Below are 65,334 nucleotides of genomic sequence, written 5' to 3'. Positions count from 1 at the left end.
TGTGAAACTAAACGGTGTTTAACAAAGTATGTTAGCTAATGCAAAAATTAATCAAGATACAGGATGTATTACTGCATGGTGTATAATCACAGGATCATGGCATCATGTTAAATTGTGTGTGTGTTGGCTTAATTTGTTACCATAACACAACCATTATTGTTTGTTACTCATGGCTTATGGATTAACACATGCAAAAAACAACATGATTCGATTACTACTTAGAGAAAAATGCTGAATATGCTGCTGACTTCAGAGCAGAGACTCTGGACCACCTTTTTTCAGAGGGAATTGACTGTCTCTGGTGAGGCAATGGGTTCTACCCAATTTTTCCTTGAAAACCTTGAAGAGCTCTTGAAGAAACAGAAGTGGGAAATAATATTATTCTGAAGTGCCCTCAAGCCATGATGTAAATGCAACAAAAACAGACAACACCACCATAAAGTTGGTGGTTTGCTATTTGGATGAGAGTGTGTCCCCTCAATTTTCCCTATAAAGGCAGAGACTTACAGTGTCTATTTAGTTTTCACCTAGTTGGCCTTAAGGTATTGCTACTCAAGGGGACATCTGACTCTTCCCCTCTTCCATGCTGCTGGAGGCAATAGAAGCCTATAAGGATAAATTATATCATTGCTCTTCTATAGGTAGTTGAAAGAAAGAGATACAGCCACAGTACAGCCTTAAATCAGTGAAGATCTTTTCCCCTTTTGTGGATTCCTTTTAGAATAAGAAGCCCACATCTATTTTTCTTTGCAAGGAAATCTTTCACAAAGCATTTCTGCAAACGTTACTATTTCTTCTGTCAAACGGCACCTCCATTGCTGCCATAAGTGCATGAATGCATATACATTGCCCCATTGCATTTACGTTTGCTACATTAAAGCAAATGGACAGTTCACCCCAAGTATAAGAGGAAAGGCAAGGGGGATGGTTGAACCAGTGCTTGACCTAAAGCTTGCAAAGTTGGACTTAGATTACTGGTAAAGTATTTGTTATGCCGGCTCTTTAAATACAGCATAGGTCTTCATTCTGTGAGGCTATTTATACATACTTAATTCTTGGAGTTTGGTCATTTTTTTCATATCCATCTGTAATTCATCATAGAAGTTAACGCCATTAAAAAAAACCACTATCTTCAAAAAGGAAGTTATTCCATTTCATATTGAAATCAACCCAAAATAATTGTGATAGATGCATATTGTTGATTACCTACTTTATTTTTTGTCCAGCAAGAGAGTCTAAAGGAATGTTTCCAATAGAATGTTAACTTGCAAAAGAGCAGTAGAGTAGCATCACCCTATACGACTTATTGAAATATAGCACAATAAATTAATATATCTCTAGTGGAACATGGCTGTGCTGAGTAGAAAATAATAAACCTAAATTCTTTTTTAAAATTGTGTTTTTTTAAACAGAATTAAATCCCATAACTGAATAGTAAGCTAAGTTCTGTGGTGCTTAAATTAGCATATTGCTTATGCACACAGATGGGTTGTTCCAAAGGTGATCTAAACATCTGTGTATCTTTGGAAGGTAAGACCTTCCCAAAACACCTGTTACAGTGATTTAAAGCACTTAAGTGTTGGAGAAACTATTTTAACCCCTATTTGTATTAAATAACGAAACAAAAATAAAATCTGTCCTTTTTTCTCAGCATGTCATGCTTCGTGTTTTTCTATATATCTCCCACCAATTCTTAACAACAAGGAACTACTATAATCTGGTAATGTATGCTTTCTTCAAAACAGCACACATCAGTTGAAACAAGGTGTACCACCTAATAGAAGTAGAAGTGTGAAGAGAATTTATTGGAGAAGAGAAGTCAAGGCAAACCAGCTTTCGGAAATAAAGATGTCAGTTTAACTTGACATCAAAAGAATGTGATGATTTCTGATGTACAGCATATTGGTACTTTTGAAACATGTAATTTAATTAATTAAAGTTATTTGTAGCCATTAGCAATAACAAAAGCATTGTGGATTATAAGCACCCGAACTGCAAGTAAGAATGAAATGAGAAATGAAATTTCCTTCTGTCTGAGTGAGTAGAGATCATGTTATGTCCTTACCAAGGTCAAGTTGCCATGACATGTATTGTCTGCCTAATAAACTATGTGAACTGAGCTGTTATTCCTATAGAAACAGAACATCATGTTCATTTAAATCCAGGAAGAGGATTAAGCTGTGTCTAACTTAGCTTGCTGGCCTTTGGACCAAGATAGGAGGCTAAAATAGCTGTAAAATGGAGTGGCTCTGACTGTAGCATCACTTTAGCCCTTTCCCTAGATACACATGGAGTAAAATAAGACCAAAGAAAGGAGAAGGGGCTCTGATTTCCAGAGTTGTAATTCTTAATAGAAAGTAGTGGGATATTATGGAAATGCCAAGTTAATTGGCTTTCCACTATAGCAAAAGATACTGCCATTTTTGCAACAACTAATCCAAATGCTCAATACTTGATGAAACCTCAACTGGAACATGAGTGATTGTAAGCACAGATCAACAAATGCCACATAGTTGTTGGCAGTCAATGCACTATGTAGTTAAATTTGCATCTGTCTAGAAGTATCTTTGTGAAATTGTATTGCTAGGAGAGAAAGATCTGAGAAAGGGGATGAAGAGATGCTGCCTTGGGAATTATCAGATAAGGGACCACCGCATAGCTGGATAACGGATTGGGGAAAAGGCTGACAAGGAACTCTCCCTAGTTTTTAGGCTGTAAAGGAGACAATGAGAGAATTGTACTTTCAGATGTGCAAGTTTCGGTTAACTTAGCTTTACAGTAAAATAGAATTAGCTTATCTGGTCATGTTTCCTGTCTGGTCTGCCTGGTAAAACTGAAAGATATACACTTCTAGTGGTTGGTCAGAACATTTCATTATTATGAAAGTATAGTTTGGAGAGTCTCTGTTGTATCATTCAGTTAGAGCACCAACTTGTGAGTAATGACACATTCAAGAGGCAAGTGACACCATGAGAAAAAGAGGGACAAAAGTACCATAATAGTAGGCATGCCTGATTATGAAGAAAGGTAGTATATGATGGAAAGAACTGCCCTCGGAATGGGGCAACTTGCCACAGCCTACTCATTGTGGCCACCTCACCACGGCTCTCAGCCAACTCACCATAGGACAACTTGCCATGGCCAACTCACTACATGACAATTCGCCACAGGACAATTTATCAATTCAATTTAATTCTTTAAAATAAATAAAAATTGTTTTAATTTTTGTCATTCAGATTTCATTTTCTCCCTCCTTTTGCATCCTTTCTTTAATGATTTCTGCTCCACCATTTCTTTGTTGTAAGTGTAACTTATATTGTCATGCAGGGAGTTGTCCCCCAGCAAATTGGCTGTGGCAAGTTGGCCGCACTGAATTGTCATAGACCCAACTGTCCTTGCTCAAATCATAGGCAATGGAGCCAGACCTCCTAGTAAAACTATATAAAATGCACCTAGGAACACATTGGAAAGATACTTGGGACCATGCATTTTGGGAGGGGTTTTTCTCTCCACATACACCCATACCTATTTTGCCTTCCCATTAAAATATCCTTCAAAAGTGCTAATTTCCCACACACATTTTCTGCTACCTTGTAGCTTCAGAGTGTTAAATTCAGTGACACCACAACACAGAGGAGGACTTAGTTAGCCCCCATTTCTTGCACATCGGAGCACTAATTCAAGACACCATGTGGATCTACCTAGTTTGAGTAAGAAAGCTTTTTGATTCTTATATATGGTATTAAATATGAAAGATGTGTTCTAAAAATCCATAAATCTCGAATTTATACTCTTCCCAGAAACATCAATGTTGTCTATCCTATATATTTTCTATCGTTTAGAAGAGGATTGAGTTTATGGCTCTTACATTAAGAAAGTTATCTTGGTTAGGTTTGCAAAGATGTGATTGTATGCTTGAAGGATGCCACAAATTTTATACCAGTCAAAAAGGTTTGGGGATTATTATTCTGTCTTTAATGATGAATTTTGCTCCTTTGCTTTCTCCATCACCTCTCCTAACATAACTTGAATTTTCTTTCTTGCCTGCAGCTAATTCTTTGAAAGCCATCTGGAACACCATCACCATAGTAGTAAAATGCCACCTAGTGGAAAAATATTCCTCTAGTCCTGAAATGAAACCAATTAAGTAACTGAACAAGTTCCATCAAAACTAAGATAAGATAATCAGAAATAAGGGTCTGTGCTTTTAATTATGGGCTTGTTTTTGAGCCCAGTGCAGAATTGTTCCATTAGAAAAGTAAATGAGGTAAAGTTAATAATCAAGCTTATAGAGAGATTCATGTAGGTTTCTAGGTAACAATCCAGATTTGCTGTTTCCTCCTTACAGGATTCCCCTCCCATCCCAATCTGAACTTTCTTAGCTTTTCAAGAAAAGCCAAAGTTAATGAGGCCCAGTCATATTATTTTTGGAGATTCTCTCAATGAATACCTCCTAATATTGGCAAATAATCCATCTGAATAGAAAAGTTTTCTGTAGATTTTAAATGAATATAAAGCATCAGTAATAAGAAAGTAACAGGGGATTTACAGGGCGCCTACTCTTAGCCATTCCTATTCCATTTCTTAGTTTTAAATTAGCAGCTAAAGAAACCATCCCAAAAGAGAGCCTTTTGGCTGCCTCTCCCATAAGTTCATTATTGAAAGTGTTCTAATATCTTATAAAGGGACTCTATTTTCTTTTCTGAACAATATTTGCATATGAGAAATTAGCATAGCAATAAGGGGAAAGAGTAAGAACCTCATTTTGTTTCTGGAAAACAATTAGCAACTATCACAGAAGTTTCAGGTATTTTAGCAGTCTAGTGTCTATATTTGCTTGTCGATTCCACATACTATTTTTCAGGATATTGCATGCCCAAGTCACATCATGACCATAATAGAAATGTCAGTAGACCCAACTGTGCAGTCATCGCCATTGCTGTCATTTAGAGATCCAGAGAGAGAGCGGGAAGCTAAGGAACACCTCTGGACTATGGATTTGCCCAGTCAGAGAACAAATAACCCATTTGAAACAGTCTGAAACAATCTGAGCCTGATTTCTTACTAATCACTTACTAATTTATATCCTGCCAGAGTTCAAACTTTTCATTTTCTTTTTGTAATATTTTCTGATTTCCTCTTATCTTTAATTCTTATCCATTGATGATGGATGCTTGCTCACATTTTCAGCATTGTTCACCCATTCAAATAAATCCACCAGGGAACACTGGGGAAATACCTAAGGATTGGAAAAGAGCTGATGTGATTCCCATCTTTTTTAAAAAAGGAAAAAAAACAGACCCAGGAAACTACAGACCAATCAGCGTAATGTAATCAGCCTAACATCAATTCCTGGGAAGATACTGGAAAAGATAATTAAAAAAAAACAGATCTGCAAACATCTAGAAACAAATAAAGTTATGACTAAAAGCCAGCATGGCTTTATTAAAAACAGATCGTGCCAAACCAATCTTATTTCATTCTTTGACAAAATGATTACATTAGTAGACCTGCGAAATGCAGTGGACATAGTATACTTAGACTTTAGCAGGGCATTCAACAAAGTAGACAACAACCTTCTTGATAAGCTAGAAAAATGTGTGATAGACAGCATCACCACCCAATGGAATTGTAACTGGCTGACAAACACTACTCAACGAGTCATCCTTAATGGTACTACATCTACATGGAGGGAAGTAAACAGTGGGATACCATAAGAGTCCATCTTAGGCCCAATGCTCTTCAATATCTTCATGCAATAAATGGCTTAGATGAAGAAATAGAAGGGGAACTCATCAAATTTGCAGATGGCACTAAGCTGGCAGGAATAGCCAACATCTTAGAAGATAAGCTCAGAATCAAAAAAGATTTTGACAGATTTGAACAATGGGCTCTATCCAGTGGTGAGATTAAAATAATTTAACAACCGGTTCTCTGCCCTAATGACCATCTGGGTAGGTGGGGCTCGGTGGTCATGTGACTGGTGGGCGTGGCCAACTCAAGGTCACTCGGGTCGATGGGCGCTTCACCTTAGCTGTTACAATGTAATAAGGGTTAACCGGAGAGGCAGTTTCTGTAAGCAGGTCAATAAAGATTAAGCTGGAAACAACACTAGAATGTTTCCTTCCTGCCTTTCTTACAGGATTTGACCTTGAAAGTGGAAAAAAACAAAAGGAGATTTCTTCCAACAACCGGTTCTCCGGACTGCTTAGAAGGTTACCAACCGGTTCTCCCGAATAGGTTAAATCCCACCACTGGCTCTATCCAACAGAATGAAATTTGTGAAGAAAAGCAAGATTTTACACCTGGCAGGAAAAGCCAAAGGTTCAAGCACAGGTTAGGTAAAACCTGGCTCAAAAACAGTTCCTGTGAGAGGGACCTTGGAGTCCTAGTAGACAATCATTTAAATATGGGCCAGCAATGAGCAGCAGCAGCCAAACGAGCTAATACAATCCTTGGTTGTATAAACAGGCATTGAATCAAAGTCACATGAAATATTAGTACCACTTTATTAAACCTTAATAATGCTGTAACTGGAATTACTGCATCCAGTTTTGGTCACCACATTACAAAAAAGATGCTGAGTCATTGGAAAAAGTACAAAGAAGAGCAACTAAGAAGATTAACGGCCTGGAGACTAAAACATATGAAGAACCATTGCGGAATTTGGGTTTGGCTAATCTAGAGAAAAGAAGGAAAGTGTGTGTGAGAGAGAGACATGATATCAGTATTCCAGTATTTGAGAGGTTGCCACAAGGAAGAGGGGGGTCAACTTATTTTCCAAAGCACCAGAGGGCAGGACAAGAAACAATGGGTGGAAACTAATCAAGGAGAGAAACAACCTGGAATTAAGGAGAAATTTCCTAAGAGTGAGGACAATTAACCAGTGGAACAATTTGCAATCAGACATTGTGGGTCCTTCATCACTGGAGGTTTTTAAGAAGAGACTGTACAGTCCAGTGACATGCGGTGAAGTTTATGGCTGGTGAGGCAGTCCTCTCCTCCAGCACCCCACTGATTAAAGTGCTTTCTTTCACCCGCAGCAGAGCTGAGGCAGGCAAAAGAAAGCGCTTTAGTCAGTGGGATGCAGGCGGGCGAAAGGAAGCACTTTAGTCAGTGGGATGCCGGGGAGAGGAGAGAATGCCCGGCACTCCACTGATTCTTTCGCCCGCCTGCATCCCACTGACTAAAGCGCTTCTTTTCTAGCTGTTTCACAGAGGATTTCAATGTGGGTTGGAGGGAGGGGGAGGAATTCAAAATTAATGTAATTTGTAAGTAATTGTATTATTGTAAGTAATTTGTGTGTGTGTGTGTGTTTTACTCGCCTCTGCTGGCACGCGGGCTGGCACTTTTGTTTTATGTCGGACACAGTGGCAGGGTTTTTTGGCTTTTTATGTCGGACATAGCGTCGGGGCGGCAGGACAGCTTTTGCCTCTTGAAAGCATCCCGCCTCTATGGCGGACATAGCGCGGGGCGGACATAGCGCTGGGGCGGCAGGGCGGCTTTTGCCTCTTGAAAGCGTCCCGCCTCTATGTCGAACATAGCGCCAGGGTGGCAGAGGCAAAAGTCACCCTGCCGCCCTGGCACTATGTCCAACATAGAGGCATCCCACCTCTATGTCGCCCTGCGCCGGGGCGGCAGGGCAGCTTTTGCCTCTTGAAAGCTCTTGAAAGCTCTGCTGTGGGCGAAAGAAAGTGCTTTAATCAGTGGGGTGCCGGGGGAAAGGACTGCCTCACCAGCCATAAACTTCACCGCACATTATTGCCTGTTGTTGAGGTCCAGCTTCAAATTTCACAGGTCATATAAAGCCCCCAACCAGCCAATTGTTATCCATCTCTTTTGTAGGATTACTGCAACGTTCCTCTTTGACCATGATCTAAAAGTAAAATTAAAATGACAAGTAATTCATGTAATTGTATCATTCACATCATCTCTGTTCACAAGCAGGGCTTTTCTTGAGGAAGAGAATTTGCAGCCGAACTTCCATATAAAGGATGAAGTCATATGCTCCGTTCATGATGATCCTGGGAAAGCATCTCATCCAAACAATGGACTTACTCTATTTTCACACATTTGAACCACCTCAGCTCAGAGAGGGACTCTCCATAGTGCGCAAGAACATGTTAAAATATAAAAGAAGTATACAAAATTTAAAACATTTAGGAGGCAAGGATGATGAAACACTGTTAAAATTAGTTTTAATTAGTTAAAAAAAGTGAAAGGAGGGCTTTCAGAGGACTAACCAGCCCCACGGCTGTATGCTCCTCTGGGCTCCTCATGCAGTGCCATAAAGCCATTTTTTGACTCCCTTTCATAAGGCCAGGAAAGTGGGGGCCTGCCTAATTTCTGGGTGAAGATATATTCCACAGGATGGGAGCAATGGCAGAGAAAGCTCTCTTCCTAGACTCTACCAGAAAGAGTTCTTCAACTTGATGGGGTCTGCAATATATTATATCATATCTTTTGACCAGATCAGAGCATTGGTTATTTATTTCAGAAATGCTTCATAGTCTATTTTTATCTCAGACAGCTGGAGAAGTGATAAAGCTGGCAAATTAGAAGAAAGGGAATCAGAATCAGAAAAATAGATTTATTGGATGTGGGCTGCAAAAGTCCAGATGACTGCTTATTAAACTCTTAACTTCATCCAACGAAAACCCAGAGTTTTGGAATACAGAACCAGTTTACTAGCCTATCATGGTGTTTTATATAGGTTCTCTGGTGAGCAAAGGAGATCTTCTATGAATAATCAGTGACCCTTCCTATCTTATTTTTCGTTGAGTGTGGATCTTGTGCATTGCTAATTGTGATTGCTAATTGTGAGGGAATTAGGAATCTCTATACCAGATTATAGCTTTTTTTTTGTTGTTGTTCCAAGTGAGCATTACAAAATTGGAGTTAGAGTTTATGGAGCTATCAGTGCCACTATGATCCAAAGACATTTGCCAGTGAGATTTTAGTGAAACAAATATTCTAGGCTGCAACACTAGTGTGGATAATTGCACAAAAGCACCACTTGCATTATTGCATTATTTGACAGGGGTAGTACAGACAATCTTACAAAGCTATGATAATCTTCTCTTGGCCCTGTTTAAATAAATTGCAGCGACAGATGTCCCATTTGTCTAGTGCCAGTCCATCAGCCCCTGAAATCCTATTAGGTAATTTGAAGGAATAAACATAATCTCCCTAGCTTTCCAGTTCCTTTTCTTCACTATCTTTCCACCAACATCTCCGCTAGTTAGCTGAAGAATCCTGGGCTGATGTTTTATACGGCTTCAGAATATTTTTGAATCAATGATTTGAATCAATGAATTATGTTCAGGCTTTGAAGGTTAATCAACATGTGATACTAGGATATTAAGAAAATCAATCACTCCCACAAGATGGAGGCAGTGAAGTCTTTGGCTTGATATACAAGACATTGAAGGCCTACATCCCACAGAAAGTTACTTTATTTATGCTGGCACTGGACAACAAGTTGCATTCTTCCCATACAACTGCAAAAAAGGTGGCAGTTCACTCCAAGACCAAGCTTTTTCCTCTTTGAATTAGTGGTTCTACATTCTTTACAATGCCCCTTCAGTCAGACATCCTCCGTGAAGTATGGGCATCCGAAGGGTAAGTCGCTGTATATTCTTCTTAAGGAAAGATAGACTATCTTTGGCATGACATTGGCAATCTAGATTGGAAGTGAAAGTAGATTATTTTATTGGGTCTTTCAGCGCTGCCTCCAGTTTTGGAATGTGGTAAGATTTTGGTTTCAATTGACTCACCATCTCTGGGTGAATTTTCTCTTCATCTTTATGACTACTATAAATTTGCTTATCCCCTTCATCTAGAAGGAATGTGGCAAGGAAAGGGAAAATCTGTCTTATTGTTGCTTGTATGCTCAGGAAGGAAAATAAATAGTCAAGGCCAATGGGGGGGGGGGAGAATCGGGGGAGGGCAGTAATCAAGCTAGCCAGTGAGTCCTAAGAGTCTTGATGCTTACTGGACCTGAAGTCCTTCTCAACATCTCTTGTGATTTAAATAATAGGAAGCTCTTAAGGATGCATTTATGAAAAGGTCTATAGAGATTCTCAGTCATCCAAGTCATGGTTGCCCAAAAAGTGTTTTTTCCAGGGGCAACTAGACTTTTGGGAGGGAGGGGGGGGGGTTGAAGACTTTTCGCTTCTCATCCAAGAAGCTTCTTCAGCTCTTGGATGAGAAGCAAAATGTCTTCCAAGAAAAACAAGAAAGTCCAGTTTCCTCTTAAAAAAAGAACCTTTGGGACTATGAAAATGTCAGAAATTTTCAACATTATCAACTATATCATATTTACAATAAATAATATCATTGCTCCAAATGGTTTCCCTTGGGGTTCTTCTAGTACAAAATAAGAACAGGAGTGAGAGAAATGAGTGAAAAACTAGTTTAGTTTTCCAATCTCTAAGCTGAAAGTTTGCTCTTTCACATCAACCATTTAACTGCCTGATCTCAGAACTATTCCCTAGACAGGCAGTTTGATCGACTCTATTTTTATCTTCCATTGATTATAGTAAAGATCAATAGTGGTACAATTTCATTCAATGTTGTGAGCACTTAAATACATTCTTAAGAAAAAATTTAATTATCTGAGAGGATTTGGCTATCTTGTGATGTTTTGCTCCCATTTAAAAAAATGAGAACAGGATTTGTTTTAAATTAGGTCCTTGGATGTTGTGACCTATAAAGAGCAAAAGAGGGGTTAGAATGGCATGCATTTGTCGGTACTTAAAGATCACTTCACTTATCTATTATTAAACTTCCATATACTCCAAGGAGAAAAAAAACCAACAACTTCAGGCCAAATTGATATGTACACAGTTTTAAAACTACTGGTTTACTACAGCCATGGCCAACTGAGATAGTTTGGCCTAGTGTAAAGAGGCAGGTTTTGCTTGGTGTTATGCCCGTGATCCATGCTTCAAAATGTTTTGAATATCAGTCTTATCATTATTTGATGACAGGCAGGGGTGGGAATTGTACTTTAACTTATCTCAAGAGTACCAAGTTTAGAAATGCTGGATTAAAACAGAAGAAATCCTTCCCTGGTTACAAGATTACTGGTTGGAGTCCCATCTCTATTATGAATTCAGCAGATAGGGCCTCTCAGTTTGCATCCATTTGCAATATGGAATTACTCACCTAACTTGCTGGTTTGGTATTATTGTAAGTTTCTATTGGATGCAAATTTATCTGGACCATTCAAATGCATTTCATAAATGCTAGACAAAACTGTTGATGCAGATTTTACCATCTAGAAAACTATAGCTTTTCTAATATATGTTGCCGCCCCAGTGAACAAGATGCCTTGAGTTCTAATTATTGTAATTTTTGGTCTTGAACATAAGTATACTGACCACTACTTAATATGGCGTTCTCATAAATATCATATATTTACGATAATGCCATATACACCAGCCATATAAAACAATCCAGGCTAAGAAACCAAAGTTATATACCCTGTTTCAGGGGTGGTTGCTGTTGACATTACTGCCGGTTCGGTGAATGCGTAGTTGCCCATAAATAGGTCTGTGCATGAGCAGAACATTAAAAAATGGGGGGGGGGGAAACCTGCCATGCTGACCGGGGAACTGGTTTGGAAGCATGGCAGACCTGGGTCGCTGCCAGTTCCGGTGACCTAGGCCAGCAAACCACTACCGGTTCGGCCGAACCGGTCTGAACCAGTAGGAACTCACCTCTGCACTGTTTCCCTGAAAATAAGACTTCCCCAGATAATATGTCCAATCGGGCTTTTGAGCGCATGCACTAAAATAAGCCCTCCCCAAAAATATTGCAACACAGCAGCAGCCATGAGGTGACCATGCTCGCTGCCTCCTGCACCTCAAAAATAATGAGACCTCCCCAAAACTAAGGCCAAGTGCTTATTTCAGGGGCCAAAAGAAAATAAGACCCTGTCTTATTTTCCGGGAAACACGGTAGGTCAGAACTACTTTTATTGTAACAACTAAGTCTGGAAGCTTCTCCCTTCCATCCCTTTATCTTTGGGTGAACTAGGGAGGGGATTGTCTAGGATGTTTTCTCACCTTATTTTCATGGCCTGAGTTGAAGCCCCATTTATCCAACCATTGCCTTAATAGTGGCTCTTCCTCCTGTCCTTCAAGGCCATTTCCTCTTTCTTCTACAATAAATCTCCTTCCCCATTCTCTCTAAATTTAATGATATAACTCTTGTCCTATCTGGCTCCTGTTGTGACTAAAATACCCATGAATCTTCAATAGCATTGGCAACCTGTGAGTTGCAACGGCTTGTTTATATCCTTTCCTGCTGCTTGCAAAGAACCATTCAGGGCAACTTAAATATTATTTAAATTATCTTTCACAGAGCAGCAATGTAAGATAATCAGCAAAGAGACTACTAGGATCACCTATAAAAACAAAATAGAATCAGAGAGTTGGACACATATCCCTGACAGAGGGCTGGCTAGCCACTCTTTGCCTGTATAAATTCAATCCCATCATGTTTCTGGATTATCAGTTCAACAGTGAAATTCGTTTAATTGGTAGATTTTTTTTCTAATATTCATTCCAAAACTGCCATCAGGTAATTCAAATCCATTAGTCCCTGTAGAGTATCCTTCAACAGTGGAGAACAGTCTTAATTATATTTAGGGAAACTTAACTTTAAAAAATAAAACAGAAACCAGTTATGATCCACTTAAATATCAAGCCTGGAGCCAAGACAATTTCTGGCCTTACAAATTGCATTATGCCATTGTTCAGAAACTAACTGTCATTGATCAGTGAAGAGTCTGCCTCTTGGGTAGAAGATTGCAAAGTTGGAATAAGATATCCAAGAGGTTTTTTGCCCCACCAAATATATATCTATTGATATATAGCAGTGATGGCGAACCTTTTTGTAAAGGCGTGTCAAAATTGTGTGCGGGTGGGACATTGCCCCCGCGCATGTGCCATCACCCCCTTACATGTGCCCACACCCACAATGGAATGCACCCCACCCACCTGTGCATGCGTGTGTGACCCCCCCATGTGGGGGGAGAGTTTTTACTCCCCCCAGGCTCCGAGGCTTTCCTGAAGCCTGGGGAGGGCAAAAACGGCCTCCCCGCCCCCCAGAGACCCTCCAGAAGCCAGAAATGGATCATTTATGAACTTTCAGTTGGCCCATTGGGCCAGTTTTTCGCCCTCTCCAGGCTCTGGAGGCTTTCCTGAAGCCTGGGAATGGTGAAAACAGTCTCCCCTGGTCCTCCTGAAGGCCGAAAATCAGCACCTGCCAGCGCTGTCGACTTGCATGCCAGCAAATATGGTTCGCCGTGCCAACTGTGGTTCTCCCTCACGGATATATAGTATGCCGATCAAGGCTTCTGAGGAAGAGCAGAGAATGATCTGTATAGATCCAAATAGCCAACAGGTGGCAACAAAGAGATCTTAGTTGTTTGCAATCCAGAAAAAGACTGTGTGGAGGAAAGTAATTTTTCCGTATCTTGCATCCAAACTATGTAAGATGACCAGCAATATACAATACCTTGTTTGTCTGATACTTATATGCTAATGCTAGCTAGAGTTGATCAGACATGGAAGGTTCAGTTTAACATTTAAGAATGGTGGAAATATCAGTGTTCCACATGGATTTATTCATTCTGGCACATCTTACATCAAGGATGAAGAACATGGATTGGAATCAGTGTCATAGAAAAGAGAAGGACTAAGAAGCATGGTACAGATGTAACAAATTGAGGATTGATTCCACCATAGGATTGCCTGTCTATACTTTCACCTGCTAGCAACAAAATCTCCCATTGCATGAATGCATGAACAGCATATGTGCTGTATTACTAATGTCTGCACTGCCATCTGCTGGCACATTTATGTTTCACCTTTAATCCTCATGTTTTATATTATTTGATCATAGCATGTGGGTTTGGAAGCAGAACAAATAGACATCTAATACGGTATATTCTTAAAGCTTTCAAGGTATATGCCACTCAGAGTCACATTCAAGTGAGATAGGCATTTATATAAATTTAATAAATAAACAGAATAACAAAAGAGTTAGGATTGTAGGCTAAGACTGAGGATTTGAAATAAAACCCCAAGAACAAGGGACATCAACTATACCAGGGGTGTCAAACTCATGTCATGGCGGCGTCCTGTGACGTATCAGGACTTCCCCCCCCCCTTTGCTAAACTGGGCACTGGTGTGGCCAACATGTGACGCATCCAGCCCGCCGGTGGGGCGTTTGATAGCCCTGAACTATAGGAATCAAGTTGACTTCTATTTCATGGAGGGTGTGATGGCCCAGGTTTGTTCCATAAACATTTTAGCTTCCAGTTTAAAGTAGACCTTCCCAATCCCTCATGGTCTTTTCTTTATTCCCCCTTCACTAGTGCGAATGAGGAATCTGCACCTCAGAAACCTAATAAACAGGTAAGAAACATTTTCCTATCCAACCTTTAGTTTGATTGTTCACATATGCCTCACAAACCACATATGTCTCTACAGTGTAGAGTCCATATTATTTTGAATTTCTCTGCTTACACATTATGTGGCTCCTGCAATTAGAACGTTGATTTTCACACCTGTGAAATATCATATCTTAAAATGTCATTCAATCATCAGCCTGGCTGGATACCTAGGTAATAAACAGGTTTTAACATCATTAGTGTTGAAATAGCCAATAACTACATCCTAATCATTATTCAATGATTTGCATTTGCATTTCAATCCCACCCTTCCTTCAGCAGGCACTTGTGTAAGGTTGTTCCATAACTCACAGCTTTATGCTGAGATCACTGTCCTTCTCATGTACATACATATTTTTTATGGATAGGTGGGCACAACCCCCACAGTTAATCCCTGTTTATCATACTACATTATTGCAACATCTTGCCTTAATTAGATAAGATACCTTCTGTCTCTCTGCATAGACAGAAGGTTGAGATTGCTAATCTGAACAAACTAATCTCATAAAAGAAGATTGCAGGCATCATTCACATCACCAACCCCTTATTTGCAGAGTCTGCACTAGCACCATTTTTCAAGCATATTTCTCAACTGCATGACCTGCATTTGATCAGTCACAATTAATTATAGTTTATGACTAATGGGATTGACTGTAAGGTAATCTTGATCCATCTGCTTCCTCTGTGAAGTCTTTCTGAGTGACCTCAATTTCAGAGGAATTGTGCTGTGGTGTTTGAGAGCAGCTTGTATAGTCTCACAATCCCGTTTAACACATAATAACCCTGCAGTGACCCACCTAAAGGGCACAATCAATGTAAACTTTTGAAACCTTCATATCTCTTCAAAAAGTAAGATGCTATAAAAAGAAGATGAAGGTAGATGGGGTAAAGATTTTGGCCTTGAAGCCATAAAGCTTATGTCATCAAAGTCTGTGATGTTTCATATAGATTGTAGAAGATTTTGCTGTGATGCAAGAAATAGTTATTCCCTATTTTTAAAATTATACAGTCCACCACATCAAATCTTCTCTCCATCTTTCAACGAAACACAGAGTTCTAATCTCCCATTTATCTGAACTCCTGTATAATGTCCAGGATAATTGTAAACAGTCTTTTTATATTCTCCAAATAAATGCAGCCAATGGTTCAGATCAACCAACTTTGTATGTTTGTGTGTGTGTGTGAGTGAATGAGTGAACGAATGAATGAATGTGCGTATTCATATCTGATCATACATATGCTGCAGCCTTATGACATTACCATTGTATAATAAAGGAAGGTATATGGATCCTGCAACAAGTGTGATAGCAACTGCAGCACCTCATGTCTCCAAAACATCCAAATCCAGCCCAAAATGTGCTTTCCCACCTTAATTTTAAAATTGCACATCACAGCTTGGAAGGCACATAATTAGGTATGCAACTACATAAGACAACATTGCCTGCCTGCTTTCTTATTTATCAAAGACCTTGTAAACCTGTCCTTGTCTAAAAGTCTTGCTTTTCTATAGTTTGCAAATACTCAAGTCGTTTAGCCCCATCATTTGAAAGCAAAAGTAACGTAACCACCTCAACTTTGTCCTATAAAGAAATGCACACCCTCTCCCCACAACAGACCTAAGGAATGTGTTGCTGTACCTGGAGTCCTTCCATAGCCACTTTCAAGAAGAAATAATGTTTCAGGAGTTGTGTATATTGTAGCTACAAAGCAATAAAAAAAGCTGAGAAATATCCCCAAATTTGTACTGGCTTGTTGAAAAGGATGTCACTGCAATTGGAGAGAAATAACATCTGGTCTTGCCATGACATAAGCAAATGAAGCCATTGTGTTTTCTCTAACAATCAGGTCTTCAAACCGAGCTGGCTGGAGAATTCTGGGAGTTGAACTCCACAAGTCTTAAAGTTGCCAATTTGAGGACCCCTGTTAGGCTGAGTTGCAATGTTCTGTCTCCCTGCTAGTGAAATCCTTATTTGACCAGCTTAATAAACAACTTTTTGTTTCTTTCTTTCTTTGCTAACAATTGAAACTCTGACTGGTAAGTTGTTTGAAGGATCATTGCTATCTTTAAACTTTGGTTATGGAATGGAATTTTCTAGGCTTTGCTGTCTTCATTTGTTTATAAGTCAGTGAATCTAATAATGAGATTACGTTGTATGAACACTGTCAGTCAAATTCGAGCAAGCATGATAGTGTTGAAAATGGTAGCAATAAGTTAAGATTTCCTACCATGCTTTCATATTAGCACTCTCTAGATATTAATGCCATTCAGATAAAGGATGCTCCAGATATTTCTGCATTGCTACAGCTTCTTCTCACATGCCTATGTGCTTTTAAAGTTATTGGTGCAAGGGAAAAAAACCCCATAAACATTATATTTCTTGGTTTCCATGGAGACTTGACTGTCAAATTCTGTCAGACAGCAAACACAGAACATCAGATATTGACTCCAAATACAGGGATTGGATATGCATCCTTAGAAACCATGGTGGAAGGTTTTCAGTGCAATTCTAAACATATTTACACAGAGGCAGATCTGGTAGAAGATGCACAAAACTGCAGCTTAAAGCAAAGTCAGAATTCTTGCCGTTGTAATAGACATTGCCTAGAAAAATGTTACAAACTTTATTTACTGTACTGTTTATCAAATGCTGAAAATCCCCTGACAATGAAAGAAAAGGCATTATCTAACTTACATGTCAAAGATAACATCTCAGTCCTCATTGGTGTTATATAACGATCCTTAATAAGAGCTGTCCATCAAATAATTACGAAGTATTTTTGCCATATCTGGGACAAATCATTCCTCCTTTTCTGTGCCACATTTCATATCTTTATTTCAGTGTGCTGAGATAGTGGAAATAGTTTACAAATATAGTCTCTTCAACTAATTTTGTCCTGGCTTCCAATAATTGAACTGAGGCCTTGAGCTTCCTATTTGAAACAGACACTGATTCACACATGTATTCTTCTGTGCTGGGTGGATTTTACTTCTAGGATACATACTGAGTTTCCACAAAGCTACCTTTCATACAATTTTATGTAAATCAGATTATCAAACACAATTGAGGTCACATAACAAGTTATGCCCAAACCAAACAACAAAAGAAACCATATTATGAGTTAATGTGATGTCTTGGTTTACACATCATATTAAGACAATGGCTGAGATCCTATAACACACTGAATCAAATCCATTTTAATGTAGTGAAGTTCAGTAATACGAGGCAAATCTACCCAATAAGTAGCAATTTTTAGTAGAAGTCATGGAGATAATGCAGGTAACTAGAATACATTGTGATATTTATGTAATCATAAGATTTTCCCACAAAACTACCTGGAAAATTGCTGTATACAGTGCTATATCATCACACGTGTATTTTGCACAATATATCTGAAGAATGATACATATTCATTAGTTTATGGCAAAATTCCAGCTGATACAATGAGACTAAATATAACCCATATTACTTATTATGACTTACTATGAAACTGAATAAGACAGTTTCTCCATAGGTTTCATTAGCCATCAAAATAGGGCTAACAATTGTGCAGCCCAAAATAATTGAAGGCTCATTAAAGATGGGTGGAGTTGGCTCTATCCTGTTCATCACTGTTCATAACAGGATGGTTTCACAAGGTGTAGCTCAGCTACCAAAAATCTGGATGATCACTAGATGGCAGCAAAGAAATACCTGCAGCCTTAATTAATTAAATGGCTGCAAATAGTCACAGCCCTATTTTCATCACATTTTCTTTTTGCTTTTTAATCAGAAAGGAATGAAACCCAAGATCATTTGGGGTTATAACAGCTTCTTATTTGATCATTTAATTTTTTTAAAAAAAACTTTAACTTGAGTTGAAAGTAATTATTATTAGCATTGCTTTAATTACCATTCTTCTTATTTTTATTTGCTTTTGCTTCCCATTCCCCTCTCCTTCCTCTTTTTCTTCTTCTTTAAATTTCTAACCTTGTTGGTTAGGAGGAAAACCATGATAATGTGATTGTGGCTTATTTCAAATGTTTTGAAAAACCAGTAACTATATTTTTAAAAATCTTTTTCACCAACTCATAATTTTAGAGGCATCAACCCTGGACTTTTAACTTGTGGGATTGGCAGTAGTAGATTGGTTTTATGTATTGGCTGCTTTGTTGTTGTTTTTCGTAATATGCCCATGGCTGCAAACCTCTCTGAAATTACTCATTTACTTCTCCTCCTGGTATTTGTCACTTGTAAATAGGCCTGAGTTATGGTATCTTTTCACACTGTGCAATCATAAAAGACTGGTTTGTTCTTAGGTTTTGATTCATCCCTCACATCTCCCTTCTTTTTTTCAGGCAACCAGTATAGGTTGCATTTGTGTGACACAAATGGACACACATTAACAAAAACAGAAGCATCCAGCACATGCCATTGTATATGTTCTCATCAGCACAGGTCAAAAACTACAGATCAAATACCATAAATCAGCAATTTATAAATTATGTTCTCAGGATAAATGTAACATTATTTTTGCTTTTTGTGAGCAATATAAATATACTCATGCATTTTTTAACAGAATAGACTAGATAAATACACTGAAGGCAGAAGTTAAGAACACATAGGTAACAGGAGGAAAACTGTCACTATAAGGCAAGATTTATAGAATCTTCAGATTTTTAACTTTTGGTGGAAGGGAGGGAGGAAGGGAGGAAAGGAAGGAAGGAAAGGAAGGAAGGAAAGGAAGGAAGGAAAGGAAGGAAGGAAGGAAGGAAGGAAGGAAGGGAAGGAAGGAAGGAAGGGAGGAAAGAAAGAAAGAGTTTTGTGGATCCTAATGTAGCAAGGTCAGTTCAGGTGTTGAATGATCTGTTTGTTGATGTCCTTATCCTCTGCCACTCTCTATGTGTAGCTTTGTTCCCACATTATCACAATCTCTGGTATTCTGAACCTTAACTTTGAATACTGTTCTTTAGCGTTCCTTTATACTTTTATCAGATGCTTTGAAGCAGAGATTCCAGAGGTAGAATGTTTGATATCCATAGCAAGTTACAGAGGTCTATATCACATACTGTAAAAGCCTGTATTTTCTCTTTGAGTATTATTAAGTAATTTTTAAAAAATTCTGTAGAATTTCCAATAAATGCCCATATCTGTCATCAGAATTTCATCTTGTGGTCGATACTCAACAATTTATTAAACAGAAGTACTTGATTGTAGGAGGACACTAATGGCATTCTTATTTAGTATAACTATCATGTTGCGTAAATCACATAATTCAATGTAGAGGCCATTTTATCCTTAAAATACTGTATTTCCAACTTTTTTTTAAACCTGTTTCTACAGTCACCCATCTACTGGAGCAGAAGCTGAGGAAGAAATTGAAAGACACTACCCTGGAGGCAAAGCCTAAAAAATCCAGAGTGAAAAAGCCGGAAAAATCAAGCTCTGCAGAAGAAGCCAATGACGCTTCAGCTACTAGTAAGGAGAGGAGCAAATGTTCATTGTCATACCAGAAATATAGATATTGGTCCATGAAAAGGACTCAGTGCTGTTATCTTCTTATTTGGTAGCAGATGGGCATAGAATCACTGAGTTTTCAGGTCGTCATGCTGGCAAGAAGCATAGGGGGAAGGGTGACGGGTACTACTACTATTATGTTCATGTCAGAAGCACCTATCTAGGTGCTTCCAAGTTGAAAGGATTGCCGGGGACATCACTGTTGCTCAGGAGATACCTGAGATGACTCATTTCATGCCCATTGTCAACCCTGAAGCTGACCTGACTGAAGCCATCTCCCTCAGCTCCAAGATGGCTTCGGTCAGGTCAGCTTCAGGGTTGACAGGACTTGGAACCCTGACAGCCATATCATTTTCCCACCAAAGTGGTACCTATTTATCTACTTACATTTGTGTGCTTTCAAACTGCTAAGTTGACAGAAGTTGGTTCAAATTGATGGGAGCTCATTGCCATCACATGGCTCGGACTCTCGGGTTTCGAACTACTGAACTGTTGACCTTTCAATAATCTTCAGACTCAATGCCCTGAGTCCACATGAGCCACTGTGTTGCCTTAGAAAGATGGCTAGACCATACTCAGAGGTGTAATCTCCATCTTTCTCTTGGGTTTCTGAACAACTGAAATTTTAGTACATAGACAAAAATATCTCTTTCTATCAAAACACTTGACAGATGAAAGTAAGATTGCTAATATTTTAATTTTTTTAATTTACTAATTAATATTTATTTACTACGCATGCTAGGTTTATATGCTACCTTTCCTCAAGAAGCTCAAGGTAATACTCATCATAACCCTTCTCACCATAATGACTCCTCTGTGGCTAACTGTGGACTTGAATCTTTGCCTTCTATGTTCTAGTCCAAAGCTATAGCCATTATACCATGTTGATTCTCCATAAGGTATTTCATTTAATCAGCTAACAACTATATTTGTTGTGAAGAACAATAAACACCTGATTGTATCTGCTGGAAAAAAGGATCTGCATATAAATTTAGTACATAAAGGAAAAAGAAGCAATCACACCATCAGTGGAATAGACATGATAGTAACTTTACAAGTATACAATTGTTGGTTGTTTAAATTCTTTCATTCTTATTATGCCATATTATTATTATATAAAATGGAACACAGAAGAGAAATCAAATCAATTTAAACTCAAGAAAAATCAGGATTTAGAGAAATGACCGTTTAAATTTTGTAGGTGAAAAGATGGGACTTTCAGCCAACTATTGGCCACTGTCTCATCTAAAAGAAACAAGGTTCATTTGTCAACAAGAACAAGGAAACAAGTATGAAAAAACATGAAAAAATGGCACAAATAAATGAATATAAATAAGCAAAACATAGCCATAAACACATAAAAAGAGTACATATAAATGGGACAGTAGGACGGGGACAGTAGACACGCTGGTGCGCTTATGCACGCCTCTTTAGGAACCTCTTAAGAAATGCATAAGGTCCACGGTAGACAGCTTAAGGTAAAAGGTTAGAGGAACTAACAACAGGATCAGGAAGGGTGTTCCACACATTTACTACTCTATTGCTGAAATCATTTTTCCTGCAATCAAGATGGAACAATAGCAGAAAAGAAAATTCACATGTCAGAATTAGGTTCCATCTGAATCCATGTAGAGTAAGGAAGAGGCCATTTAAAGAGTAAAGAGGGGCTAAATTTTCCCCTACACCCATGATTTTACACTGTCTCCAGTAGAGATGCTTCTAGTTTTACCAGTAAAAAGCTAAGACTAGTGGTACTTGCTGCCCAAAAGAGGAAGGAGCATTTTCAATGGGTAAATCTTGACTGAAATGGCCTTCCGTGGCTAGTATGGTACTTTGGATCCCCTAATTTTATGAGAATCTATCCTGAATGTGTTAGAAAATGCTGTTTTCCCATCAAGTGTGATCTTAAGAGTGATCACCTCCTAAGATTGCAGATACCACATTGTAATCAATATGTATTACCATTCAGCAAACAGACATTAGCCAGGGTGCACTCAAAGTATCTTGTAGCAATGTGGGTATTACCATATTTTTATCTCAATAATCAGCACAGGCCAAGCAAAACATAGAAAAACCCGATGTGACCCCAAAAGTCAAGGCATTTGCTGCTTTTCCAAAGCCATTCCATTCATCCCATTGCTAGTATTGTACCTGTATTATACCCCATCCTTCATTTCTCAAATGCCTGTCTTGACTCTAGTGTCTCTTCCTAAGCTGTTGTCAGAACTATAAAAAAAACTAAAAAGGAGAAGCCACAAGAACCGAAGGAGAAAGTAACATACGCCAGATTAATTAAGGATCCCAGAAAAGAGAAGGAAACCTCCTCTTCTCATTCCAGCATCAGCAAGACACCAAAAAAGAAACATGGTAAGATACCACAAGCTCCTGACACTTATGTTACAAGTAAGGACTTTTCTGTAGAACAGTGTTTCTTAACATGGGCAGCTTTAAGATGTATGGACTTCAACTCCCACAGCCAGCAGGGAGGTGGAGCATGGAGAATGGGGCTTCAGTGGGAGTGGACATTATTCTGGGAGTTGAAGTCCACAATTTTCAAGTTGCTGTTGCATAGGCAAGCTTGTAAACCATTGGTGTACAGTCAAAAAATATTTTTCCTACCTGTAGATTTACCTTTAAATACTCATCACAAATATGGAAACTGCACTTTTCCAACATCATGATTGAATTTTTAAAAATGTAAAAAAAATATTGATTTAATCTCCAACCTGATGAAACTGAAAAATCCTGAAAGTATAGCATTTCCCCACTCAAGGGCACCTGCATGGTATGGTGAAAAAAATCAAAATGGCAACCAGGGTAATGTAGTCACATCTAAAAATGTGTTCCTTCCAGGTGAAGAACATGTGTTTTTTGGCCACATCGTATGGACATCTCTGCCCCTAAACTATCCAGTAGCACACATGGAGTAAAAGTATCATGCAAATTTTATTTCTTTGTTTGTTTGATTTATATGCTACCCATCTCATCTAGAGGTAACAAATGAGATAAATGTAATTGTGAAATTGCAGTGATCTGTGAACAAATCCTTTATCACCATAACAACAGCTACTGCCAAAACCGAACAGGAACATTATTAGCTCTACATCTAACACAGGGTTGTCCAAACTTGGAAACTTTAAGACTTGTGGACTTCAACTCAATAAGTCCACAAGTCTTAAAGTTCCCAAGTCCCAGACAGCCCTGATCTAACAGAATCTATCTGTATGCAATACTTTTGTTTTCGCCTTTTAATTGCTTAGAAACCTTTGCCTTTTCTATTTTCTATCTATTGATCTTTACTTATTCAAACTTTTAGTGGATTCTGATGATGAAGATGAAGATGAGGAGGAGGAAGAGGAAGAGGAAGAGTGGGAGGAAGAAGAGGAGTCTGTAAGTGAAGAGCCACCAAAAATGCCCAAAAGAAAGCTCCTCAAAGCTACTTCACTGGACAAAAGTAAAGGGAGGAAGGTCAAAAGTAAAGGTAAGCTTGAATTTCAGAATCATTTATGGATCACAGACAGGTTGGCTTAGATGTGGTTTCACCTCCAGGAGACTTCTATAGTTTTCAGGTGTAGACTAAAACTATTCCACAAAAGTCTTTGGGAAACCATACCCATAAGCTGCTACCAGAGGTGGGTTGCTGCCGGTTCAGCCCGGTTCGACCGAACTGGTAGTGGAAGTCAGGCAGTGACGTGCGGTGAGGTTCACGGACGGTTAGGCAAAAGCCGCCCTATGTCTGCCAGCCCCAGCCGCCCATGTCGGGGCTTCGGGGGTGGCTTTGGTGGGGGGGGGGGGAGAAAGAAGGGGAAACCCGGGACTAGGCAGTCCACTCATACATGCACGCCCCCGGCCACACACTTCTCCCTTTGCAAAAAGGCGAAGTCGAAGCAAAAGCGGGGAAAGCAGAGCCAGACCCGAAGGCGATTTGAGGGGGTTAAAGAGAAAGCGAGGGGCCGGAGAGGAGCAGGGTGCAGCGCTTCTTACCTAGCTTGGAGAGGCATGGACGGTGGGGTGGGGGACTCCTAGCTCGGTCCTCCTCCCTCAGTGGCCTCTGAGTCAGGGCAGAAGGACGGCCGGAGAGACTTGGGCGAGCAAGCGGCGTACAGCACTCCGAGAAGCAGTGGCACAAGGGGCGCCTGCCTCCCATGCCTCCCCTGACTGCACGTCCCTGAAATCAGGCCTGGGTTGCAGAACTGGCAGTGACCCAGGACTACCATGCCCCCAAACCGGTTCCCATGTGCGCAGAACAATTTACATCGGACAGTGCACAAATGTGCAGTGCGGGTCTTGCACGCGCACACGGGTTGCGAACCGATAGCAAAACCAGCAGCAACCCACCCCTGGCTGCTACCTATAGTATAGATATAGCCAAAATGAAAAGCTTGTTTCGGTTTTCTAGTGCTTTGGATGTGTGGACTTTTCAATGGGCATGTTTTAAAAACTGGTTAAAGTTAAAAATTATTTTTAACTTTGCAGAATTCACTTTCTAAGTAACTACTCTGCAAGTTTAGTTAGATAGAAAGTAGTGGAAAAAATTATGAAATGGGAAGACCTCTGTAAATCTAATGTCATGAATATGCATGAGATTCCACACAAGATGGAAAGACAGCCATAACAGCAAACAACAAGAAGATGTAAAACAAGCAATCACTTTTCTCCTCCATAGCTAAAAGCGTAACTTCCTCTCTCCCTTCACCTAAATGTTTTTTTATTTAGCATATGAGGAGCCCTGGTAGTGCAGTGGTTAGAATGCTGTGTTGCAGGCAAATTCTGCCCACAGCCTGGAATTTGATTCTGAAGGGCCTCAAGGTTGACTCAGCCTTCCATCTTTCTGAGGTCGGTAAAATGAGGAGCCAGACAGTTGGGGGCAATATGCAAACATTATTGCCCAGTCAGTGCTGTAGTGCTATAGGACAATATATAACCCTAAATGCTATTGCTATATTTGTATCCTATGCAACTTCCCCCTCATGACTCCATTGGCTTATGTGTATAAAATTACAGCGTGTAAAAAAATGAAATTAAAAGAGATTAATAAATACAGTGACTAATATTGTTCATAAAATCTATTGCTAAACTTACAAAGACCTTTCTGCTTGGATGCCCTTGGGGAGGGAATATGTTTCTTGAAAGCTGCCCAAAAGAAGGTGATTACTTTTGTAACAGGAGTCCCAGTCCTCCAATTTCCTCCAGGGTGGGCATCTAATGCTTTCTTTCCATGTTAGGCTGTGCAAGGTGAGCAGAAGGTCTGGAGTGAATGAAGAACAAAGATCTGGAATGCAGGAACTGGGAATGGCTAGTCTAGAGAAAAGAAAGACTAGGGGTGACATGGCTCCAGTATTTGAGGGGCTGCCAACTTATTTTCCAAAATAAGGCAAAAAGAAGGCAAGAAAAGGAACACTAGATGGAAATAAATCAAAGAGAGAAGCAACCTAGAATTAAGGAGAAGCTTCCTAACATTGAGGACAATTAGCCAGTGGAACAGCTTGCCTCCAGAGGTTGTGGGTACTTCATCATTGGAGGTTTTTAAGAAGAGCCTGGAAAGCTACTTGTCTCAAATTGTATAGGGTCTCCTGCTTGAGCAGGGGGCTGGACTAGAAGACCTCCAAGATCCCTTCCAGCTCTATTCTGATTGACTGAATGAAATGAGGGCCACATATCTATACAGCCTCAGCCCATGCAATGAACTTGCAGGATTAAGTCAGCTCAGCAAGCAGGCAGTTTCTTCCAGCTGCAGTTCCTGAGTTACTTCACATGAAGCAAATTGCAGATTTCTGAAAGATGACAAAGGCATGAGTCATAGTCTTCAGCACCACATATGTCATAGAATTTTAATAATAGAAGAGGATTTCAATTAAATATTGTTTAATGTTTATTGTTCTTCCTGATACATACTAATGACTGTAATTATACTTGATTATATAGCGATATTGCTCAGATCTTTCATGCATGGGTGACGGACCATTTTCTGTCTGAAAAACTACTTTGTTATTTGGGTAAGGAGAATGAACAAAAGGAAGATTGCAACTTGAAATGAAAGAGTACATGATAAAGAGTAGGACTTAACAAATGGAAACAAACAAAACCAGTTGTATATCTGTACAGGTTGTCCTCAACTTGCGGCTGGTTGCTTAGCAACCAAAGTTACACCAAATCCCCCCAAAACTAATTATGATCCAATTTTGAAGTTATGACAACTGCGCTCCCCTGGTTGCATGATAACTTTTCAGAAGCTGGCAACCAGCTCATCTTTACAGTCATTTGCAGCATCTTGAGGTCACATGACCACAATTTTTGACTTTGTGTGCCAATTTCTAGCCTTTACTTCCAATTTCAGGCAAAAAAAAAGCGCCCACCCATTGGGTAAAATGGATTTGCTTAATGGCCACAGCATTCGCTTAATGATTCCTATTCCCATTCTTTTACCAGGAACAGGAAACAAGGCGGAAGCTGGTATCAAGGCAGCAACTACAAAGACTCTGAAAAAAGACTCAACCTCCGTCTTCCACGTGAATGAAGAAAACAAAGGCAAACGTGTCAAAAGCAAAGGTGAAAGGCTTTACATCCATATTTGCTCCACTGACCTTACGGGCCCATTGTCCAAAAATACATCTCTCTAATAATATAGGACATTCTGGATACTATGTATAGATAATGAGGCAGAGAAGGTATCACAATTGGATTTATGATTATGTGTGTATGTGTATGTGAGAGAGAATATGGGGAAGGCAGTAGATGTGATTGCATTTTAAGTACTGTATTTTTTGAACTATAAGATCCACCATGATTTTGAAGAGGAATTTTTTTAAAAAAAAGTTTTTGCACTCTGCAGGTCTCCCAAACCCTCTGCACGCCTCTTTTTTTTTTTTTGCAAAAAAAGGGGGAGCATGCAGCACTTTGGAAGGCTTGTAGAGTGCTCCTGCGGACTTGGGGGGGGCAAAAATTAGCAAAAAATGGCCTGTTTTTTGCTCATTTTTACCCTCCCCAGCCCCAAGGAGCACTTTGCAAACTTCCCAAACCCTCTGCATGTCCATTTTTGCAAAGGGGGTAGGGTTTCAGTAGGCCAAAAATGCTGTATTCAGTGTATAAGATGCACCCAGATTTTCACCTTCTTTTGGGGGGGGAAAGGTGCATCTTATACTCTGAAAAATACAGTATGTGTGTGAATAGAAAAAAGGGTTGGTGCCTGTATGTGAATATTGTATATGGGATGACGGGGGAAGAGGATGATGCCACCCTTGTCTGTATCCCCTAATAGGGTAGGTATGACTCCACTGGCTTCAGCCAGATCCAGTAAAATGCAGCCTCTGGTGTATCATTGCATGGCGCCTTTAGAGGTAAACAGACTGCCCCCAAAATCCCTTAGAAAGGTTCACTCGTGCAATCCATGAAGCACCTTTGTTCAATGTAAGTGCATGAAGGGTTCAACAATTACTCTAGAAGTAAGCATGAGCAGTTTGTCAAGGCTCTGACTAATGAACCCAAGCAAACCAGAACTCTGAGACCTGGCTCCTTCTCAAAGGTCTTCTTTATTGAGTACATCATATCGGCACAGCTTCAATGGAAAACCAATTCTAAATCTTCCCCGTGGTTTCAGGATAATTAAACTAGGAAGTAACCTCATCCCCAAGTGATTACAGTATAATTAAACTAGTAAATAGCCCCATCCCCAAGTGTCATAGGTCATGTTGGCCAATTGGGTTAACAGGTGGGCTCTTCAGGTATTCTTTCCCCAACCTTATTTGTTGCCAGTAGAGATGACCTTGGTTCTCACGAGAAAGCTCCCTGTTGTGTCTGGTAATGCATTCTAAGCTATTTCCCCCCTTTCCCTTGTGTGGTAACTGAGGAAGAGAAAGATCGCTGTGGCCAGATTTGGCTTGAAGTTGACCAAATTCTTAAAATTCCTCATGATGCCAGTGTTGAATCCAACATCAAGGGACATTACTTGGATAAATAATCTTTTTGGAGGGGATTCAGAGCAAATTTGGCAATATCTGCTAGGAAATTAGGTATTAATAAAAAGAATCTAATCTGATTAATTTCTCCCTGGATTAAACATTTCTCATTAATGTAGTGCTAAAAAATAGCGACACAGAAAATGATTCCAGTTCCAATACCAAGTCAACCAAATCGGAGAAAAAGAAGAGTGCGGCATCCATGTTTCAGACTGGAGGAGAAGTCCTCAAGGAGAAGAAAACTAAAAAGAAGGGTAGGTGCAGCATTTGCTGATACAAATACCGAAGGATGATGCATTCACTTATTCAAATGACCTCACACTCAGAATGTTTGGTATTGATGTGCTATAAGTGAGAGCTCTTATGTCTACTGTTTTGAAAAATCCCCACTAGATAGTCAGGGACTTCTTGCCACTTCCTAAAACTAAAATCAATATGCCAGTCTTGTTATCTGGTCTGTCAGTGACAGCTGCAAAGTAGGAGCAGAAACAGAACTTTTTTTTGAAGTGGCTCAACATTTGTGAAATGTTTTTCCATAGAATACCCATGTGCTTCCTCTTTTTCAATCTTTAGGACAAGATGCAAAATGTACAGTCTAATTATATCTTTTGGGGGGGGGGGATCTGCAAAATAGATGAAGGCACAAAATGGAGCACCTTTTTGCATTTTGAAGGGTTTCGTTTTTGCTTTAAAGGGGGGAAATTAAAGTTTTAAATTTTGCAAATGCCCTTTCATTCTTAAAGTTCTAGAATTGCCACTAACATACATATTCTGTCCTTCTCTCTACCATGCCCTATCGACTGTGGCCTTTGCGCCAAAAGGAAATTGTATACGTTGCTTTTAAATGACATTCAAGGCATATTTATTCCAGGCCCTGTTTACATAGTTAATTATACTGTAATATGTGTCTAACTAAGGTTTTATCTGGTATTTATCTTTATTTGTTTCCTGCTTTTTATATATACTATGTATTTTGTGCCTGAAGCATATTGTAACTCACTTGGTAAAGGTGCTTATCACTTAAAAAAAAACAGGCTGAAAATCTATTAGATAAAGTAAAGGCTGCATCCCCAGATCAATTACAAAAATATTTGCTTTTCCATCAGTGACAAAATGGGAAAAGGAAATTCTGAGATTGCTGACGAAGGATTATCTAGAACACAGGTGTCAAACTCAATTGCATCACTTGACGTATCATGGCCCGTCCATGGCGCATCCGGCCTGCGGGCCACCAGTTTGACAGGCCTGAGTAGATGTTGCTGTCATCTGTTTAACCATCAGGTGGCTGCTAAAATCTTTTTTTCCCTACAGTTCCCGCCAAGGCCACGGAAAATGAAAGCGAGGAAGAGGTAGTCCATAAGAACTCCAACCGGAAAGGGAAATCCAAGAAATCCAAAAAGGTAACTAGTGACACATTCCTAAAGGATGAAGTCAACCTCCTTGGCATACTAAAGTTGAAAATTAGGATTCCTGCTCTATACAGTCACATTCCCAGCTTCCCTAGTTTATATCTCTAATATTTCTGTTTGATTTTATTCATTATTTATGAATCAATTACAGGTAGTCCTCACTTATTCATTGCCTCCTTCAGCAACAGTTGAAAGTACAAGGGTGCTGAAAAAGTAGGTTTACGACCTATGGTTCTTGGACTTGTAGCTTTCATAGGGTCCTCACGGTCACAAGATTGTGATTCGGATGTTGCATGCATTTACAAAAGTCACAGCATCCTCCAGTGAAGTGATTGCCATTTGACACCTTCACAGCCAGTTTCTGACAAGCAAGATCAGTGGGGAAGCCTGCAGGAAGTCCACAAGTTGCAGTCATGCAATATCTCACTTAGTGACCTAAGCTGATTTGCTTAATGAGCACAGGGGAATCAACACTGTAAGTCCAGAATGGTCCATGACATTTCATTTTACAATTGCATCACTAAGCAACAGAAGTGCTGGTTCCAACTACTATCGGTAACCAAGGACTACTTGTACACATGAAAGTTGCTTCTTACATATCGGAATCTGCCCTGATACTTTGTTACAATGGCAGATAAATTTTTGAAATAAATGAATAACTAAATAAGAGATTAATCCCAGCCTCCATCTTCATTTCACTCTCTCCCACACTTATGCAACCCAGCACTTTGCCATCATCTGCTTTTAGGACTGCACACATCAAAGACAGAGCGGAAAGCACCTTCTGAAGCCAGCTTTTGGATACTGTGGGACCTACTATGTCAGGAAGAACTATCATAGACATGGATGGTTAGGATGTGAGACATGAAGTATCATCATTGCAATCATCAAAACAAACAATGATGGTTTTGTAGTGGCTATGCTAGAATGCTTAGGATAAGAGATTTTGAGGAGGGGATGGGTAAACAAACCAACATCCTCTTTCTCTTATTGCTGGACTACAGAAAGAAGAAAGGCCACCTTCTCCAGTCATTGAAGAGGACAATCTTGAGGAATTTGTGCTGCAGCCAGCTCCTCATGGAATGACCATCAAGTGTCGTGTCACTCGAGACAAAAGAGGAATGGATCGTGGTCTCTACCCTACCTATTACCTTCATGTCGATAATGACAAAAAGGTGTGTGATTAAAGGAAGCCTTCGTTGAGTATGTAAAGATTGCTCTGTATGTTAATATTTAATATAACATTACCAGGGGTGGGATTCTACTGGTTTGGATCAGTTTGGGCGATCCAATAGCTGCAATGATCAGCTGGGAGCAAAGCGGTTCGCTCCGACAATCTGCTGGGCCCGCCCACCTGTCCTTGCGTTGTACTGACCTAAATCCTCTCACATGGCAGAGCGGAGTGCCGCACCTCAACTGTTTTCCTCCCCAGCAGTAATGCGGAAGGTAAGTTTTCACAAACCCGCGCAATCACTGAACCGGTTGTTAAACCGATAGGATCCCACCACTGATACATCCTCTGTCTATCAGGCACCAAAGGCAACGTACAATACAGTGGTGGGTTCCGGCAGAGACTACTGCTGATTCGCTCAGGGGCATGCTACGTGTGTGCGCACGCTTGATGCATGCTTTGTGCACATGCACAGTACAACTAAAATTGCTCTGCGCATGCAGAAAAGCAAAAACCAAGATGAGAGAACTGGGTTGGGAGTGTGGCAGGTCTGGGTCGCTGCTTGTTCCAGCGACCCAGGCCACCAAGCTACTACCTGTTTGGCCGAACCGGTCCAAACCAGTAGGAATCCACCACTGCTACAATAAGAACAGAGCCTATTAAAGCCCATGCAACAAAAAGTATCCCGATGAGCGGCAAAACCATGTGATATTAAGAGCCCAGTGGCACAGAAAGTTTTTACTTTAAAGCAAGTTGAAGGTGTCAAATTCTGTTCTCTGTCTTTGGAAGAAAAGAACCTCAGTCAGGGTAACTGTTGTGAAAAAGACAGCAAAATGCCAATCTTCCCTCTCTGGGTCTTAGGCAGCGAGATGGGTTAGGGAAGCTTTTGATGCTGTTCAGACATTACAGCAAGGCTCATAAGAAAGGAGGCTGTCCTTTAGGCATATAGGAATGGATATATGGGATGCTAAATATATCTCCTCTGAGAGAGATCTAATGTTTCAGTGGGCTAAACAAGAGACGGTGTTTATGAAAATGTAACCAGTGTATGTAAATCATAAGAAATGGGACATGAAGATTAATTCTTTTTCCTGCTACAGTCTTAGCAAAAAGAAAAAGAAAAACCCAGCTGTTTTGCATGTCAACTGAAGCCTTTTTGGAAGAGAAAATTGATAGCTCCTGCTGAAATGCAGATAGGAGATTCAAAGAGAGTTTTAATCTTCACATCCCTGTAAGACAGAGGTGGGTTCCTAGCAGTTCAGACCAGTTCGTCCGAGTAGGTAGTAACTTGGCCTGCCATGCCCCCGAACCAGTTCTATCAGCGGCACCATAGGTGACACCATCTTGTTTTTTGCTTCTGCACATGCACAGAAGCAATTTTTTTAGTACTGTGCATGCGCGGGTAATGTGCATCAAATGCACACACGCGCATCCCTGAGCAAGTCAGCAGTAGCAGCAGCTGGAACCCACCCCTGCTGTAAGAGATATCTAGATATCTAGAACTCTAAAAATAGAGTTCTAGGAATGTTATAATAATGAATATACCAATGCAGGTTTCTCTAATGGGAGATTGAGTTGAGCAACTCTCAGGGGCAAAAATCAAAGGAAGGAGTGACTTTTGGCAGCACCGAGCAAGCTGGTTTATGAAGGTAAAGCCCTGAGCAAGTTTGGCCAGGGGCTCCAGCTTTGCCTGGGCAAACCTGATTTGTACAGTCAAACTGGACCATTGTCAAAACTTGCTCCCATTTTGCCTAGGCAAGCCCACAGGAAGCAGTTGGCACTGCACAACTGGAAAATGTTGCATCAATTACCTTATGCAACTAAAATATGAATGGGATCATTAAAATACAATGGCTATTTGGGTCTTGCCCTATCCTAACCCCTATGAAATCAACTAGAAATTGACCCTCCCGTCCTGATGTGAATGGAATACATGACCTGCTAGGAAGAATGGGGGCCATAGGAGAGTGGGAGGGATCTATGGGGATAGGGGGACAACGGAGCATCTCGGTCACGACTGGGAGGGGCAGATATGGCAGGAGCTGTAGGGCTAGCCATTACCGGGGAAGAAGGACTCGCTACATTACAGCGATTGCTTGTTCCGGCCCCTCAGGCTCAACTCAAGGATCTGGTGTCAGAGGAGTACAGGGTCCTGGTCTCAGGTTGTTGTTGCTAAATGCCAGGTCGGTTGTGAACAAAGCCCCCCTCGTCCGGGATCTAATATTGGACGAGGAGGCAGACCTGGCATGTATAACCAAAACCTGGCTGGGCCTAGAGGGGGGTGTCCCCCTCTCAGAAATGTGCCCAGATGGGTTTCAGGTGCTCCACCAACCACGACACTAAGGAAGGGGTGGGGGAGTAGTAGTTATCGTCCGAAAGTCGTTAGTTCCTCACAGGATCCCTGCCCCAGAGATTGTGGGGTGTGAGTCTCTCCTCTTGAAGTTGGACCTAAGGGTTCAATTGGACTTGCTGTTGACGTACCTGCCTCCCAGCTGCGTCACGACAGCCCTGCCTGTGCTGCTAGAGGCAGTAGCCGGGTTGGCGGTGGAGTTCCCCAGACCTATAGTATTGGGAGACTTTAATCTGCCGTCCCTCGGTGAACACTCAGATGAGGAACAGGAGTTCATGGCTTCCATGACAACCATGGACTTGACCCAGGTAGTTCAAGGTCTGACTCATAGGGCGGGACACACGCTTGACCTTGTATTTCTCTCGGGGCAGTGGAGACATGATATTGATTTAAGGGGAATAGAGATCTTGCCCTTGTCATGGTCAGATCACTCCTTGCTGAGGCTTCACTTCATGACACTACTCTCCCATTGCAGGGAGGTGGAGCTGATTAAGTGGTTCTGCCCCAGGCGCCTGATGGACCCGGAGGGATTTCAGAGGGAGCTTGGAGAGATACCTGACTCCCTTGTCTGCAATCCGGCCGAATCTTTGGTTGCTCCCTGGAATATTGCGGTGGCTGGAGCATTGGATCGGATTGCGCCTTTGAGGCCTCTCCGCGGCAGTGGTGCCAGGAGGGCACCTTGGTTTACCAAGGAACTCCGGGAGCTGAAGTGCCAAAAGAGATGCCTAGAGCGACGTTGGAGGGCTAGTAACTCTGAGTCTGATCGATCACTATTAAGAGCCTTTATTAGGACTTATCTAGTGGTGATACGGGCGGCAAAATGTACACATTTTTCCGCTCTTATTGCATCTGCGGAATCTCGCCCAGCCGCCCTTTTTAGGGTAACCCTCTCCCTCATGAAAGGTGTGGAGGCGGGGGAACCCTTGCAGGGAAGAGCTGAGGAGTTTGTTCAGTTTCTGTTGGATAAAATCACTCAGATTCGGACAGACCTGGACTCCGCTTGAGCAGTACCAGCCGAGATGCCGAGGGCTAGTCTTAATCAGATTTTTTGGGATGAGTTCGAATTTGTCACCCCTGAGGAAGTGGACAAGGCCATGGGAGTGATGAGTGTCTCCACCTGTTTACTGGACCCGTGCCCCTCCTGGCTGGTTTCGACCAGCAGAGAGGTGACACGAGGCTGGCTCCAGACAATTATCAACGCATCTTTGCAGGAGGGTTTTTTCCCACAACCATTAAAGGAAGCAGTGGTAAGACCCCTCCTCAAGAAGCCTTCCCTGGACCCAGCTATTTTGAAAAACTATTGTCCCGTCTCCAACCTTCCTTTTTTTAGGGAAGGTTGTTGAGAAGGTGATGGCGCTTCAACTCCGACGGACCTTGAATGAAATGGATTATGTAGACTACTTTCAGTCTGGTTTCAGGCCTGGCTACAGCACAGAAACAGCTTTGGTCGCCCTGACCGATGATCTCTGGTGGGCCAGGGATAGAGGATATTCCTCTATCCTCATGCTTCTTGACCTCTCAGCGGCTTTCGATACCATCGACCATGGTATCCTTCGGCAATGCCTAGGGGAGGTGGGAGTGAGAGGCACCGTTTTACGGTGGTTCTCCTCTTACCTCTCTGACAGGTCACAGTCGGGGTTGGTCAGGGGGCAAAGGTTGACCCCTAGGCCCCTCGAATGTGGTGTGCCGCAGGGTTTGGTCTTGTCCCCCCTCCTATTTAACATTTACATGAAGTTGCTGGGTGAGATCATGCGACAGCATGGGGTAAAGTATCATCAATATGCTGATGATATTCAATTATATCTTTCTGCCCCTTGCCAGCTCAGTGAAGCGGTGGACGTGATGTGCCGATGCCTGGAGGCTGTTAGGATCTGGATGGGGGCGAACAAACTTGTGCTCAATCCCGATAAGACTGAGTGGCTTTGGATATTGCCCCCGAAGGACTGCTTGGACAGTCCATCCTTAACCCTGGGGGGAGAAAATTTACACCCCTCAGAGAGGGCTCGCAATTTGGGAGTCCTCCTGGATTCGCAGCTGAAATTGGAACATCATCTGTTGGCTATGACCAGGGGGGCCTTTGCCCAAGTTCATCTGGTGCACCAATTGCGGCCCTATTTGGACCGGGATGCGCTTCTAATGGTCACTCATGCCCTTGTCACCTTGAGGCTGGATTATTGTAACACGCTCTACATGGGGCTACCCTTGAAAAGCGTTCGGAGACTGCAGTTAGTCCAGAATGCAGCTGCGCGGGTGATATTGGGTGTGCCGAGGTACACCCACGTTACACCTATCCTCCGTGAGCTGCACTGGCTACCAATTGGTCTCCAGACTCAATTCAAGGTGTTGGTTCTTACCTTTAAAGCCCTACATGGCTTAGGGCCAGGATACCTTCGAGACCGCCTGCTGACACATACCTCCCAGCGGCCAGTAAAATCCCACAGATTGGGCCTCCTTCAGATGCCATCGGCCAAACAATGTCGGCTGGCGGGCCCTCGGAGGAGAGCCTTCTCTGTGGCTGCTCCGACTCTCTGGAACCAGCTCCCCCCAGAAATCCGGACCATACCCACTCTGATGGCCTTCAGGAAAGCCGTAAAACCTTGGCTGTTCCGGCAGGCCTGGGGCTGTTGACCTCACTGCTGAGGTCCGGCCCCAACTAGAATGAATGTATGAGGGGTGTCTGTTGTTTTTAAATTGTTTTGTCGTTATTTGTTTTTTATATTTCTTGTAAGCCAGAGTCCTTTGGGATTGGGCGGCATATAAAAACTCCAAATAAATAAATTTGTTTTATTTCTGTGTGCATTACACAAATTAATTTATCATGCCAGGGGATTGCAGTGTGGTAAGTACGGTGATCCCTAAAACTGGCTGAGATTATCCATAATTGGTTGTGGCAGCAGTCACTCCCAAGGAGTCATTGTATAAATGTAAATCAGTACAGTTCTGAAGGTTGTGATTTTAAAGGATGTCTGTAAAGCAACAAAGGCAGGAGAGATAAATGCTGAACTGCCCCATGCATTGATGCATCATCCTTTCTATATGTGTGAACCTCATAGGTGGATAGGATGGGTAAAGCTTTCATCAATGTTTTAGACTTAGAATACCTTTATTGTCATTTTAAATGTACATCAATCGGCATCCATTAAAACAAAATTTCGTTGCATACAGCTTTCAAAGGGTCACCACCTCCAATATACACTACATAAACATGACAAAATAAATTAAAAAAGAATTATTCATATACCCACATATATTGTTTGACATAGGAAAACAACACCGTTTAGCTCGGATGTATACATTTACGTGGCAAGAAAAACGAACCTTGCAAGTTTACCAGATGGATTTGCCCACCAATTTGATCCCCCATTTGTGGGCACCCTTATTTTGAAAAAAAATGTAGAAAAGACATCCCCAAGTTTCCATGCTTAGCCATAGAATCCCTGCAGATCAGGCAAAGATGAAGCTGAACATCAGAGGGGATGGGAGAACAGCAACCAAGTCAGCCGTCCCCTGCAATCCAGCTTTAACCAGAGGTGATTGCTGGATTTGTTGTCATTATGTATTTTAAGAAAAACAATGGCCTGATTTCTTTAAAACCCTTATGTTTTATATTTACAATTAGATATACTTTGGATGTCTCTTTTTCCCCTTTGTTCCCCCTTTCTGCCCCTGCACAGTTTAGTATAGCAATTTCTCTCGTTTCTGTAGATCATATTTAAGTGTATAATACTTTATTATATACTTTAAGGAAGAAACTGTTATATGCATATGTTTGTATACAAATACACATGCACACATAGCCACATGCATACACACTGTAGCTAATGTTTTTCAAGGTTTCATACCTCATTGTTTAAAAAAAGAGAGTGCTGGAGTCCCCAGGCCTAGAGAGATAAGGGCACAGTGGGAGACGAATGCAATTCTCAGAGATGCTCTGGTGGCAATTTTGAGGGGGTGGGGTCAGTTCTCCCCTGGAGATCAGGAGACACCCCCCCCCACACACACACACACATGCTTTCATTTTTTAGGAATTTGGCAAAGACAGTCCTCCTCAATAAGACATTAGGTGGGGAAAATTTTAATTGAAGTCATCAAATACTCATTATTCTACATTGATTTTTAATGCATATATTCTATATGATATCTATAATTGAACAAGTAGGTGGTATATGGAGTGTAATAAATAGGCTGAAGAATGGAAAGGACACTGTAGATGCTATGGTTGGAGACTGTGGTTAGTAAATTAAGATGTGTCAATTTCACATATCAATGCTGTGCTTTCCGGTTCTCCCTTTTCCACTTAGATCTTCTTGTTGGCTGGTCGAAAACGGAAAAAGAGCAAGACGTCGAATTATCTGATTTCCACTGATCCTACTGACTTGAGTCGAGATGGGGAGAACTTCATTGGAAAGCTAAGGTTAGGGTTGTTTCATCCAAGTTATTTTGAAAAATCTAAGCTATTGTGCCAGGGACAATTCCAACAAGTTTCCTTCTAAATACTGCACAACTTGGCAGGTGAGGATTTTTTAAAAATATAATACAGAACAGATACAAAAACTGTATACCATGTTTGTTTTCCCCACACAAAACTCTTTAAGTGTACAAAAGTAAACTATCTTCTTCTACTATCTTTATTCTATTGTCCTGAACTTTCTTATTCTATTAATCTTCCTAGTGCCATAAATTTACAACGATTCTATTTCTATTCTTATTTCATCTTTAAGTTTCTATGTTCCTGTTATTACTTTTGCACTATGTTTCCTTATCTTTATTCAGCCCAGTCTCAGTCTATTTGCATGTGAGACCTCTTTTCACACTTTTATAGACTTGGGAATAGACTTTCCTCTCCTCGACCCACCAGCCCCACCCCAGCCCCACCAGTACTCACAGTCCACTGTTTCTTCACTGAATCAATCAGAATAGAATTTGGAGGTCTTCTACTAGTCCAACCTCCTGCTCAGGCAGGAAACCCTACACCATTTCAGACAAGTGGCTGTCCAGTCTTTTCTTTAAAACCTCCAGTGTTGGAGCACCCACAACTTCTGGAGGCAAATTGTTCCATTGATTTAATTGTTCTATCAGGAAATTTTCCTTAGTTTTAGGTTGTGTCTTTCCTTGATTACCATATTTTTCAGAGTATAAGATGCACCCCCCCTAAAATAGCAATAGCAGTTAGGCTTATATACCGCTTCATAGGGCTTTCAGCCCTCTCTAAGCGGTTTACAGAGTCAGCATATTGCCCCCAACAACAATCTGGGTCCTCATTTTACCCACCTCGGAAGGATGGAAGGCTGAGTCAACCCTGAGCCGGTGAGATTTGAACCGCTGAGCTGCTGATCTAGCAGTCAGCTGAAGTAGCCTGCAGTGCTGCATTTAACCACTGCGCCACCTCGGCTCACGTGGAAAAAGAGCGTGGAAATATTGGTGCATCTTATACACCAAATACAGCCATTTTTGGCCTCCTGGAGTCCCACCCCCGCACCCCATTTTTTGCAAAAAATGGGTGAAAAACAGGCCATTTTTCACAAAAACGGTGGCATTTTTGCTTTCCCCCTGCTGAAGCCTGCAGAGTGGGAGGATAGAAACTGTTTTTTCTTACTTACCTCTTCAAAATCTTGGTGCAACTTATACACCGGTGCATCTTATGGTCCAAAAAATATGGTAGTTTCCATCCATGTCCTCTTGTCCTGCATCTGGGTTGCTGCAACAAGTGGGCTTGGTTTGGTTGCCAGGCTCACAGATTTGCAGACTCTAGGCAGGCTCTTTTCTTTCCCTTTTTCTCAGTTCTGCTTTTTATTGGCTTTGCAGCTCCAAAATTGAATTTTTTTCTTGTCTCTTAGACTCCTGCTGAGGTGTTTGCCTTTTGGCTGGAGTTTCTCTTTCCTCAGAATTTCCCATGTTTCTACCGTGTTTCCCCGAAAATACAACATGTCCTGAAACTAAAGCCTTGCCACATTTTTTGGGTGGGCAAAAATATAAGCCCCCCCTGAAAATAAGCCCCCTGAACAACCCCCTACCTCGGGCCAGGCAGAGCACCGTTCACCGACTTAGCGGTATCCCGAAGGTGCCAAGCTGCGGGAACCCGGGGGTGGCAAAGGTGATTGCGTTGCTTGGCACCTTCCGGATAGCGCTAGGTTGGTGAGTGGCTCTGTGCCCAGCTGAAGAGGGGGGTTGCCGGGTAGCTGGTCTCTTGCAAGTGGACTCCCAAAGAGCCAGGCACAGCCTCATGGGCAAATGGCTGTGTTGCGCTGTGTCAACAGTGCAACACAGCAGCCATGAAACGACCATGCTCACGAGCAGCCACCCGGCAAACCCCCTTTCCAGATGGGCACAGCGTCATTCACTGACCTAGGGATATCACCAAGCCGCATGAGTGCCTGTTCACCACAGCCTGGCTCCCATGGCTTGACGCCTTCAAAATGCCAGTGAATGGCGCTCTGCACGGCTGGAAAGGGGGTTTGCTGGGTGGCTGCTCGTGAGCGTGGTCACTTCATGTCTGCTATGTTGCGCTGCTGCGATTCGCCCATGGGGCTGTGCCTGGCTCTTTGGGAGCCCGCTCGGAAGAGAATAGCTGCCTGGCAACCCCAAAACAATAAACCCTCCCCTCATAACAAGGCCTAAGCCATATTTTGTGGGTAAAAAGAAAATAAGACCCTGTCTTATTTTCGGGGAAACACAGTACTGTCCTCTTGACTCTTTTCTCAACACACCCAGGTACCACATCAGAGATGGTGAGGTGGTATTCGTCTGATTGGCCCCAGTTCGGGCAAACTGGGTAGCAGCGGTGGTGGGAGGCTCTGCCCATCCACCCAGATGTCATCACAGATACTCTGTGCATGCATAGATGGTTCTGCACATACGCAAAAGGTTCTGTGCATGCACAGAAGTGTCGCACGTGAATGCTTCCGGTTCTGAACCAGTAGTGAAGATAAGAGGAAACCATTACTTCACCACACACATGCTTGTTTTTGATTTTCTCTTTTATGGGGATGGGGGAGATGGGGAGATGGGGCTGTTTTACACACACACCCCTTTGCAGGTTGCACCAAAACTTAGAAGAAATGCTTGTTAACACCAGGTGGTGACTTCACCACCTGGTCACTGTGACTTTTGCCACACAGATAAAAACCCTGGATATTTGAGAACACCTGGGAAGAATGTAAAATTATTAAAAATGTGTACAATTTGTCATACACTGTTCTATGTATTCCCCCCCCCCCCACTTTCCTTAGTGTTTTGGAAACGTATGAACCATATAATGCATGTATTCCTAAGCTATTGTTGTGAGAGCAAAACATCACACCCATCTTTCTTACTATCTGCAAGAGAAGGAACATTCACAACATTGAAAAGTCAATTCAGGCAAGGGTGGGCTTCAAAAATTTTAGCAAGGGGCTCTCTGCCTGGTTGCTGGGTGGGCATAGCCATGGTGGGCGTGGCCTAGTTGCCTCCTGCACTACGGGGGGCATTTTTGCCCTTCCCGGGCTCCGGAGGCTTTCCTTGCACCTTTGAGAGGGCGAAAGTGGCCTCCCCAGGCTCCTCTGGAGGACAGAAACGGGCCTGTTTCCAGCCTTCCCGAACGTCTGGTAGGCTCATTTTTCATCCTCCCTGGGCTTCCATGCACACCCTGCACTTACCTGCATCCAAAACAGGCCACTTGGGGACTCTTGAGAGGGGCAGGTAGAGGTGGCCGTGGCCAGCCAGGAGTGGAATTTGGGGGTTAACTGAACTGCACAGAACCTTAGCTAGAGGTTCTCCCAAACCCCTGCAGACCCCCAGCAATCCACCCCTGAATTTGGGGACATTTTAGAATACCAACTGTCTTCCCACCATGGCTCTGAGAGTTTCAATGGACAGATAGCATATATGCTGCCTCTGCCATTAAAAGCCCTTCCGTGCAGCACAGTGGTGGGATGTAGTAATTAAAGTTTTTATTTACCATTTCAATAGTTCTTGGTACAGATAATCCTGCAAGTTATAGGAATGTAAATTAAAGTGTCTTGAGACAAGGAAAAACCAACCTCTACTACAAAGCAGATCAGATCACAGTTTTTTGTTAGAGCAAAGGAACAAATGCCACCCAGTGAATCACTTGTTTAGGGCAGAAAAGCTTGCAAGCAGCATCTCTTCTTCATCATGGATATTTAGAGTTGCAATCATAGTAATTGTATTGCCCTTTCCCGCCACCCCAAGTTAATTGCTTGATCTCAAACTTTACCAAATATTCTACTCAACCCATTACAGATTTGATAGGCAATCTAAGTAGTTTAATAAAGCCTATCTTTACAGAACTGTCATTTGGAAGAAGAATGTTGTAGATTTCTAACAGTTTTTCATAGCTTCTGGGATGGGTGGGGGGGGGAATAGAAGAAAAAATACCTATAGTCTCCACTGGGAACTGTATTTGGGAAGCGGTAGTCCAGCAACCTTTGGCCTAGTGCCTTCAGTTGTGTTTGGATTCCAATGTTGAGTATTCTCGTGCGTAGCCTCAGGCTGTGGAAGTTGTCAAATGTTATAAAAGTGATGTTACTTCACAATAAATAGTGCAGGCTCAATATATAAATAATATTTTTAATCTGTACTTTGTGATATTCTATGTTTAACATAATTTATTCTGAGCAGAACTGAAAATCTGATTTGGTAAATGCTTCCTTAGAGGTCCATTTAATTTTTAGCACCGAAATATGTCTCATTGTATTTCATTAATAATGCTGTGTGTGAATTAAATTCAGTTTCCGTGAAGTTCTAACTCAGATCAAACAATCTGCCTTCCTACTTCTTCAGTTTCGTTGCTCTTTCATTGCCCCACAGCTGAGACCGCTTAAAGTCACATTTAGCTATTGGCTCACACACACCCCTCCTCTGGTTGCTGGGCGCTGCTCTCTATGGCCGTCATGGCTTGGGGCTGCAGGAGTGACAAAACACAAGGCTTCTGGAGAGTGATCTGATTGCACAATATAGTTAGTCAGACAAGCTGACAGGTGGCTAAGCCTGTTGTTCAAAGTACTTATATACTTGCCCCACCCCACCTCACATTAAGGGCAGAATTAGCGGCTGTTTTTCCACTAGCAGGTGACATTTAGTGGGAGGAGGAAGAGAGCCAAGAAACTCACCCATTATTTTCTTTCACTTATCCCACTAGAAATTTATATTGACAGACATTACTCACTAGTCTTGCTATAGAAGAAGAATAGGGCTTGGCCATGGAGGCAACGTACCTTGGTTGTTTGGCTGTGGCCATTGCCTATCTTACCAAAGGGTAAAGCTCAGACTTTCGTTATAGCTGCATTTATGAAAAAGGAAGGAAGGAAGGAAGGAAGGAATGGAGGAAGGAAGGAAGGAAGGAAGGAAGGAAGGAAGAAAGAAAGGAAAGGAGGGAGGGAGGGAGGAAAAAGGGAAGGAAGGAAGGAAGGAAGGAAGGAAGGAAGGAAAGAAGGCAGAAAGGAAGGAAGGAAGAAGGAAGGAAGGAAGGAAGGAAGAACGGAAGGAAGGAAAAAAGGAAGGCAGAAAGGAAGGAAGGAAGAAGGTAGGAAGGAAAGAAGGAAGGAAGGCTCCTCTTCTTCTTAGGCACTTAGAGAGTTTTCAGAACATCTTCATCAATGATTTGGATGAAGGGATAAATGGGGAATGCATCAAATTTGCAGATAACACCAAGATGGCAGGAATAGCCAACAGTCCAGAAGACAGGGTTAAGATACAGAAGGATCTTGACAAACTTGAACATTGGGCACTATCTAATAAAATGAAATTCAATGGTGAAAAAAGTAAGGTTCTACATTCAGGCAAGAAAAACAAAATGCACAGGTACAGTATAGGTGGTACCTTGCTCAATAGTAGTAACTGTGAGAGGGATCTTGGAGTCCTAGTGGACAACCATTTAAATATGAGCCAGCAGTGTGCAGCAGCTGCCAAAACAGCCAACACAGTTCTAGGCTACATAAACAGAGGGATAGAATCAGGATCGCGTGATGTGTTAATACCACTTTATAAGGAGAGGAATAGGAGAAAGGGAAAGGCAGAGGAAGAATGGGAGGGAATGTAAAAGTAGGAAAGAGGGGAGGAATGGGAAGAAGAGGGGAAGGGTAAAGGGGAGGAAGGGGAAGGAGAGAAGGGAAAGGAGAGGAGGAAGGAAGGAAGGAGAGAAGAAAGAGAAGAAAGGGGGGTAGGAAGGAGGGAGGGAAGCAAGGAAGGAAGGAAGGAAGGAGAGAAGAAAGGAGGGAAGGAAGGAGGGAAGGAAGGAGAGAAGGAGAGAAGAAAGGAGGGAAGGAAGGAGGGAATTTAGGAGAGAAGGAAGAGGGGAAGGAAGGAGGAAAGGAAGGGGGAAAGGAAGGAGAGAAGGAGAAAAGAAAGGAGGGAAGGAAGGAAGGAGGGAAGGAAGGAGGGAAGGAGAGAAGGAGGGAAGGGGAAGGAGGGAGGGAAGGAAGGGGAGTAGGAGAGAAGAAACGAGGGAAGGAAAGAGGGAGGGAGGGAAGAAGAAGTAGGACCGTTGTAAGATAAGATGGATCTATGGGATGTTAAGAAAGCAATCTTCAATTATATTGTCAACTGTAGGGAAAAATTGTTATAAATACATATTATTAATAACAGTTATGAGATCATATAATTGTGAATGTATATATGAAATTGATAAAATAAAAAAATAAAAAATACCACTTTATAATGCCTTGGTAAGGCCACACTTGGAATACTGCATTCAGTTTTGGTCGCCACAATGTAGAAAAGATGTGGAGACTCTAGAAAGAGTGCAGAGAAGAGCAACAAAGATGATTAGGGGACTGGAGGCTAAAACATACAAAGAACGGTTGCAGGAACTGGGTATGTCTAGTTTAATGAAAAGAAGGACTAGAGGAGACATGATAGCAGTGTTCCAATATCTCAGGGGTTGCCACAAAGAAGAAGGAGTCAAACTATTCTCCAAGGCACCTGAGGGCAGAACAAGAAGCAATGGGTGGAAACTAATCAAGGAGAGAAGCAACTTAGAACTGAGGAGAAATTTCCTGACAGTTAGAACAATCAATCAGTGGAACAACTTGCCTCCAGAAGTTGTGAATGCCCCAACACTGGAAGTCTTTAAGAAGATGTTGGATAGCCATTTGTCTGAAACGGTATAGGGTTTCCTGCCTAGGCAGGGGGTTGGACTAGAAGACCTCCAAGGTCCCTTCCAACTCTGCTATTGTACTGTATTGTCTCAGGTCATAACTCAGGATTTCTTAGATCCAAAATGATAATCAAGCTAGTGCATAAACTAACAAACCAGACAGATCTCGCTATCAGATTGTAACAGAGATCATCTCTGGGGCCAGAGAGGAAACAGTGGTCAGGCAGGTTTTAGCCAAGGAAAAGGGAGAGGCATGCATGTCACCATTTCATAGGCCCAGGGTTGAGAAATGTAGCAGAGGCCCTGATTGAGTGACCTTTCCATTCCCTTCTTCTATCTCATCCTGAAAACTTAATAGATTTGTTGGAGCTACTTCAGCATATAATGTAAAATGACATTCCAAAGAAACGATACTTGTTCAGACTGAAGTGTGGTGTTGTGCAATTTTTGCCCCTTTTTTTGTCCTACTGACCTGATTTCCATCTTTTCTTTTAGATCCAATTTAATGGGTACTCGATTCTCGGTGTTTGACAACGGTGTAAATCCAGACAGAGCAAATGCTGACTGGTCCAATGTACGCCAGGAGCTTGCAGCTGTTATTTATGTAAGGAACCATTCTGTGAACTATTTCCCCATTAAACTTCTATTTAATAGGCAGCCACTAGACTAATCCATACCAAGATGGCAGGTTGCTTATCAGTACCAAGGAATTTTAAGAATTTTCCATTCACTGCAAAAATCATCCCTGACAGCTCTATAGCTTGATCCAAATGCCAGTAAAAGTATACTACGATATGAAGAAAAGAAGGAATGTCTGTTCTATATGTTGTGGTTAGGAATAATTTAATTTTTTTCACTAAGGGAATTGTCATCTGCAAAGAAACAATTAAATTTAGGTGGTCAGGGAATGTATTAGTGCCAGTTGCGACCCTACCTGAACCGGGAGGCCCTCACAACAGTCACTCGAGCCCTTGTGATCTCTAGGCTGGAATACTGCAATGTGCTCTACATGGGGCTGCCCTTGAAGAGCATCCGGCGACTTCAGCTAGTCCAGAATGCGGCCGCGCGAGTGATTGTGGGCGCACCGCGGTTCGCCCACGTAACACCTATCCTCCGCGAGCTGCGCTGGCTACCTGTTGATCTCCGGGTGCGCTTCAAGGTGCTACTTACCATCCATAAATCTCTCCATGGTAGTGGATCTGAGTACTTGAGAGACCGCCTCCTGCCGATTACCTCCCTTCGACCGATTAGATCGCACAGATTAGGCCTCCTCCGAGTTCCATCCGCCAGTCAGTGCCGACTGGCGACTACGCGGAGGAGAGCCTTCTCAGTAGCAGCTCCGACCCTTTGGAACGATCTCCCCGTGGAGATTCGCACCCTCACCACCGTCCAGACCTTCCGCACAGCCCTTAAGAACTAGCTATCCCGTCAGGCCTGGGGATAAGATTCTAATCCGCCCCACCCGAATGCTGAATGAAAGTTGTGTTTTATTGTTTTATTTTTATTTACGCACTGTCTTATGTTTTATCTTGCACCCCCCTTCCCATGAACTGTAAGCCGCCCTGAGTCCCCTCAGGGAAAAGGGCGGCCTATAAATAACAAATAAATTCTAAATTCTAAATTCTATTATGTTAGTTAAATTTTATATCTGCATATTTCTTGAACCACTCTGTTCCACTTAAGTAGGCCATATTGCCACTTTATTACAATGTAGTAGATTCTATCAAACTAACAGTTCAAGACATACCTGTTGGTTGAGAGTTTTCATCAATGATTCTTCAGGGATTTGAGGCAGGAAGAAATGAATGGAGAATTTTAAGTCCTCTGGTCAGGGGAGAAAGACATCCGCCTTATAACACCGCCTGTGTCTCTGAAAAGTAGAGACTGCGTTTCACACCATTCCACAAGCATCTTTTCTGGGGCACCAACAGGGCAGGATTTTCAAAGCATTCCCTAGTGGTGAAAGCAGCTACCTCCCAGTGGTAGAGAGTTGGGGAAAGCAGCATCAAAGGTTGAGGAGGAGAAGGAGATGAGATAAGGAAGCAGATTGGCAGGGGCAGGTGTGACACGTTCCCTTCCTTATTAAATTCCTTCTTTTTCTCTTTGCTTCCATATATGTGCTGGGATACTCAATTTTGGGTTTTAGAACTACTGAGACATGTGCAATGTAAGGCTTCAGGCTAGCAGAAAAATGAGTTTAAACTGTTAAGGATCAGCTGAAGTTGATCATGTTGTGGAGATACATGATGGCAACTCAGTTATGAATGTTGTGGTATTTCTATTTCAGGAGACAAATGTATTAGGTTTCAAAGGACCTCGAAAAATGACAGTGGTCATTCCTGGAATGGATTCTGATAATGAAAGGGTGCCAATCCGTCCCCGAAATGTAAGTTACACATAAACCTTCATACAAGGTTTCATTACTTCTAAGTAATCCCAATGTTTGTAGACATCAAGTTGCCATTTCTCTGATGTTCTGCTTTTCATGCTTAATAAAATAAAATATCCAAGTGTGCAGAGAGGCACTTAATCACAAAGAGTGCTGCATTTTTGCCATGAAATTTTGTGTCAGCAAAAATATAAAATACAGGACTTTCTTTTAGAATAGGAGATATAAGGGTGTTTCCAAGGCTTTATTTCAAAAACAATCTTCCTAAACTTGGCATCATCCAGGTGTGCGGAATAGCAATTCCCATCATGGTTGGAAAGCATTAAAAGTTGTATATTAATACGTATAGAAAGCATTAAGTTGCAGGAAAATGCTCTGCAGCTAAGGATCTCAACCAACAATATAATATAAATATAAATGGTGAAGTGTTTCCATTGACAAAACAAGACTGAGTGAATCAAACACTATATAAGCCCTTATTATGTCATCTAGCTTGATATGAAGATATATCTTCAAATCCCTGTTTGGCCAGCTCCTTCCAAAGAATAAACCTCATATATATAGTTTAAAATAAAATGATTATCTCAGGGCTTTGGATGAAAAATGGAATACATGAAGAAATCACTATGCACATAATTCTTTCTTCAAAACATTCATAGCACAGAAAACATTGATTCTGAAATCTGAGGAAAGGTCATCTTTCTTGATCTGTGACCTCCAACTGAGTTGGCACTGCAACATTCCTAGTCAATATGGACCAGGTTGTCAAAAGCTAAGCAAAGGATTGCAAGCTTTGATATATAATTTATATGTGGATATTATCCTTCTCAAGCTCCCTTGAACTCCACTCGTGAAACCTGGAGGAACAAGTATGTGCATACTTAGTATATTAATATCAGGTTTCGCGGCACAACTTTTAAGAGGAGCAAGGCTAAGATGTCACTGTAATTATGCTCAAAAATATTAGAGGACTTCTTGTGATGTACACCGTGAGTATCAATTGTATGTACATGCATTATTTCTTCATGCAAATATAACCAAATAAATATTTAAGAAGATATATTTTTGAATTACTTGTGGTAATGCTTTTTCTCACAATTTCCTAGGATAATGATGGGTTACTCATGAGATGGCAAAATAAGATAATGGACAGCTTAATTGAGCTGCATAACAAAGCCCCTGTATGGAACGATGAAACTCAGTCTTACGTGCTGAACTTCCATGGAAGAGTTACACATGCTTCGGTTAAGAACTTCCAGATTGTGCACAATGAGGACCGTAAGTATTGTGGGGCTGTGGAGTTTTTTTTTTTTTTTTTAAATTCTACATTTGTGCTGACTGAAAAGCTGTTGCTGCTGCTAGTTAGACCTATGGCTAAGGTAGGGGAACTTTTGCAAATTCAGAGTCAGAGTGGGCATTGTGCTGCATTGTCCATTTAAAAAGGAAATAAGCAAGGAAATCAAAATGAAATCCTGGATTTGCATGCTGGAATGGGCCACCGAATTGTGTTGCCCAATGGATGCTTTGTGATCGGTAAAGTACCCAAAGTTTGGAAGTATTTCCCAGCAAATTAAATTCCTGGGCTGGATCTACCTTTTTTTTTTAAAAGTTCCATTTTGAAGTTTCATTTGCATTTCTCTCTCTTACAATACAATAGCAGAGTTGGAAGGGACCTTGGAGGTCTTCTAGTCCAACCCCCTGCCTAGGCAGGAAACCCTATACCGTTTCAGACAAATGGCTAGCCAACATCTTCTTAAAGACTTCCAGTGTTGGGGCATTCACAACTTCTTGAGGCAAGCTGTTCCACTGATTAATTGTTCTAACTGTCAGGAAATTTCCCCTCAGATCTAAGTTGCTTCTCTCCTTGATTAGTTTCCACCCATTGCTTCTTGTTGTACCCTCAGGTGCCTTGGAGAATAGTTTGACTCCTTCTTCTTTGTGGCAACCCCTGAGATATTGGAACACTGCTATCATGTCTCCCCTAGTCCATCTTTTTATTAAATTAGACATCTTCTTCCCTTGATGGAAATTATCTAATCAATACGTGTTTATCAGGTATCCAAACAGTATGGATGTGAAAGATTAGTCTGATGCTAATGAATTACCCATGACAGTCTTTCCTCCTAATAGGGACATTGGCAGGACCCGCATAATTAATTTGGTGGAGGTGGTTAGCTTCCTACTTGTTCAAGGGAGACATATTAGATCAAAGTTTATCCCAGAAGTTGGGATACAACTACGGAGTAGGGCGGTGCCAGATTTAAGCCTAAGCAAAACAAGGAATAGCTTAGGGCTTCACAATTTGCAGGGCCTCACAAAATTTCAGGGTAGGTTTTGGTTTTTCAGGAGTGGGGGGTTGTTATTGTTGTTTCAAAAATTCAGGTATTATTTCCAGGATATACTGTTATAATCTGTGAGAAAGATCAAGAAAAACAATAAGCGTCTAATCAGTATATACTGTACCTTCATTTGAAGCTAATTTGTATTTGTCTCTTTGAATGCCTTGCTATGAAATAATTAGATGTTTCCAATGCTTTTGTGGCAACGCAATGTCCTGTTTCAGTACACAACCTTACTGAGACCTTCTGGTGTAACTTTATATCAAAAGGCCTCCAATCTTAGGGCCTCCGAATCTAAATCTAACAGTGGAATAGGGAAAAGAGTTTATATGTGTCTGTGTTTCCTCCACGTGAATGGATCACCCTTTCCTGTCATAGATGGGAACAAATTAGATATGGTGTAAGATAGGTATGGTTAATTTTGTATGTTTTTGTCTTCAAGTCAACACTGATTGTTAGTGGCTAGAAAAACTGCTTCAGCTTCTGTAGGTTTTTCAGGAGTGGTTTGCCATTGCCTCCTTTTTAGTGTTCTGACCAAGAGCATGAAGCAAACTCCTTGTCCCAACAAAAAACCCTTTTATTAATTTACTGTGAACTCTGCTCATTCTCATCCAACAAAGTCTTTCAAGGAAGGATTTACAGTCACAGACCTTAACTGGCTTGGAGAGCTGCCAGGCCGATATCTGCAAAACTTGGCAAGGAGTCTCGGAGAGTCACCAACCAATTAAGCGAACTAATTGTCTCCTGCAAACTCCACTCCTCTTTCGCTCCTCTTTTATTTCGTCTGGGAGGGGCCATTCAATGTCCACCTGTGGCCTTACTCCCAAGTAACTGTTCTCCCTGGGAACAGGTTCCAGCTGTTCATCTGTGTTGAATCGGGTAATGTAAAGGCACACAAAGGCTAACAGTAACAACAGCTCTTTATTAACTCAGTAGCAACTATGTACAATTCAGCGAAGGTTGAGTCTGACAGCATAGGGAGCTGTCAGACCCTTCGACCAATGAGATTAAACCTCTGTTCCCGCCAGAACAGAGGACCTTGGTGGAAACCACTATAGCTGAAGCTAGTATCTAACAGGGACGTGCAGTCAGGGGAGGCAGAGCCTCACCACTGTCATCATGAAAAGAAAAAAAAATGTAAAAGGAAACAGGCTGAGCTAGTTGCTGCTAAAGTCACAGTGGATGACTCTTCTTAGTGCTTAACTGTTTAAAAAAGCCTCTAAAAAACTACAGGAGGAGACGGGAGAATGAGGTGCCTCATCTAGTCTGACTTTATGATCACTCGAGTAGAGCTAAGCAAGGGTTAAAAGCCAAAAAATTCCTGATGTAAGAGGCACATCGTTCTCCTGCCTCCTGTAGAGGGCGTTTTTTAGAGGCTTTTTAAAACAGTTAAGCAGAGTCATCTACACGGTGACTCTGTCAGCAACTAGCTCAGCCTTCAGCTCTTGTCTTTTTCCTTTTACATTTTTTTTTCTTTTCATGATGGCAGGCAAGAGCAGAGTTGAAATCCTCTCTGAAACAGTTGGAAAAGGTATGTGATTGCATGCAGAGCTACGTTGCCTTTACACACACACACACACACACACACACACACTTGGATAAAAGTATATAAGCCCAGCTTCACTGATTACAAGTTTGAAAAGGCAATGTGACTTTACCTGCAATCAAAGGCTCGGATCGGAAGGTAGCAGGGGAATGGGGAGGGGGGGTATGGCAGAGGAGCTGCTTTCAAGCCATTGGAAAATATATCCAACCCAACTTCTGTGTTTGTGTTTGTTTGAGATTGAGTGAGTGAGAGAGGGATCCAACTTCTCTGTGTGTGTGTGTGTCTGTTTGAGGGGGGGGGGAAAGGGAGAGAGGGAGGAAGGAGGGGGAGGGAGAAGAAAAAGAATGAAGGAAAACTTTTTCACAAAGGAGAAAAACAAATGCTGTCGCTTTAAATCAGAACTGAGCATGCCTGGCTGTGGAATTCTGGGAGTTGAAGTCCACAAGTCTAAAAAAATTTGAAACCCCTGTGTCAGTGCCTCACCAGCCATAAACCTCACTGCACATCACTGGTATCTAACACCCCTCCCCTCTTAGATGGAGTAATCCTACAGGTCTCATAGTCATGCAGGTAGGTGGGCTTTTTGGTAGCTTTGCCTGACCTGTGCAGTTCAGTTGGAGGGTGTTCTTCGGACAGGTCGGACGGACCTGTTTGCTCTGCAGCTCCACTTGGTGGAAGCTCCTGGACCCTTCACAGGCTGTGGCTAGAGCTTCTAGAGCCGGTTTGCTCGGAGCTCGCTGCAGGCCTGCAACACAAGAAGCTAAGTATCCCAGTGACTTCGGGTTTGAGTTGGCTATGGAAGGAGTAACTTTGTGCTCCTTTTGAGTAGGGCTTTGGTTAACTCAAGCAGGAGTTACCTCTGGCTGCCTAAGAGTGGAGTTGGAGAGGCAGCCATGGAGTTCGTCAATGTGGCTTCTCCAATTCCAACCATCCTTGAGCTCTACCCGATAAGAGCGAGACCCGATGATGCCTATCACTGTGGCAGGAATCCACAGAGTTCCTCTGGCATAGTTATGGGCGTAAACTGAATCCCCTATGCTAAAGTTCCGAATTTTGCTTGTGGAGTCAGGGGGTGATGCGGCAGAATAGTTTCGGTGTAGCCGGTCTAAGTAGGACTTTAGCTGGCGACCCATGAGAAGTTCGGAGGGGCTTCTCCCTGTAGTGGCACTGGGTGTGATGTGCTGAATTAGCAAATAGTGGTCAACCCATGTTTGCCAATCACCCAGGCCCATCCTAGATAGGGCCTCTTTTGCAGATCTCACCATTCTCTCCGCCTGACCATTGGAGGCCAGATGGAATGGTGTGACCAGGGTATGCCTGATTTCCTGTGTTGCTAAGAAGGTCTTAAATTGCATGGCTGTGAATTGGGGCCTGTTGTCAGAGACCAGGACGTCGGGCAGGCCGTGCGTGGAGAGAAGTCTCCGCAGTACCTTGATGACTGCTTCTGCTGTAGTGGAGGTCATCAGGCTACCTCTAGCCATTTCGAGTAGGTGACCACAACTACAAGGAAAGTCTGGCCATGAACTGGGCCAGCAAAATCAATGTGCACCCTAGACCACTCTGCTTGAGGTCGCTCCCACTCCTTAGCGGGCACCTCTGGGGGAGCTGGCACGGTGTGCAGGTAAGCACCCATTCTTCTATCTCCCTGTCCATGTTAGGCCACCACACGTAACTCCTGACCAGAGACTTCATCCTGACAATTCCAGGATGCCCTATGTGTAAAGCCTCTAATACTGCAATGCACAGTTTGGGTGGAACAACGACCTGGTCCCCCCCACAGCAAACAGCCATTAACAACAGACAATTCGTCATGCTTACAATGGTACATTTTCAAATCAGGCCCCTAGGCCCATCCCCTCCACACCCAGTTCAAAATCTGTTTGATGGTGGAGTCTTTTGCAGAGTGACGGGCAACGTCACTAGACGAGACAGGACCAGCATCTAAGCAGTCAATGAGAAGAACTGGCATCTCGGGGGTAGGGTCAGCAAGAATTTCTGGCAGCAGGCAGTGGCTCAAAGTGTTGGCATGCCTCAAAGTGGAGCCAGGTCGATGGATGAGATGGTAGGAGTAGGCAGCTAAGAACATGGTCCATCTGGTCATCTGCGGTGATAATGACACAGGAGTGAGTCGGTCCTCAGCAAGCAAGCCCAGTAGCAGTTTGTGATCCGTAATTAGTTCGAAATCATGGCTGTATAGGTACTCATGGAACCTTTTTACTCTGGCCACTGCAGCCAAAGCCTCATGGTCCAGCAGGCTGTAGTTCCGCTCGGCAGTGGACAAGGTCCTAGAGTAAAAGGCTATGGGAGCCTCGGTTCCATTGGGCATGCGGTGGCTGAGGACGGCCCCGACGTCAAACGGAGAACCGTCACAGGTCAGCACCAGTGGCAGGGTCTGGCTGTACTGCACCAGGAATGTGTCTGCTGAGAGAAATCTTTTTACCGTGGCAAATGCGGCAGCCTCGGCTCTGCCCCAGGACCACTTCACATTCTTTGGCAGGAGATGATGTAAAGGCTCAGCAACAGTGGCTTTCTGTTCAAGAAAGATGCTGTAGAAATTAAGGAGCCTGAGGAACGCCTGCAGCTCATTTTGATTGCGAGGTGTAGGAGCGTCCTGGATTGCTTGATTTTTTTTAGTGGTTGGGTGAATCCCAGAGCCGTCGATTAGGTACCTTAAGAATTCAACCCTTGGCATGTTGATTTGGCATTTTTCTTTTTTGAGACTGAGGCCTTTGTGTCGAATTCTGGTCAAAACAGTTCGCAAACTTTTGAAAAGTTGCACCTTATTTGCAGCCGATACCAAGATGTCATCAAAATAGGAGATGACTCCTGGAATACCCTGCAAAAGCCATTCCATGACGCTTTGGAACAGTCCTGGGGCGATACTAACACCAAATTGCAGGCGGTTACATTTGAATGCACCCCTGTGCGTCACAATGGTTTGGGCCTCCGCTGTAGTGCCATCTACAGGCAATTGTTGGTATGCCTGCGTCATGTCTAATTTAGCGAATATTTTTCGGGGGCCTAAAGAATGTAGTAAATGCTGTACAAATGGGTACAGGGTAAGCGCTTTGTTGCAACGCTTTATTGATTGTGCATTGTAGTCCACACAGATGTGGATAGACCCGTCAGATTTGACAGGTGTCACTATAGGGGCCTCCCAGTGTGCATGATCAACTGGCTCTAGGATTCCCTGGCCTACGAGCGTGTCAATTTCCAGATCAAATTTCCACCGCATATGATGTGGCCAAGAATAAGCTCATCAAGGTCTCAGAAGTTGCAGTATGCTGCAGCCTTTCATAGTGCCGCAACGTACTCCTTGATTGATTTGCCTTCCTTCTGGTTGCGAATATTAAATTCGTGCCGGCGGATGTGCTTCGACAGCTTGGGAGCGTAGTGAGTCCTCAGTATCTGCTGGAGAATGGACCAAGTGACTGATTGTAGTGGCATTGGTTCTGACAGGTCTTTGGCAGTTTCGAACACTTCCCGTCCACAATAACCAAGGAACATGTTCTTCTTGCGGCCTTCAGAAAGGCCCATGAGGTCATTGGCTTCAAGAAAGCAGTCGAACCTCAGCATATACGAGTCCCAGTGCTCAGTGTTTGGGTCATATGGAGTCGGTGGGGTGTGTATAGCCATTTTGTGTTCTGAGGGCATTTTGAGTTTGCCACTTAAAAATGGCTGCTCGAAGCCGCGCTGAGCTCCGGGCTGGATCTACTAGCTGGATTGCTTCTCTCTTTTTGGTTCGCCTAGTTACCTTCCAATCCCACCTTCTTCACTAATGTTTGAATCGGGTAATGGAAAGGCACACACAGGCTAACGGTAACAACAGCTCTTTATTAACTCAGTAGCAACTATGTACAATCCAGCGAAGGTTGAGTCTGACAGCAGCCCTTTTATAGGGAGCTGTCAGACCCTTCGACCAATGAGATTAAGCCTCTGTTTCCGCCGGTGGAAACCACTATAGCTGAAGCTAGTATCTAACAGTCTGCCTCACTGATGTCTGCCTCTGAAGGCAGCTGATAACTGACATACATCTCTGGCCCCCTCTCTGCCTCGGATATAGAGCCCTTATCAAAGCCTTCCCCAGACTCCAGGACTGGCCCATGTTCCTCCCCAACCTCTCACTGTCTGCTGGCAGGCCACAATGCTTAGGGTTGAGAGAAATGACTGGACCAAGTTCACTCAGTTAGCTTTGTCACTAAGGCAGGACTACAACTCACAGTCTCCCAATTTCTAAACTGGTTCTCATAATTAATTAACATATACAATTTCAAATACTGAAACAGATACCATGCAAACAGTATTGAAATTAAGATTTACCTAGCAGGAGGATACATTTATCTCTATTTCCCCCAGCATGGTTCCAATGAAAATTCCACTCCAGTTAATCTCAGAAATCCTATGTAAGTGAAACCAGGTTTGTCAGAAGATGTGCTGTTTGCACATACCCTTGGGTTGGGATTTGGTCCATTACTGAGAACAAGAATCCAATCAAAATTTGGAGCAGAGTAACCAGACCAGTGTTTTCTTTTATTCTGCCAGACAAGATTGGACTCAAAGCCATGATTGTTTAACCCTGATTTGTTGAGAAAACCATAATTGGCTGGGTTCACAAAATGCACTCAAAACATAACATTTGGCTCAATGGGATATGTGAACTAATCTGCAATTCTTTGCTGAATCTACAAAGTTAGCTTTAAATGTTTGCCTTGACTTTTAAAGTGGAACCTTGACTTATGATGGCATGCTCATAATCATACCAAACCAGGGGTGGGTTCCTGCCAGTTCTAACCTCTTCTATAGAAGAGGTTCCACAAATCTACAGTGCCGTTTAGAAATGGTTCCAGCTTCCCCACCCCCACCCCTGCATCCATCCGTCCGCACATCATCAAGATGAAGAGTGAGAGGAGAAATTCTGGGAGTTGAAGTCCACAAGTCTTAAAGCTGTCAAGTTTGAACACCCCTGGGTTTTTTTTCTAAAGGGTTAAGGGTGCAAGGGTCTTATAACTTGACAGCTTTAAGACTTGCACACTTCAATGCCAGAGTTCCTGAGCCAACATGACTGGAGAAGGAATTATGGGAGTTGAAATCCACAAGTCTTAAAGCTGTCAAGTTTGAACACCCCTGGGTTTTTTTCTAAATGGTTAGGGGTGCAAGAGTCTTGTAACTTGACAGCTTTAAGACCTGCACACTTCAATGCCAGAGTTCCTGAACCAACATTTTGGTTGCTAAGCAAGAGGGTTGTTAAATGAGTTTCACCACGTTTTACAAGTTGTACCATGCCGACCCGGTCATATGGCTGGCAAGTCACTCCCACAAGGTCACATGACCGGCAAGCCGCTCCCACAAAGCAGGCCACACCTACAGAAGAGGTTCCAAAAAAAATTTGATACCCACCACTGTACCAAACTGATATGCATACAATCTGAGACATGGGAGCAGAGGTGGTATTCAGCAGGTTCCAACCAGTTCTGGAGAACCAGTAGCGGAAATTTTGAGTAGTTCAGAGAACCGGTAAATACCACCTCTGACTGGCCCCGTTTATTCTATTCTCTGCCTCTCAAGTCCCAGCTGATCAGGAGAGAATGAGGATTTTGCAGTAACCTTCTCCTGGAGTGGGGAGGAAACGAAGATTTTACAGTATCCTTCCCCTGCCACACCCACCAAGCCACACCCACAAAACCGGTAGTATTTTTTTTAAATCCCACCACTGCATGGGATCCTTTGAAACTGCACCTATAAAAAAAGCAGTTGTTTCTAAGATCTAATTGAAAAACAATTCGTGCATTTCTTTTCCATTTTGTCCACCTTTTTTATTTTCATCACAAAAGTCTAGTCAACATTTAAAGGAATTCAGAGGGGTCTCCCATCCAAGTGCTGGCCAGTCCCTAATCTGTTTAACTTTAGCAAGATGCCTGAATCAGAGATGATGAAGATCTCCACAATCACATTTTTTTTTCAGTTTTCTATATGCAGGTGGCTACATGAAATGCTTTTGGTAACTGTTGAAGAGTAAATAAATGAATATCTCAAATCAAAATCAAAGCAGATCTTGGAGATTAGTCCTCTAACTGCTTGGGATAATGGTTCTCAACCTTTTCTTCCCCACAGACCCCCTTTAAATATTTTTTGGAATCATGATGACCAACGCCCACAATTGAACTCAAGATTTAAATCATAACATTCTTTTACGTCTTTGAGCACCCCCTGTGATACATTGCCCCCCCTTCCAGGGGCCCAGGGGCCACAGGTTGAGAACCACTCTCTTAGGGTAATTTCAGTCTGAGTATGTCTCAAGAGATATAAGGCTGTTTGTTCTCTTGAACCTGGTTATGGTATTTAGAGTGCTTGCAGCTGTGATGGCAAACCTATGCCATGCATGCCCAAAGTGACACACGAAACCATGACGCCTGGCATGCACAGCCTTCCCTGTTTGTCTTCTGGGTTTCTGGCACACACGTGCACACTACAATCAGCTGTGCGTGCACACGGCAATGCCAAAAACCTTTGTGCGCATGCATGCTGGCCAGCTGATTGTAGGGTGCGCATGCATAGCAGAACCCAGAAGTTTGGCTTTTCCAGAGCGTGATCCCTTCGCCTTTGCGGCAGTGCCGAAAACAGGCCTGCGCTTGCGCGGCAGCCAGCTGATCATTGGGCGCATGTGCCACTAGAACCAGGAAGTTTGTCTTTTCCTGAGTGTGGCCCTGACGAGAATGCACTCATGCGATGTTTCCACGCAACCTTTTCAGCACTCGGTGTTGAAAAGGTTCGCCATCACTGGCTTAGAGCACCATCAAAGAAATCTCTTAGACATATTTATTTCGGAATAATTTTTTTTCATATTGCATCAGAACGCTCAATTTCCAAATGGTGATTCAGAATGGCTTCTGTGAAATCTATAATTTATCGTGATTCCAGGACATGAGGTGAATTTTTTAATCAGGTCTGAACAAAAAAAATATCAATTGTCCTGGATAGTAGGGTATGGAATATAGTAACAGTCCACTAGAGGGAGCATTATAAGAGGCTGGCTGGAGTAATGTTTTGAATGGTTTGAGCCATCCAAAAAGGAAGCTTTATTTTCTTTTGCTCACTTGCAGTATCCTCCACACATTTGAGCATAAACTCATATAACCCTGGTAAACGTTAAAGAATATGCCAGGTGTTTCTCAAAAAGTCACAAACTTCCAGAATTGGATAAGATACACCCAGAACAGTTGAAAGGGCATAATTTGAGAATTTACTGCACTTGATTTGTAATCTCTGATTCAAGAAAACTTCTCTAAATTTCCTGGTGGTCAGAAATATGTTGAGGATGGCAAAATGCCAAAGAATGTTACTGGTACATTCTTTGCCAGTCAAGAATTCAGTGACCCCGTATCCATTATTATAAAGGACAGTCCTTTATGGCAGAAAGCTGCCCTTTATATTTCCTTAACTTTTTTGTTTTGGTCTTGAATTTTTCTTTGTAAATCAAAGTCATTAACATGAACAATCAATTTTTAAAAAACTTTATAAAGTTCTTTCGATTTCTCCCTTTTTCAGGTTTGTCCTTTAGTTTTATTTTTTCCCAAGAAAATATCCTCAAGAGGAATATGTATACAGAGTTTCAAACCAAGTCGTACACGTTCTGTTGCTGACCACACGGGGCCATTCACAGATTTTTCTGTTGAACTATGGACAGCCCTCAGAGATAACAAGTATGTTATCTCTAATCTCAGGATGAAAAGATGGGAATTGCAGAGCCCGTGGTTCTGCAGAAGCTTCTGACTTTTAACCTCCATTCCATTCTATGAAGGTATAAAACAGAGAAGAGAAGTTCGTTTAGATCCACGGCTGTCAGGAAAAGTGAAACTGTATTGAAAGTTAATAGGTATTACTTAGTAAATAGAATACATTCCTGTAAAAGAAATTATGTAAAAAGTATAGACATAAACCTCCAGATTCACCTCACAAAATTAACAACTATGTGTGCTTTTTTAAAAAAAAGCAAATATGAGTAGAGTGTCTGGCGAGGTATAAGGATGATCCTATATACCAGGGGTGGCAAGCTCAAGGCCCAGGGGCTGAATTTGGCCCACAGGGTACTTAGATCTGGCCCACGGGACCACCCTGGAAACAGTGAAGGACCGGCCTGCGGTGCTTCTGCCAGTGAAAATGGGCTGTTGAGCTCCATTTGTGGCTGTCACAGCCTCCTGTAACACTCTGCCAGTGAAAATGGAGCTTGGGAGGGCCGCACACTTTTCGCTGGCAGAGTCCTTGGGCTGCCACAGGAGTGATGTGGAGCTGGCCACACACACACACACACACACACACACACACACACACACACACACACACACGGTCAAACACAACCCTGAAATGAAATCAAGTTTGACACCCCTGCATTATATCCCTCACAAAGTATATTTATTTATAAAATGTATTGACCACCCATTTTACCACTGGGTAATTCTGGGTGGATTATATACCAGTATCTACCGTACAATCACCATTACTGTCCAGTTTCAGTCAGGCAGCCATGATTGATATTCATTGGCAAAAATAGTGCCCAGTGGAAATTTTTCTTTCAGTGAAGACACCAAAGGCCAATCAAGATTGGATGGGATGTATAGAAAAGCTCATAATCCCTATATTTTATCTGCCAAGGATTTGATCCAAATAAAGAATCCTATACCTATTTGCTTGTAAAAGCCATTCATTCAGATTCTAATTATACGAAGGTACTTGATCTTCATTGTGCTGTCCTGGTGAAAGCCCATGGATGATATTGACACAGGTCTTTTCTATGGATTAATCTTGATATGAACTCAATAGGTTGAGTTCACATAAATGGGATCTAGGGATTTAAAGGTGTGTTCTGTGTGATCAATGAGATCCTAGTTTGTATGTTTTTATTATGTTATCTTATTCTTTTGGTGCTCAATCAAAGTGTTTGTTTTGATGTTGATACATAAAGACCATCAAATATTATCCCAATAGCATTTCCTTCCACTTTGCGTATATATTGGGGACATAGCCACACTCTGCAATCTACATCAGAACAGTAAACAGCAGCCGCTGAGCAATTTTCAGCCTGTGTGACTTCTCTGCTTGTCACCTGTCCAGCCCAATCAGGAGATGTTACTATCCGGGGGTGTAGGATTACAGGATAGAAAGAACCTGCTCAGGGCCCCAGTTATTTTTACAGATTTCTTGCTGCTCTCGCTGCATACAAAGGGAGTCACGATCAAAACAGGGAATCAGAGAGGCCTTTAGAAGGCCACACACAGGTCTGGCAAAAGAGCACATCTTTTGGAAGGGGCCCAAACCTGTTTTTATTCTTTGTCCATTTATCTGGAAAAAAGAAAAGGGCTTGCTTAGTAACTCTGTTGAAAAGACATCAGCCATTCATTGCCCAGCAGATGACCAGTCAATTGCTAACCCTTCTGGGTTGTCCTCTGTCCCATCATGCACTCAATATTTTTGTTTTGCTGCATATGATCTTCAGCCTCAGGGGTTAAAGACACTGAGCTTGTCAACTGGAAAGTTGACAGCCCAGGTTTGAGATGCTAGCACTGTGCAACAGGGTGAGCTCTTGTTCCAGGGATGAAAGGTTCTGGAGAACCGGTAGCGTAAATTTTGAGTATTTCGGAGAATCGGCAAATGCCACCTCTGGCTGGCCCCAGAGTGGGGTGGGAATAAAGATTTTGCAGTATCCTTTTCCTGCCACACCCACCAAGCCATGCCCATGGAATCGTAGTAAAAAATTTTGAGACCACTGTCTTGTTCCTTGCCGCAGCTCCTGCCCACCTAGCAGTTCGAAGGCATGCAAATGTGAGTAGATAAATAGGTACCACTTTGGTAGGAGTTCCATGAATCTTTGGTGAATAGCCATATTGGCTACATGACCACAGAAAATGTGTTCGAACAATGCAGGCTCCCTTGGCCAAGATGAGCACCGTGCCCTAGATGAGCATACATTGGGGACATATGAACAACCTGCCCAGTGGTGGGATTCAAATAAATTAACAACCGGTTCTCTGCCCTAATGATTTCTTCCAACAACCAGTTCACCAAACTCCTCAGAAAGTTAACAACTGGTTCTCCTGAAGTGGTGTGAACTGGCTGAATTCCACCACTGAACGTGCCCCAAAATCAGACACGACTGGACAGGAAAATCTTTACCTTTATTGTTACTGGAGAAAGAGATCCAGGAGTGAGTCTTTGATTGCACAGTTGCCCTGCCTAAGCCATGGACATTCCTTTCTTTCTTTCTTTCTTTCTTTCTTTCTTTCTTTCTTTCTTTCTTTCTTTCTTTCTAAAAACAATTTATGTGGCTGTTCATTTCACAAGTGGGATATGGGAGGCTAACGCAAGTTAAGAACCAAAACAGCAACAATCCAAAATAATTAAAAACGGTTACAATAGCAGTTAAATTAAGTGCACCTGAGCTCATCTGCGCTTAATGCCTGCTGGGAAAGTCAAGTCTTAAAAGCTTTACAGAAGGTTGACAGGATAAGGGACATTCAGAATTCATGAGAATGGGTTTGCCATATGGTAAGCACTGCATCAGAGAAGGCACATTTTCCATATCCCTCTTGCAAGTTTCTCTTATTATAACCAGTTATAATAAAAGTAGTTTTAACCATCATGTGGAATTGATCTCATGATCAGGTCCCTATAGTGAAGCTGATATCAATCTTGCAGTTCTGATCATGCTGCATCTCCTCCTCCTCCTCCTTAAAATTCAGTGAATCAGGGAAGGGTCTGTTTGAGTTGCTTCCAAACATTATCTGGACATTCTGGACTTTAAAAAGAATTACTTAAGTTTCTTTTGCATAGACAGCAAGCCCTGTGTATCTCTCTTAAGGTAATCTTCCTTACTCTATTATTCATAAATGTGGAGAAGATGAAATAGCTGTGCAATGCTTGTGTATTTGTAATGCTAGAAGATTTTCACTCAGAAGCATTACATTCCGGACTACAAGCCAAATACTGTTTTGAGGGACAATATACAGCAATCAGATTCAGATTACAGTGTCTTGACAATTGTAGCAGTTATGTTATAATAATTATCTTACTTTCAAATTGAGTGTCATAGTCCAGAAACTCAGCAAGGCTGTTGATGAGGTATGTGTGTTGTGGGAGAATGGGAGTTTCATTCAACTCTTTTTATTGCTCTGGGAATTGCTCTTTCTATTGTATCTTCCTCCTCTCTTGGGCAATAGGTCACAGACTTAGCATTATTTCCCCAAATTCTTTTCCCCGTCCCAGATTAGAAGACTTTTTTTCAGTGCAACTGATTGCTGTGCAAATTATCTAATGACAATATTTGCCTCATGTGGGTTTTCTGCCAATCTCTTTGGGCTGGATATTGCAGAACGTAGTACATAGTGGCATAAGAATCTGTATCCAGGATTCTCCCATGCCAAAGGTATCTGTAGGGTGTGGTGAAGAAAAGTTTAGATGCCAATCATGACGTGTGATCACAGCTCTATGACACACATAAAAAACCCAGGTAGAGATTTAGTTGCACTGTTGCAGCCGCCATCCTGTGCTCCGTGGACATCCATGCTCCCAAGCTCTCTTATGCCTTTCCTTTTAACTGAACAAAGCTAAAACAGACAAAAAAAAGAGGAGGGGAAAACATCTCCTTGGTCACCTTTATTAATAATGTGTTTCCCTGAAAATAAGACAGGGTCTTATTTTCTTTTGACCCCCTCCCAAAAAAAATAAGCACTTGGCCTTATTTTCGGGGAGATCTTATTATTTTTGAGGTGAGTGTGGTCACTTCATGACTGCTGCTGTGTCGCAATATTTTTGGGAAGGGCTTATTTTCAGGGGAGGGCTTATTTTAGCGCATGCATTCAAAAGCCTGATTGGGTTCATTATCCGAGGAGGTCTTATTTTGGGAGAAACGGGGTAGTAATCTGTTATGTCTGAGACTGGGCAAACGTGGTGTGTCAATCATCTCCACCCGATGACAGGATTGGTCGGTCAATGTAGGCGGCGCCTAAGGAAGCTAACGTCATTCTGATTGGATGCCGGTTTGACAGCTCCAATATAAAACATCTGTCAAACCGGAGTTCCTCTGTTCTGTCATGATTTGTGCTTAGTTGATGTTGAATAAACCTTTACTGTTGAATGGATCGCCTCAGTCAAGTAATTAATATTAGTACACCTCCATTCACCTCTGTTCAATTTTGCCCTGTGATGCATTCTATACAGGACCAAAAGTTTCCATGGTAAACTTTTTATCTTCTCACCCAATGGTGTCATCTTTCTTTCCTGCAGCTGAATACATCGTCTTGCAGTTTGGCCGAGTAGCGGATGATGTTTTTACCATGGACTACAATTACCCACTTTGTGCTGTGCAGGCTTTTGCCATTGCCCTCTCAAGCTTCGATGGCAAGCTGGCCTGTGAATAGCATACCTACAATGCCATCATGCCAAGGTTTGTACCAGGTCTGGACCTGCCAGGTCAAATTCCCTCCATTCAGTCTAACAGTGTAAGCACAAATATGCCTGACAATGAAAGCCAGGCAGGGATGATATGAAGGGGAATGAGAGCTCACTTGGTATTGTTAAACATCACCAAATACCATTGGGGAAAATCTGGCAGAATTCTGAGTGCATATTAGTGTAGTGTTGTGTTAGCTAGTAATACCATATGCACACATTTGTCTTTAACATCTGCTTGTGAACACAAAGACTGGAAACATCTTGGTTGTGGATATTGTTAAGTTATCCCCTCCTAAGGGATTTGGAACCAGCTGCTCATCTCATGCTGTCAGTGATTCTTTTTGGATGCTAGTTTGAATCTCAGAAGATTTGAGTGTTTAGAAAAGTGTTTCTCAATCTCAGCAGTTTTAAGATGTGTGGGCTTTGATGCTGGCTGGGGAATTCTGGAAGTTGAAGTCCACGTATCTTTAAAGTTGCGTAGTTTAGGCAATTTTCTGGGCTCCATGGTGGGTGGGTGGTTTTGTTTGGTTATTTAAAATTGACATCGGGAAAGGAAGCTGTTTTCCTGAAATGATAATGATAAATTGAAAAACAATGGATGGGATAAGGTCTACTTTATCTTTTCCAAAATCATGGCCTGCCTGCTAGTCACAGGAATCTAGATGAATGTGTAAATTTGTTGGTTATAAAAATATAAATTACTTATGAGGGAAGAGTAACTAATAGATGAGAGTTAAGTTTGCAAATTGGGGTCTGAACCCCTTTCTTTAAATGCTATATTAAGTAAACTAATTTAATGTAGTAGAAATAATATATGTAAATTATGCGTGCCTCAATGAGAAGGGAGATTTTGGTACTTAGATAAACAGAAATTCTTTTGGAATGGGGCTATTTAAAAAATTTAAGCATAGTAGAGAGCTGCAATATAATATATTTCTACAAATAATGCATTCTGTCTTTGTCTTTTTTTCTCCCTGTTGTTTTTTTATTCTTTGTCCCCAGCTTGAATGGCATTTCCTCAGCAAGGGAATAGACATGCTCATGTCTTCAAATTAGTACTACTGCTCTTCCAGAACATTCCTGAGCATTACCTTATCATTCTGAAGAAGTTGATTTGAAAAGGTTGCAAATTATCACCTTAACTTATTAGCAACAAATATGTCTGGCCCAAACTTGCTTGGCAGGATCCAGTTCCACCCTCTTTCTCAGCATGCCCAGCAATTAAGGTTAATCTGTATGACCAGGTTGTCCTACTAACCATTTCTATGATGACAACTTCTATCCACCCCCAGCCCACCAGGAAGACCGACTGTACCCACCTTTCCTGTCATGAACCAAAAATGATGTTTTTCCTAATGCCGTGCTTCATTTCTGATTATAGAAAGATCTCCCCTCCAATTTAGCTATCATGAGCCTCTCCCTTCCAGTCGCCCCCTTCCCTTCCAGTTGGCACTTTGTTCTGGAATCAACTCTTGGTTGATCTGAAAACCCTGAACTCATGGGAAAATACTAGAAAGAAAAGGAAAAGCCAGAATGCCTGACCTCTTCTGAATGGATCTAAGTTTATGAACCTGTTTGCGTCTTGGTTTCACCAGTGGACCAGCGGAGTGGCAAACTTTTTCAGATTTGCTTTAGGTTTTTTGTGCCTATCTCTTCCCTAGTTTCCACTCTGCTCACCTGCCTGCTTGTGTTGTAACTGCACCTCAACAATTTGGTGGGGCGGGGGGAGGGGAACCAAGTCCAAGAGGAAGTGAGCCTTGTTGCTTCATAATAAAAAAAACCTGTTAGTTGATTGTTTCATTGATCAAAAGTGAAAGGTTCAACTTTGTAAATGTTCACTGATTGAGCCATGAGGAATGGTCCTTCCTTCCTTCCTTCCTTCCTTCCTTCCTTCCTTCCTTCCTTCCTTCCTTCCTTCCTTCCTTCTTTCCTTCCCCACTGATGGATGTACCAGTCAGAAAAATATCAAGTACGAAGAGAATCAACAGAGGGGACTTTGTACAAACATTCTAACAAAGGAAAACACTATTCTCAAAGACTCATCCACAGAAGAGAAGTATGAAAAAGAAGGGGGGAGGTTTGTCCACCAAGCAGGAGCTGTGGTAAACAAAACCTAATCAGAAACTCAGGCCACCACCATGGCCAAAGCAGAGAAGAAAATTGAAGTTCAGAAAGGGATTTCTTATCCAGCTTCATTTCTAGCCTATTTATACACAGGAGCTTAAGCCTGCAGTGTGGAAATACTGTAACTGAATATATTAGAAATATTTTTATTTAGTATTCCTTGAGAAATCATCCATCTCTTGATCCTACAGGAAACATAGACACCTCCTAGAAGCTCAGAAAGTATTTTGATTAGAAACTACTCTAGTAGTCATTACTGGACTCATGAGAATGTATGATTTGGCTAAGGGAATTTAGACAAAATTGGTAATTATTTCTCAAACATCGTCAATATTCTATGACTATTATTTCTTTAACTGGATATTCCTGAATTTATTTGAATGGTAATTTCAACTCTATACATTAGTATCATTTCCCCATAGTATCATTGTCAGGGTGTTAACATCCACATTTTAAAAAAACCAGTCTGATATCTATATTATCAATGTTATACTGTAATTTTCACCAAGTTAGGACCAAGCTACTCCTATATAAAGATAATGCTGGAAAGGA

The 65,334-nt window shown here is 41.9% G+C and overlaps 1 protein-coding gene across 1 annotated transcript; it reads left to right on the top strand.

The window, feature by feature from the left end:
• Nucleotides 1–23,340: 23,340 nt before the first annotated feature.
• TULP1 (TUB like protein 1) lies at nt 23,341–64,426 on the top strand. The gene is made up of 11 exons (XM_032218705.1): nt 23,341–23,441; nt 26,390–26,509; nt 28,035–28,169; nt 29,227–29,315; nt 30,329–30,499; nt 37,147–37,259; nt 44,436–44,544; nt 46,228–46,326; nt 47,436–47,607; nt 62,491–62,650; nt 63,661–64,426. Exons 1-10 carry the CDS (start codon nt 23,372–23,374, stop codon nt 62,622–62,624), a joined length of 1,212 nt encoding a protein of 403 aa, XP_032074596.1. The 5' UTR covers nt 23,341–23,371; the 3' UTR covers nt 62,625–62,650; nt 63,661–64,426.
• Nucleotides 64,427–65,334: the final 908 nt, after the last annotated feature.

The sequence above is a fragment of the Thamnophis elegans genome, chromosome 5 (assembly GCF_009769535.1).
Source record: "Thamnophis elegans isolate rThaEle1 chromosome 5, rThaEle1.pri, whole genome shotgun sequence".
Lineage (NCBI taxonomy): Eukaryota > Metazoa > Chordata > Lepidosauria > Squamata > Colubridae > Thamnophis > Thamnophis elegans.
The sequence above is the reverse complement of the archived record's forward strand: the minus strand, read 5'-3'. Positions and strand labels throughout refer to the sequence as shown.

Bases quoted from the DNA above. Each gene is read 5' to 3' on its own strand.
- TULP1 (XM_032218705.1), top strand. From the start codon at position 23,372: ATGCCCAAAAGAAAGCTCCTCAAAGCTACTTCACTGGACAAAAGTAAA. The intron at 26,510-28,034 runs GTGAAAGGCTTT...TCATTAATGTAG, and splicing joins CAAACGTGTCAAAAGCAAAG to TGCTAAAAAATAGCGACACA. The intron at 37,260-44,435 runs GTTAGGGTTGTT...CTTTTCTTTTAG, and splicing joins AACTTCATTGGAAAGCTAAG to ATCCAATTTAATGGGTACTC.